Below are 70,173 nucleotides of genomic sequence, written 5' to 3'. Positions count from 1 at the left end.
GGGAAACTGGCAGTAAAATTTGTTTCCAATCTCTCTTCATGAGTATTAGAGATCACACGGGGTAACTGATCAAACCCAGAGAAGATGTGAGAACGGCTGGTATTGCCTCTGTTTCTTTTTAATATCATTTCCCAAGGAGCCGTGACGCCACTGTGAAACTTATATAGGAGCTTTTATAGTTATTTATAAGAACATTTCAGGCTCTGAAGTGTCAGTATGAAGCTGGGATAAATCATCCCTCCTTTGTGCAGGTCTGTGAGGCAGCGCTGATCTGCTTGAGCTTTGACAGCTCAGGATCACTAAAACACAGGGGCCTGCCAACAGCTTCGTAGCGGATGGCAGTGCTTTTCTAAGGGGTAACAAACAACTTAGCCTTTCCCTCTCGCATCCCTCTGCTTCTCCGTCCCTGATGTAGTCACCTTGCTCTCCTCTACCTGTGTCTCATCAGCGCAGTGCCCGCAGCAGTGGCAATTACTGCAATGTGAACATATAAGCAGCTACGGCGAGTGGAGCTCTGTCATTACTACTGCCTGCCTGTTAAAAGGGTGAGCAAGGCTGCCTCCTTCTCCCTTCCTGCCCCTCACCTGCCTTCCCATGCACAGCCTCCCCTTCCCATCACAACCCGCAGCGCTGATGCTGAAGGTGCTTCACCCTCCTCGCTGAGAACAGCCCCCTGTCAGAGCTCACCATGCAGTCCAACCTGCACGCGCTGAAGAAGATCCTGGCCTTCTGGACGGCATCGCGACGGTGCGTACCCCAGCTCCGCGACTTTTATGGCCTTGTGCCATTTTTAAAGTCCATTTGGCGTTTTACACCCCACTTGGGCCCACCAGATCTTTTGCGGAGCATCCCCTGGCAGACCTTTTGCTGCGGCTTCCTCTTCTGTCGTGAAAGCTTTTGCTCCCTTTGGTGATGGTTAAAAGCAATTCGCTGCTGTTTGTTTTGTCTTGTGTTGTGAGGGATTGGACACCCAGAGTCATGGTGAGCTGGGACACTGAATTTTGCTGGCACCTCTCATTCTGTGGCACTATTTTCGCCCAAGAGGAGTTAGGACCTACGATACCAGGTGTGGAGCAGCCTTGCTTTATAGCAACAAGTAGCTTATAATTTAATCTTGACCTTATAAAATGAGAAGAAACCCTCGTTTTCTGCCAGGGCACTCTGCCTGCCAGCATCACCATACGGAGTGCAAATCGCCCTGAGGTATTTTGTAGGGTGGACTCTCTTCTTGAGAGTGGGTTGAGGGCTCGTTTTCAGTGGCACTGATCAGCTGGTCACTCTCTCAGTGCTCCGTTGTCAGGTAGTCTTGAATTACTATGTGATTCCTAAAGACATCACTGTTCAAGTGATGTTTGGGAATTAAAATGTAACTGGCTTGGCTTTTCTGAAATACTTAATGTCAGTGCTCCTTACTTGCTCTTAAGTTACACACCTCTTAGTGAGTTTGATGGAGAGGGAGGAAGAGATGGCAGCAGCAAAAACGTGCTTATAAAGTAGAGCAACTCCTAGGCAGAGCAAACCAAGAGGGCATGTTACATGTGGAACATGACACGGTGTGTATAATAAATATGAAACTGAGCCCACAGAGGCTGTGATGCAGTTGAGGAGATGGCTGTATTAGGTTAAAGTTTCAGAAGTTTTCATGAGCAGGACACAGGCGGTGGACACACAGAGGGTTTAGAAGAGGCAGGTTTGCTGGTGGGCAGCTCGCTCTGTGCCCCAAACAAGCAGCTGTGACTTAAACCAGCTGGATGCCAGGTACCATGTTTGATAGGGCTGTTTGCAGACCGTATCTTTCCTCACCTGGAAGATGTTATACGGGCAAACGCATGAGGAGGGGACATATTTTCTGTGCTCTGGTGGCTCTGCCTTTCTCTACTGGTTTCCCTGAGCTTTGTCAGTAATTTGGTGTAAATTAAAGTAGAAGTGACCACTGACCTAGAAATAGGGCAGCTGCATCTCTGGCAATCACGAAAATAGCCTCTTGGTGACCTAGTTTCTCCTAGCAGTGAGCATCCTGCTGCACAATCCTTCCTGGTACACTAATCAACAAATGCTTCTTGCTGCTGAGGTTTTGGAGAGGTTGCAAATGACGTGGTAAAATGGGAGGAACCGTGAGGCTTGTAACTGCTTGGAAAAATCTGGCTTTAGATAAGCCTCAAAGGCAAGAATCATTCAGTCGTGAGTGAAATTTTTCGGTGCCTGAACAGCTGCTTCAGATTGGAATGACCAAGTCCCAGTTTTCAGATGCAGCCTAAATTACACAGGATCCATTTGAACACCCGAGTTGCTGGATGTTTTGGGAAACGTGACCTTGTATCTGTTGTTTAATCCCAGAGCTGCTGTGCGGGTTGCTCGTCCAACCACAGAAGTATTACAAGGGAGTGGGTACTGTAGGCTTTCAATATGCAAAATCCAAATAAAAACTGCCCTGCTTTTCAGCCTTTGGGGCAATTTCTCCGTGTTTCCTCCCACTTAGGCTGCAGTTTGCAGCAGTGAGGAGTGTGGAGTAGAGAAGCTGATAGCCTGCCTGCTTGCCTGTCTGTACATGGATGTCTGATTTCCATCCTGCATCTTTGCTAGCCTGGGTAATCGCCTTCCTTTTTTACCATAGCTATTAGCCTGGCCTTATCTCTGGAGTTAATATGATACGTTAGACATGCGCTTACAAAGTCCCTGAAGAAGCTGTCCAACCTAACCAGCACACACCAGGTTAGAGAGTATTAAATCTAAGTCCTTGAGAACTGTCTCCTATAAGTTTATTTTGTTTTCACAGAATCAATCAGGTTGGAAGAGCCCTCTGGGATCATCGAGTCCAACCATTGCCCTGACACCACCATGGCAACTAGACCATGGCACTAAGTGCCATATCCAGGCTTTTCTGGACTTTTTAAGTTTTAATTATCTTTTTTGTTTTCACATTTTGGTTTATGTAGAGCAACAGTGACATCCATTGGCCTGTTAAGCTAATCAAGAGTACTGTACACACAACGTGTATTTACTCAAGGTGGAGGGAGGCTTCCAGTGCTACAGTTTCTTATTTAAATAGCAGCTGCTTGCTCTCCAAAACAACAGCCTCTCCTCCTGTAGACAACAGCCTCTCCTCCTGTAGCAGCCTGTTTGCATCCTCGTTTCACACACTCACTCTTCATTCCTGCTAGGATGCTTAAAACATACTTCTTAAGATGTAGCTTAAAGCTAGGATTGTTTTCATGAGAAATACCAAGGCTAAGCTGCAGTTACCCTGGAAGCAGAGCTGTGGCAGCTCGGAGCTGGTGCCGTGACCTTTCTGTGTGTGCCATGTGTGTGAGAGATTATAAAATGCTGAGTTAATTGTCAGCACTGCAGAACCAGCCCAGGTAGGGGAAAGTTAAAGCAGTTTTCCTTCAGCTTATTCACTGGTGATAATATGTTAAATTTCAATTCCAAAATTGAAATTTAAATTTTAAAAGCTGCATCCTTTCTTGAAGACAAGAGGGTTTAGGAGGACCACAGGAGGGAGAACTGGGAGAGCCTGGGACATGGGGTGGAGAAACTGACAGCTGAGGGCTGTAAAAAAACACAGTGAATGAAAGACTCAAAGTCTGAAATAGAGGATTCAGTGACAAGAAACAAAACAAACCAAATTATTCGTCTGTTCAATTTATTTTTAACCGTGGAAGTAAATCAGTAGACGTTTCCTGCAGACATTTCATTGAACAGAACCGGTGTCTGTTGTAAATTTTTGACCAGCTATAGTTACAATCCCATTTCAAGGTCAAACAACCTGTGTCTGGAAGGGACTTTATTTGAGAAGTAGGTTGAACTCAGAAGCCCACGGGCCCGTTTTCGTTGCCCCATAGCACAGTGCAGCTATTGCAGTTTGTATCTGCAGTGAGGTGCAGCCTCTCCCTCGTGACTGGGACAACTGGAACTTTACCCAGCAAGGTCAGCACAGGGTTTTTCCCTTCCAGCATCACCAGAGATAGAGGGAAAAAGAAGTTTTGCTGATTCACGCTCTCTGATTTGGAGTCTAGTTCACAGCTCTTGATTAGAAAGCGCTGTGGATCCTTCTTTGGAGCAGTTGGAACTGCGGGGAGCTAGAGGTGCTCAGCGTAAGGTCTTCCATTCTGAGAAGAGGGATCTTCCCTTTATTTAGGTGATCGTTTCCAGCAGGAAATCGGAACGTTTCTGGGTGATGCGCAGTGTATTGGAGAATTTCAGGCTGCACTTTGTGGGTGCGAGCAGGAGGGAAGCTCATGAAGAAGCTTTGCCTCCTGTCCCTCCAAACTGCAGCTGGAAAAGCTTTCATCCAGCTTATGTGATTTTAGCCCTTCAAGTATCTTTCCTTCACCTGCATGTCTCTTGCATTGCTGCTTTGTGTGGTCTCACAGCTTGCAAATCTTTCTGCTGGGTATTTTAGATCTTGTACACCTCAGTCCAGTCTGTTCCCTTTTGGTACACTGTCTTCTCCCTGCCTGACTTTGGGGGCTTCTCTGCAGAGATCCTTGCTTCCCCACCTCCCTCTGAAGTGCTTTCATGCCTCTCCATGGATGCTAATGCCAGAGCGCTGCTGCTATGCTTCATGGACTGAAAGGAAAGCATGTAATTTATTTTTTCAGCTCTCTTACTCATTCTCTGGCTGATTTTTCTCTCTCGCACACACGGCTGCTTTGCAGGTCAGCTACATACAGCGTTTGGGTTTGCAGGGGCTGATCTGCCCGAGCCATTACCGAACGCGGGAATTTCCCTGGGTGTTGACTTTTTGCTGCCTGTTGAGTTCCTTCTCTCGTTCCTGCAGTGTGTGGTTTCACAGGGAGTGGCTGGCTGGCGGCTGGAGTTTCTCTGGCTATACTTTGTGTACATATATCAGGGACCAAGACTGAGCACCGGATAAAATCCTGCTGTTTGCAGGTAACAGCGGATAACATTGTGGTGCTAACAGACATTTGCATAAGAGGTATGAAAACATTCACAGAATCACAGAATCAACCAGGTTGGAAGAGCCCTCTGGGATCATCGAGTCCAACCGTTGCCCTGACACCACCATGGCAACTAGACCAGGGCACTAAGTGCCATGTCCAGGCTTTTCTTAAACCCCTCCAGAGATGGTGACTCCACCACCTCCCTGGGCAGCCCCTTCCAATGGCTAATGACCCTTGCTGAGAAGAAATGCTTCCTAATGTCCAACCTGACCCTCCCCTGGCGAAGCTTGAGGCTGTGTCCTCTTGTCCTATCGCTGGTTGCCTGGGAGAAGAGGCCAACTCCCACTCTGCTACAACCTCCCTTCAGGTAGTTGTAGACTGCACTAAGGTCACCTCTGAGCCTCCTCTTCTCCAGGCTAAACACCCCCAGTTCCCTCAGCCGTTCCTTGTAGGTCAGACCCTCCAGACCCTTCACCAGCTTGGTCGCCCTCCTCTGGACATTTATACCCTTCTGTGTTGGTGCTGGGTCTTACAACTGCTTAGCCCTGTTCTTACCCATAAAGTAGGGATGATTTAGCAAAATAAAAAATCCAAATGCCTTTTGGTAACAAATAAGCCAAAAGGTGGTCTTCTTTCCTGAGAAAGTATTGATGTTTCATTGAAAATCAGAACACCCCAAAAGTGCAGTTGCATATACGGCACCGTACGTGGCAAAGACCGCGCCAGCCAGTTGTTGTACCTGTGAGACCTGCGTTGTGCAGCCTTTCCAGTGAAGACAAACGGGGTTATCAGTCTGGAGTGTGCTTGTAGCCTGCAATGAAAGGAAGGCTTTCTTTCCCATCGCCACGAGGAATCAGGGCTGATGTTCTCCTATCACACAGGCACCTTGTTCTCCTGTTTACCCCTAATTAATAACATCCTGTGCTGATTACTGGTGTCACACAGCAGCTTCCAGTACTGCCCACTCAGGTACTTTATTTGGCACTTAGTGCCCTGGTCTAGTCGACAGGGTGGTGTCAGGGCAACGGTTGGACTCGATGATCCCAGAGGGCCCTTCCAACCTGATTGATTCTGTGATTCTGTGATTTTGCTTGTGGTTATGGTAGGGACAAGTCGCTGCCGTGGGCTTTCATGGCTCCACTGTAGCGAGGAGGAACTAGATGTTTTCTCTTTTGTTTCCGTGCTCTCACACACTGAAGCTGTTTGCATGTTTTCAGCAAATAATGCTTTGTTACTGTCTTGGTGAAAGGAGGAAGGCAAAATTTTTTAAAAAGAGAGAGACAGAACATCTTGTGAACCTGCTGTTCTCAGATCTCTCCGATAAGGACAGTTCCAAGCGCGTGAGAAGTTTCCTACTCTTGAGATTTATTTACTTCTGAAAGAAAAGCCACCTTCATCTCATTATTTTATTTTCAATACAGGTTTTAATTTGGTGAGAAAATATCTTCCCCATAAAGAACCTATTCTGCCTCATTAACTCCTACAAAAAGCACCCCCCCCAAGCTTGAAATGTTAAAAGAAGCATAAATTAAGGCTAAGTTTGTTGTTTGCCGCTCTGATCAACAAACAACCTTAAAAGGGACTCACAAAAGGTTCTGTAAACTAAATTTATTAGTGAGCAGGCAAACAGGCCTTCAGCTGCGGCTTCCTCCCCTTCCCAGCCCCCTGAATTTGGAGGGGGGTGGGTTTTGGGAGGGACTGGTTTTGTTTACAGTGTCTCGCTCTCCTAGGCAGGTTGCTGTGGTCCCATGGATCTCTGTCAGACTTTTGTGATGCAGCTGAACTGAAGTGACTTGGGATAGTCTGTTAATTAGGTCTTCAAAGCCTCCTCCTTTTTTCTTCGCTGTACAAATGTCCTTTTTTTCCTCTTCCCTAAATCTCCTTGTCAGTAGCTCAGAAGGAAGGAGGAGGTTTTTCACAGCGAGAGAAAACTGCCATTCTGCCTGCCTTCCTTTCACCTCTCCAGGATGCTAGAGGAGAAGTAGATGCACATCTGTTTTCTGCCCTTTTCCTCTCCTTGATATGTTTAAGAAGCCTTCCTCTATTTCCTCTTCATGCTATCATCATCTTCACTCACAGAGTGGTGCTCACAGTGACTGCGGTAAAGCTTAGGGACATAACTGAGAAACTCTCAGTGCAGAGGACAGGATAGTTGGATAAAAACATTAAGAATTAACTTTCCTGAGTTACATGTCAATATATAATTTCTTTCTGAATTCCCCTTGACATAACAGAGAACTTCCTTACAAACCTCTTGGATTTAATTTCATTTCAATCTTAGACTGATTTTTCACTGGTTTTATTTGGGAGAAGTCTCCATGAGAAAATTTAATAATGGGTTTTGTTCATTGCTGCAGGGTTTGGACTTCCTCGCTGCTTAATTTTTGTCACAGCTATCTTAAGTTCGGTCTGAGATACGCAGTGTAGGAGAGATCCAAGAAAAATCACTTCTGTTCGCTGGAAAAAATGGCCTTGACCCATTAGAGGGCAGTTTCTGATATTTATCTGAACACCTCCTCACCTTCCAGCAGTTAATTTGAATTGGAGATGAGCCAAAACGGGGAGTTTCTCTAAACCTCCCCCAGCTTTATGGGCTGGGATTCAAACGGTCCTGGCTCTGAGCAACTTGTGGTTCAGGTTTGCAGAATCGAAAGGCGACTGGGCACGTTTTGCAAAACCTGAACCTCCCCTGGAGCTTTGCTCTCCTCTGGTTGATGGCCCCGGCTCCAGCCCCTCCTCGCTCTTGCTCTTCATGGTCTGTGGGTAGGTCAGCGTTGCAAACAGCTCCTCAGAGGAAATCATCCTTCTTCAGTGCAGCCCATGTCTTATTTCAAAAACTAATTTCCTCTGTTCATCCCACGCCTTCCCTTCCTCCGCCAGCAAACGTGACACAGGTCTCGCGTTTCACACCAGCTGCCCAAGCAAATGCACAAACTGGTCCAAGTTGGCTGTAGCCTGGCATCTGCACTGGCCAGCAAGCCAGGGACATAAATCGCAGGCACAAGACAGTTTCCTTTCGGGGCGTTTGACGTTGTCCTTTCATCCTTCAAGTAAGATCTTTTTTCCATTTCTGTGAACCAGCTGTAGCCCAGCTCTGCGTCCAGCAGCTCGTGCTGTGAGAAACGAGAGGACAGGGAGGCAGGGGAGTGGGAGATGAGGGGGAGCGCAGGGATCTGGGGCTCTGTGCCATCCCAATGCCATGCCGCTCTGCCCATGCCATCACCGGGGCGTGTGGGTGTGTGGCACTCCCCCGCCTCACAGGAGACATCGCAGCTTTCTCATTCTGCCAGTGAGCCTATGTCTTTCTTTAACTTGCTGTTGCTCCTCTGGCAAGTGTCTTAACATTTATTTCCCTTGGAATTTTTTGCTGTTCATTTGGGGGTTTGGAGGGGTTTTTTTGTGGTGACTAGAAAAAAGCGAAAGAGAAAAAACTCCCAGATGAATGTCTGAGTCCTTTGTTTCTCCACAGCACAGTTATTTCTGTCATCTCTGGTGGAATGCTTGGGGAAGGGGAGATACGTGCAGTTAGTCATGAAATCAAAGCGAAAAACGTGCTTGAGTGCTTTGCAGGTCTAGGGCAGCTGTACCCACGTTCCACATTGATCCTGCTAACACGCAGTGGCCTCAGCTCGAGGAAACAGGCTGTGTTTATTCTTCCATCTCCATTACCAAGTCCACCAGTGACAGGAACTGAAGCAGGTAATAGCTTGAAAGTCTCCCTGACCCTCAGAAATGCCCCGTGTCTGCATTTGATGATGTGCCCCTCGCGCTGTATGCTCCGCTGACCAGAATGGTAGATTTTATTTCAAAGTGGTCACTGACAGTGAACAGATTTATGGCACACAAGTGGGCTGCTGTAACCTGACCCTCAAAACATCACGGCCATGGGTCTGCTCTGCCCTTACCATCCAGAGCTCTGGTTGTGGTGGCTCCTGCAACTGGGTTCCGACAATTATTTGCAAGAATGGTGCAAACGCAGCCCTAGGGCGTCTTCATCTGCTCCCAAAGGCAAACACACGCCAGGCTGGTGTGTACACAGGTTTTCCTTAGGCTCTCCCCCTGCTCCAGATGCAGCTGGCAGGCTCCAGGGCTGATGCTAGCTGTTCGCTGTGGCGTCAGGGCTAAAATGAAATTACCTTCCTGCTTTCGATCTGACTCCCACCAGTGCCAGGTGGGAAGGGGCAGGGAGATGGGCAAGGTCTTCACCACACCCCTTGAACACTTATTCATATCCATCTCTGCCCTATTTCACTCAGTTTCTCATGCAACTTGCATGAGAAATGCATCAGAAAGCCACCTGGGCACTGGAGGGTCCAGCTCTAGTTTCTTCAGTTTTTCTTTTCACAGAATCCCAGAATCAACCAGGTTGGAAGAGCCCTCTGGGATCATCGAGTCCAACCATTGCCCTGACACCACCATGGCAACTAGACCAGGGCACTAAGTGCCATGTCCAGTCTTTTAAGTCAAAGGACATTGTACGTTTTCAAAGGCAGTGAAAACCCCAGCAGAACTGAGGGAGTTTGTTGAGGGAGACTGTATGACCTCTGCTCTTGTGCTTAAATAGGATTAAACTCCCATCGGAAGCAAACACCAAGGAAGAAACCAAAATCCTGCAAAAAATGTTAAAAACAACCCTCTGAGACCTCCCCCTGGTTCTTACTCCTTGCAGGATATATCATTTGATACTGGTGTCACAAGAGTCACCTGGTAGAGAAATCGTGCTTTGTTATATCTATTCTTTCATGTGTTTGTATGGAAGGGCTTTTCTTTCCAGAAGAAGCAGAATAAGGGCTCAGCGTTTAGCCTGGTCCCTGCTGGAAGAAGTTATGGAGGTGGCTCAGTGGGAGTGGAGCTGTGCTGGAGAGGTGGCCCTGCCTAGGCACGTAGAGGACAGCACACCATCCAGGGCTGCTCCAACCCAACGGTGAAAAATCTCTTTTCTGTTGAAGCAGGATCAGGAGAGAATTGCACACAGGACAAATGTTCATGGGCTTTTATGATTACATCCCAAAAAGGACTTTGTTTCATTGCCTGGTAACTTCTGGGAAGCTGTTTACCACTCGGTATCTCTCAGAGTTGCTGGCCAAGATGCAAAGTACACTTAGAGTGTTTAAAATCTCAATAAAACCATCTGGAACCCTTTCACGAAGCAGATTATTGCGGGCCCATCTGGGGAATGATCCTGAACAGGTGACTGCGTACACTGGTGTGGGAAAATACAGCGTTCCACGTAGCTTCCCAGTCAGAGAGAGCTCACGCTCGGGAGAGGTGATAGCACAAGTCCTGCCTTTGGCTGAATGACGCTGGCGAGGAGGAGCTCTGCAGATAGTCGTGCCAGCTTGTAGATAAAGTGATCGGCTTTTCAGCTGGGCGATGGGTGTGTTTGGGTCAGATCAGAAAGGGACCCTTGCCCGGGAAGGGAACTGGAGGGCAGGCGTCACCCGAGTAATCTTCCCTCACTGTTATTACCAGGCTGTTTAATCCCGTTTCCAAAACCTGACCTTTCATGTCGCAAGATAGCGATTCAGAGCTCGTGAAATTATTAACCCGTTTTGATGTTAGGCACGTGCATGGGAGGGGTATGTTGTCCTGTGATGGAAACCTGACTGTGGTGGCCATGCTAACTGTGTAGCGTGCTCGAAGTCACCACAAACCGGGGCTGTACCCAGGTGTATTTCACAGAATCACAGAATCAACCAGGCTGGAAGAGCCCTCTGGGCTCATCGAGGCCAACCATTGCCCTTACACCACCATGGCAACTAGACCATGGCACTAAGTGCCATGTCCAGGCTTTTCTCAAACCCCTCCAGAGATGGTGACTCCACCACCTCCCTGGGCAGCCCCTTCCAATGGCTAATGACCCTTGCTGAGAAGAAATGCTTCCTAATGTCCAACCTGAACCTCCCCTGGCGAAGCTTGAGGCTGTGTCCTCTTGTCCTATCGCTGGTTGCCTGGGAGAAGAGGCCGACTCCCACTGCACTACAACCTCCCTTCAGGTAGTTGTAGACTGCACTAAGGTCACCTCGGAGCCTCTTCTTCTCCAGGCGTGTGTGTGACAGCACGCCAGAGTCCAGAGAGACGAGTATGTTTCAGTGGGAAGCAGGAGTGGAAAAAATATGGGAAATGGTCCTTACTCTGCTGGGAGAGGTGCTGCTTCGTGGTGGGTTTCATAATTCAGACTCACAGCTAACACTTACTGCCTTTAGAACGTCACCTCAAGTGTTTCTTCTGCATCTCTCGTTCTGGTTTGTCACAGGCTCTATGATTTGTGCATCTTGTTAAGCATTTTACACTTTAGGCTGGTGGTTGTGGGTTAGCAGACAGAGAAAGAGATGTCAGCATGAGAAGTAGCACTGGCTGAGCATGATTTAACCTCATATAGATGCACCCGTGCAAAAGGCCATTAAGGCACTTATATTATTTTGGGGAGTAGAAATTTTAGTTCAACTAAGACTGACAGGAACCGTTTTAAGCTAAGACAGAATAAGTTACTTATGAACTGAAATAAAACTATCCATGTCACCTTTTATGATAGCTTAACGGTGGCTGAACTAATGCCGTCGGGGAAGCCAGTGCCTCTGTCTTGTGACGAGCACGTTGGGGAGTGGGATCCTTTCCCACTCCAGTTAAGGGCACATCCCTTTTCCTCCCTCTAGAAAACAGGGATACTTTTGGATGGTCTTCAGACATTCCTGGATGAAAGATCCATTATGGGCCACATACTCCTGTTGTGAAGCAGCTTTTCCAGCATCTCCTTGGGGCCAAAAGGTATTTTCTTTCCTTCAGTGAATATGCATCACGTTCCCCCACGGTCTTGCCATCCTCCTGCACAGCTCTCTGGTGCTAAAGTAGTGTCAGGAGTAGGTGACGTATTCGCATCTGTGCAAATCCAAAGCACGAGGGTGAATGTGGAGCCACATCTCTAGAGGAAACAGCTACCGGGCAGAAAACCAAGAGTCCTAAAGGAGGATGCAGGGCAGAGAGGGAGAGGAAGGTGTTAGGCATCGAAAGGGCAAGTGGCAGGGAGGGAAAGCAGAAACCAATTTCATTCCACCTGCAAAACCTGTCATCACTGGGGACGGGCAAGTGAAATCCTTCAGTCTTCAGCCAGGAAGACTTCCGCGACACGCAGTCTGGCTGCTTAAATTCCCAGACATAACCCAGCTCGGCTCCGCCATGGCACTGTGCTTGTTTTGTACCAGCCAGGAACGGGGCATTACAAGTGCAAATTCCTGCTTTAAACGTTAACTCCTTCCGCTGTGGGGGACACGAATCCCCCCCGCCTGCAAGGCCGCTGCTCCCGGGGCCGGCGGGGCGGTGCTGGGGGCGGGCCGCCCGCCGCGGCACCTGCCGGGGGCGGCCGCAGGCTCCGCCGGGCTCCGGCGCCCTCGCCCGGGGCTCTGAGCGCGGCGCGGCCGCCGCCGGGAGCTGCCGGTGCTCCGGGGGACGGTGAGTGCGGGGAGCGGGGAGCGGGGGAGCAGGGGGCACCGGGATGGCGGCGGGGGTGTGCGGGGAGCGGGTACGGGGCGGTAACGGCGGCCGGGGAGCGGGGGGGGGTAACGGCGACCGGGGATGAGCGGGCTGCGGGGGGGGGGGGGTAACGGCGGCCGGGGTGTGCGGGGAGCGGCGCGGTGGCCGGAGACCACCTCCCGGAGACGGGGCTACCCGGCAGCCGGCGTACGGGGGTCCGGGGCGCAGGGCCGGCTAACAAAGGCTGGCGGCCCCGAGCCCGGCTGGCACCGGCGGAGCCTCCCGGGGGAGGGCGGTTGGGGGGCGGCCCCCCTGCCCCGTTCCAGGCGGTGAGTTCGTGGTTGGTGGTTTTGGAGCGTCTGGGTGCAGGGAGGGAAGGGGGGGAGGATCGGACCCCTCCGCGCTTCCCTCTGTCCACATGTGAGAGCTCACCTTGCTCGGAGGGATTCTCCAGGTGTGATTTAAACCCGTGTTTTTGCTCTGATTTGCACAGACCGCATCATTGGACTGTTGTGTCTGTCCGTGCTGCAGATGGCCGAGGGCTGCGGTGTTTTCAGAGCGCTTTCTCTAGGGGAAACTGCTGCACATGTGAACAGCAGGAGGGTTCTTTGCGTGCTCCGCGTGGCTGTTGCGTGGTTTAGTAAGTAGTGTTCTTGGAGGTGGTTCTGCTGGCAGGCACCTTGCAATGAGGTACTGGGGCAGAAGCTGAGAAATTCTATCACCTGCTTGGAATGACCCACAGACTCCTTAAAATGTCTAAGAACAGAATTATATCCAAACGTAACATTATCAGCCAGCATCTCTCTTTGTAAATCTGGGAGGAATGTGACCCACAGACCTCATTTGTCCATTTGCCTTCACTCCAATTTGGAGTGGGGTGAATCTCAGCAGCCCGGTGTCTTTTCTCAGCAGTGGAGGCCTGCCTCAGGTCCTGCTAGGTGCTTATCGAGATTTTCCTCGACTCTAGCAGCAAAAATGGTAGGGAAAAATCCATGCCCTACAACTCCTTTGACTAAGAGAGGTGAAGTCCAGGCCAGCCCACGCTGGTGAGAGAGAGGTGTGCTCCCAGAATACGAGGATTTAGAGGATTGAGAGCTTGTTGAATGCTGCTTGGCACCCGTGGTTCTTAAATCGAAGAGGGAAGTTCAGTTTGACTGAAATACGGATTACTGTAATTTTTGTGGGTAAGTTCAGGCTGTCATTTCATAATCACAGAGGCTTTTCTTCCAGAGGTCAGCAGGCCAGAAATTTAGGTATAAAACCTACCCACCAGAATTTCTAGCCTGGCTAACATTTGTTTAGACAAAGAGTTATCATGGCCAACACCGGGTGTTTGGTAACCATGGCTCAGTGTCTGGCCTTGGGACATCCAGGTGGAGGCTGAACCCCTGTTTTAAGGGCCCCGATTCAACACACACTCAGTTTTAAACCTGGGGTAGGCTGACTTGATTCTTAGCACGGGTTCAGCAGAACTAACGTGGTGAGTTCTTGGTGCTCGCAGTGGCAAGCTGGCTGACTTTAATGGATGTGGGCGTAGAGAATGGCTTACGGTGAGCAGGATCAGGCCCGCTGTAGCCACACTGTGTCATATCAGATGCTCAAGATGCTGGGAAGGAAAACCTGTTATCAACATAGACATGGAAAGAAGCTGGTTTTTGCTAGCTGCAGACCTAGCTGCAAATCTGTGACAGGTCAGACACTTGAAATTAAGTCCTAATTGCCCATTACAAATGCTTATTCATGAATGTCCCCGAGTGGAAGCTTATTTGTGCTCTGAATTCCTGTAAGAGTGTGGTTGGGAGCCTTGAGTCTCGCCACACAAAGGCTACCTTTATATCACCGGGCACACAAGCGAGTTGCACAGTGGGGATAAAGCGTATTGCCCTGAATGAACAATACCTAGAGCTCGGCTAAACTCCTGTAAACCAGGGGAGAGACAATGGCAGTGTTTTCCTAATTCTTGTACCAGTTTTAGACAAGCCCTGACTCCACTCCCACAGTAGGATTTCACAGCCATCCTGTCTGACAGCCTCGGGGATGGCACCGTCCCTCCTTTTGACAGTGGCAACCAAGCAGTACCAGTGCTTGAATTAGTGTCGCTGTCCTTCATGTTTAAAGAAACATGAAGAATTCAATCATCTTGATGGAAGAGGGTTGGGTGGTTTTTGATGTAGCTCTGACTGCTGTATCAGCTCAGTTCTAGTGGTAGGGAGAAGGATCAGAAGCGTAAATTCGTGCCTTCGAAAGAGGAATCTGACAAAAATGAAACCAGCCCACTCCACCCTCATTAGATTTCATCATGTTGTGAATTCAAAATGCCTTCAGCATCCTGGCAACAAGGGCAGAGATTTGAGAAATGTCCCACAGTTAAAAGGGGACAGTTCCTATGGATTATCAGTGTGTCTGTTTTTTAAAAAAATCTCGTCTTTACTATTCTTTCAGCAACTTAAAGCAGGTGTTGGAGAAAAGTATTTGGGCAGACAATAAAAATAGCCAGGCCAAGTGCTCTGCAGCAGTGACCTGATCCTGTCTCGTGCGTTACGGAGGGCGCAGATTCCTTTGCAGTTACAAACAGGCTCCAGGCTGGAGACAGACTCCATTTCAGACTAATTTAAGTAAAGTACGTGATGATAACTGGTGGCTCGTGCACGGTACAGTCGTAGTGGGGCCAGGCCCCCCCGTGCAAGGCGGCTGCATCCTGATCGTGCTGCGTCAGCTTGAGTTTCTCTGGAGAGATGGGAGCAAATCTGTGCTGTAAAGCAGAGCTCTAAAAACTAAGCTACAGGCCTGATGGAAGGACCAAGCCTGGAGTGTGTTTGTCTTAATATTGTGTTTTCCCACCTCGGCAGGGAGAAGGAAACCATATTGTATGCAGCACACAAGTTATTTTTAAGGGGATTTCTCAACAATTTGTCTCTTAAGGGTATGTATTGGTCCTGGCTGTTCCAGGCGGATTGTTAGATCCCAGGGGCAGAGGATGAGGAATAGGGTAGCAATTATTAAAGAGAAACAAGAAAACGCAGGGAATGATCCAGGGAAGAAGGAGAAGCTGCCATATTTAAAGTGGCTCTTGTGACCAAGGAGTTAGCCTTGTTAAATCATCATTTTATTTGTCTTCCTGTGCAGACATCTTTGGCCCGGGAGCTTCTTACTCTGTGCTAATTTGAGTCCTTAATGCATTGCAGTCCAGAGCTCAGGACGGTGCTGCTCTGCGTCGGGGGAGAGAGCAGTTAAGCCAGCCAATCCTCTCTGGACCAGAGGTGTGTGTTGAGAGGGAGATTGAAAGGAGAAGGTTTTATGGGGCCCTGTGGCTTTGTTGTGAAGGATGCCAAACCTTCAGGCTGGAAACCGTGAGCTATCACTGTGCAAAGCGAAAAAGGAGCTTAGTTTCTAAGTGGCTAATGAGTTTACTACCTTGTTTCTGTCAAGGGTTTTGCAGGGGTGATGCTGATTAATGTCATGTCCTTTCCCCAAGGCTATCCCCTTCCTCTTCTATCTCACCAGGCTCAGCCTGACACCATTTATTAGGCTACTTGTCCCTGATTTGTGAGGAATAAATATTGACACTGATGGCTGCTTAATAGGATTTGGGTTTGCTGTTTCCTCTGTGAAAGACTTTGGCACTTCTGACTCAAATGACAATTTGTGTTTGGGACTGGCTCCACCAAGACTTAATTTTGGAGGATTTTTTTTTTTAATGAGGATGGTCACAGCATGTCCTGCGTATGAGGAGAGGCTGAGAATGGGGTTATGTATTGCTCCCCTTTTTCCTATTGACACGCAGAGCAGAGATTTCAAGACTGTGGCTACAGATCATTGCATGTCCCTAGCAAAGATCTGTAGTGTAATTTCTCTTAACTGTTCCTGGAGGTGCTTTCCCTCAAGGGCAGCATCACTGGGAAAGACCCTGAGCTCATCCAGGTGAGTGTGTGAGCTTCCCCCAGCCTCCCTGGGTGCTAATCCAGCCCTGAAGCGCACGCAGTAGAGCATCCCAAGTCCCAGCTTCAGCTCTTGCTTTGAGCCCAAGGAGTGATTTGGGTCTGGACTCAGGATCGTTGGACCAAAACACAGTAGATGAGGTGTTGGGGAAGAGTTTTCCTGTCGGCAGGGCACGCAGAAGAGCTCCCACACATAGGGCTGTGTTCAGGAAAGGTGCTTGTAGTATCTTTTCAGCAGGAGGAAGGCAGGTCTATTTATGCTGCATATCAATAGAGCTTAGTCCTGAATGGCCTGAAATCTCTACATTCCCCAGTCCTGTGATTGAAAGAAATATGTCCATGACTTTTTTACTCTTAGCAGTTGTTCACGTATCAGTGATGATGTTACTAATCCTGTTTCTAATGTAGGCTGTATAAGCCTTCATCATGTAGAGAGCGAGCAGTTAACTCTTTACTTAGCTGTGCCATGCAAAGACAGGCAGCGTCCCACCAGGGGCTGAGACCTGGCTGCTGGCAAAAATAATTTGAGTGACAAATAGATATTTATTTACTCCTTAACTTAGCAGCCAGCATTTCTGTATCTCGCCTTGGGCACTCTCATCGAAAGTCAGTCACAAAATGTTCAGAGGGCAGAGCCGTGGCTTGGGAACACTGTTGTGACTCGAATGGCTTCACCTCCATGGGCTTTGCTGCCCACATCGATTTATAGCTGTGTTCATGGTCAAATCCTTAGGAAGTCAACTCCTGAGGAAGTAAATGGATGCTGTGTTGAATAAGGGATTCAGGAATTTGTCCAGGGAGAGGTGGGTGAGTGGGATAGAGAAGCAGCTCGTAGGAAGTAGCTCATATTCTGGGGATTAGGCCTTGCTACACCCACAAGGGTGATTTAGGCCTGTAAAATGCACTCCACCCCTCAAGTTACTGCAATTAAAATCTGGCATGCCAGGAAGCACTGCAAAATAATCAGGTTAGAGAGCGGAGACACGACTCAGCTGCAGAGTTGAGTCGATTCTTGGTGCTGAATGTTCACCATGGCTGTGACAAATGTGAATATGAGGCTTTTTTCTGCCCCCTCTGAGTAGATGCTCAGATTGTCACTCATTCAGTGCCACCCACTGAGACCAGTTTTTCAAAAAACAGCTGAGTTACTGTTCCAGCACCTCAGTAACAGCCGTATTTTCGAAGGTAAAATTTCAGGACATGTTCCTTAAAGTGCAATGCTGATGCAAGCCAGCAAGGGAGATCCAGCTGTGCTGGCGGAAGAGATTAATGCCCTCGCTTGCTCATCAGCGCCAGAGATCTCATCCATCTGCCACTGGAACAGCTCCTGTAAGCACTCCCTTAATCTTTAGCTTTAAACCCTTTAAATTGCTGGTCTGAACTGACCTAGTTTGGTTTGCCTTCAACATATTAGGAAGTGTTCACGCAAACCACTGCACCAGCAGATCCAGTCTGGCCCCAGCTCCTCCGTGCTGGTCCAAAAGGGCTAGTCTTGCCTGTTGGGTCTCAGGTCTGCACCCCGTGGCCAGGTCCCAGGTGGGACACATCTTGCCTGACGTTTGGAGCCCTCCTAGGACAGCCCTGTCGTGTCTGGAAAATATCACTGTTCTGAAGGGTGAGTGTGAACGAGTAATTCTGGGAAAATATGTCCTGCTGATTTCATCTCTCGCTGTGAACAGTAGTTTCTTTAGCATGGAGGGCTTGTAGTCTTTTCCCATGGAATCGTTTGAATTCTCTAAGAAGGAAACTAGCCCTTATTTTATGAGAGTGTGAGTTTTCCTTCCTTCTTGTGTCTGCCTTTCTTTGTAGGAGCTGCAGTTATTTTTTTTAATGTACACTTGTCCTTTACAGCCAGCTTGTGCTTTGTTTTGTATTGTGTAAGAGAAGTTAAATGTTGTAATTTATACAGAATGACTTTTGATCAGCATGGTTCAGCATTGAGGTACCCCAGAACCTATAAAGATAACAATTATTGATTTACCTGTGTGCAGTAGTCATGGTCCTTAACGGGACAGATGATTTAATGGTCCTTCTGCTTGCATGAGCTTTGTGGTACGTTGTCTTCATTTCAGGCACCTCTGACTAACAGATCTGAGCACTTCAGCACCTCAGAGAGAGTTAATCCCAGTCTTTTATGGCCAGGTCTGAAAGATTGTTCCCAATAGCCTCCTGGTCCTGAACAGCCCGTGAAGAGGGACGACACTCTGATTCCCCAAGCAGTGTCCCCAAAGGCTGGTGTGACTTAGTGTCCCTGAAAAACTCAAGAGTTTTTCAATAAGTCAATGGATAGTCCTGTTAGTCCTGGGGTAGAACAGAGTGAAAATGTCATTTCTCTGTGTTTTTACTTCTATTTTGACACAGCAAGTGGGTAGACCTGTTTTCTAAGGGGGTTAAAACTCTCTGAGTACAAGGTGCAGGAAAGCATTTCACCTACGAGTAGAGTCGGGGTGCAAGGCGGATTGCACTCCACTTTTTCATGGTGGTACCATTTGACAGACCAAGACAGTTGTAACCTCTCAATTCTCTCCTCCTGGGAAGGCGAGATCTCCCCTGAGCAGGCAGAGTGCTGCTTCAAGTGGTGAAGGTGAGAGTCCTTTACTTCTAGTGAACTACATCCTGAATTACAGTGTGTACAACCCAGGAATGGTGGGCTCCAGTGCCTGAACAGGCAGGCTCTCTGGGTGGTACTATAAAAAAGCTATAATTGAGTATAACTGTAAACTTCTCTTACAAAAAAGCCAGGAATTAACTAGAAATAAAAGCTAATTTCTCAGCCCTACGGGTTCCTCCTTCCAGCTGGGGTCCAGGTCTTTTTGGCAGGGCCACGCAGGGAACCGTGCACTCCAACCGCTGGCTGGGCAGCACAAGGAAAGACTTTGGGTGCCTTTAAAGGGTGGCAGGCTCTGGCGTGGGGATCTGGGTGCAGTGGAATGCGTATTGTCAAACCTAAAGACCAACGTGAACGCTACATATTGTGGACCCAAATGCAGCTGGCACGAACCAAAAATGTGCATGTGAGTGCCTTTCTAAGTACCCAGTAATCCTCCAGGGCAAACCGAGGATTAGGGCTCTCTCACAGACAAAGAGGGAGTTCATTTTCTCAAAGATCCCTTGGCCAAGACCAGATGAAGTGAGGAACCCAAACGAATGCGAATACTTTCAGAGCTCTGCTTGCAGACAGGTACAGCGCCGAAGCAGCTCCTTTGTGTGGGTCTGTGCAGACATAGCGCAGCCAGATTGTGGGGTTGAGGTCAGGCCAAATAAAACCCCTCCAATCTCAGAGATATCTCCAGAAAACCACTGGACAAGTGGGACTAGACGGTATTGCACAGGCAAAATGCAGTCTCCTTTCTCCAGACTTTTTCTCGGTGGACCTGAAGGTCAGTGCTCATTGAAGTTGTTTGAGTTGGAGTTGTGTAAGTGAAGAGCCCTCCTAGAAGGAAAGCTGTGAGTCTGAATTAATTCCAAATGTCTTCTTGGCCTCTGAAATACCGTGATTTCTTAGCCCTTTAATTTGCCTTCGAGCAATGGCCTGTGCCTTTCGAAAAGCCCAAGCCACCTCTGCACTGTTCCTGGAAAATTTCTTCTTTTCCTTTTTGGTGACTGGCTTAAGGCACGAAGATCAGCTCCAGTAATCCTGTCTTCACAGATATCAGCATGGATGTGCCTGTGGTGCACAGAAAAAAAATTGTATTAAATAGTCTTAGAAGCAGCAGCCAGCAGCGCTCTGAATGGTTTGGGGATGTGTGGTTTCTTTCCCTGAGCTTTACTGACTCATCTGAATCCAAGACGTGGATATTATTGTTTCTACTTGAGACTTGGATCTTGCTGCAGAGCGCTGGAAGGAATACCTGATTTGGTCCCAGGATTTGTGTGCTCAGTGAGCCCTAGTGAGACTTCAAACCTGTCTTGCTCTGCGTTAGGATGAAAAAGTCCTTCCAGGGGTTTGCACAGGGAGAACCTGTTGCGATTCGAGGTGTCTTCTCCCAGGCAACTAGTGATAGGACAAGAGGACACAGCCTCAAGCTTGGCCAGGGGAGGTTCAGGTTGGACATTAGGAAGCATTTCTTCTCAGCAAGGGTCATTAGCCATTGGAAGGGGCTGCCCAGGGAGGTGGTGGAGTCACCATCTCTGGAGGGGTTTAAGAAAAGCCTGGACATGGCACTTAGTGCCCTGGTCTAGTTGCCATGGTGGTGTCAGGGCAACGGTTGGACTCGATGATCCCAGAGGTCTCTTCCAACCTCATTGATTCTGTGATTCTGTGATTCTGTGTCCATGAAACAGCCTTGAATTCCTTGTCTGCCTCATTAGAGTGTGGACTTCACACTGGCTCTTCCCCATCTCAGGGCAGTGTCCTAAGGGGCAGGCTGGAGGTTTTGCCCAGGCACTGAGAGACTTTTCCCAGCAAAAGCTTTAGTCCAAACCGCGTGCTTTAGTCCAAACTCAGTCCAAGGAGAAGTTTCAGTTCAATTTACAAGAATTTTTCTGATGAAAAAATTGTTTTGTCCACATATTTCCATCTGGTCCTGGCTCTTTGTCTGGCCTGGGGGTCCTGTGAGCACAGACTGATAAACCTGTGCAGACGTTGGTGCCACCAGCTAAGACCCACGTGTGCTCTGCCCAGGAGAGGACCTGGGCCTTTGTGCTCTGACCCACAGGGCACTTCCACTTCAGCTAAAGGAGATTCTGTGAGCGTGGCAGACATGTGGATTACAGGCTATTTCTGGACCAGCCACGGGAGGCAGGAAAATAAGAAATACGTAAGCAATCTGGTGTGTTCACTTCAGGAGGATCTGCAAAGCAGCATGTCCTCTGGCGAGTGCGAGCTGGGTGCCTGGGCTGAGCGTGGGCTCTGTCCCCTTGTGCAGCCCTGCCCAGGGGAGCCCTCTCCTCAGCAGCGTGGAAGAGGCAGGGAGGGTTGCGGTCTGCCAAGAGATGGGGGACTCACAGAATCACAGAATCAACCAGGTTGGAAGAGACCTCAGGGATCATCGAGTCCAACCGTTGCCCTTACACCACCATGTCAACTAGACCAGGGCACTAAGACCATGACTGTCACTGAAGCGGCGTTTTCATTCACGAGGAGCCGTAATTCCAGCTCATCAGCTGCTGAGAGCTTGCCTGTAGCCTGCAGGATGAGGATGGGCAGAGGGGAAGCTGCCAAACTGTCCTTATGTCACTTGGCTGAGCTGGGGATCTCGGTGACATTGCGTAAGGCGGGCTGCTATAAGGAGAAAACCGCCTTAACTCCTTAACCGTCTTCCTCCTTGTGGGGTTGTTGAAGCTGAGTTCTGCTCTTATTATTATTATTTTTGTGGCTGTGCTGTGCTGTTGGCTGTTTCTGTAGTGGAGGAGGGTTGCCTCTTACCTTCTGACTTAAGACAAAGGGAAAAAACATCAGGAAATGCCTACAAATGGCTGTAGAACTTGGAAGTTCCTTGCTTTAATCTCAATTTGAGAAGCACCAGCGTGTGAGCAGTTATTTTTCTAGGAAAGCTTTTCATTCTGCTGGTGGTTATAAACGCTCCTGTCAATCCTGAATGATTTAAAAATCAGAATTTAAGCTCCATCCTCTCTTCTAGGAATAACACTGGGCTTAGAGTAATGAGACATTAAAAATTACTAAACCTGGTGGTGCAGACAGAAGGAGTGTAAGGCTGATGTGCTGGAAAACAAATGCTATGAGCAGATAAAACTGCAGAAGTTTGGTTTTTTATGACTTCCCTGTGTAAAATCTCCTCTTTGGGAACTGTAGCCTGGCAGCTGAGCCCACACCACAGTTTCCTCAATGAGAGGAATGATTTATGCTACTTCCATTACTCAGGGAACTATTTTTATGAAACATTGGGTTTAATTCATTGAGAATAATGTCTCTGCAGACCCTGGCTGAAATTGGTCAGCTGGTTCAGGCATAATTGTTGGGGGATCTGCTGGGCGGAGGCACGCACCCCCACTTACTGTCTAGGCTTGATTTAGGAAACCAGTCTGTACTGGAATGTGGAGATGATAAATCAGGATAAGGGAGACCGAAGAAAGTGAGAAAGAAGAGCCAAGAGCCCAAAAGGTTCAGATAAAGGGTATGAAACGTTCCAAGTATGCAGGTGATGGGAGGTCAGCGCAGGAGGCAGATAAGGTGGCCAGAGGAGGTCAGAGTCGTCTGTGGTCAGAAGCAAAGGATCTCCCTAAAACAGTGAGAGAGTTCTGGTGGCTTGGGAAGGACATGAGACATCGGATGGCAGCAACAGGCAAACCAGTCTTTAATATAAAATAAGGCCACCCAGGCTTTCTTGTAGAGCTCTGAAGAGAGTGGTGAAAAATAGGGGAACGTTTCGCAGGTGTCTGCTTCAGAGAAGGCAGAGGAGATGCTGCCACGTGGGTCAAGAGCTGCTGCCTCTTTCTGCTGGCTGCTGGTGCTCTCTGCACAAGGCAGAGGCAACTGTGGGGCGATGAAACTTCTGAGGAGCTGGCTTTTCTTTAAAAAAAAAAGGATTAAATCTGTAGTACTGTATTCCTTCACTATCTGTTGAGCAAGCATCAAGAAAAAAATCCTTACAGGCCGTATTTTTAGATGAGGGAAAAACCAAGCAGAGTGTCTTTGTACAGCTACCCATTAACGTGTGGTATTAAATAGCAAAGGCACCGTGGAAGCAGCAAGTATAAATAACAATTCATAATTAAACATGAACTTTGCAGAAAAGGAAAGATTTCAGAGGCAGCTGCCAGCCTCAGGTGGGAGGTAAAGGAGTTTTAAATAGAGCGTGCTGGCTTTCCTGTCTCCTGCTCCCAAGCTTTAGAAACAACGTGATAACAAAGAGAACAACTGCAGGCCGCTCCGTGCCAGGGATGCTTTTTAGCTGGGCAGTTGTGAGGAGGCACTTTGCAACAGCCCGAAATAAAACGCTGCCCCAACCTTGAAGAGCATCCCAGCGCGCTGGGGGCTGGTGCAGGGAGCCGGCCCGCCGGGGGCAGCTCGGGCTTTAGGAGGACGGTCACTCCGAGGAGAAGGCGTGAGTGGTGACAGTCAAGACACAAGGTAGGCCCTCGGCGTCTTTGCACTAGGGTGAAGAAGTGTCTTTATAGAGATTAGCACAATCCCCATCGTTAGACTGAGCTGCCTTCGAAAATGGTTTAGAAATGTTGTAGAAAGTCTTCTGGGGTGAGCAGTCAGGTCGCTTGGCTGCAAGGCAGAAAGCTGCAAGAGTGTCCCGTTCTGGGCCCCGCACTTCAAGAAAGATGTTGAGGTGTTGGAGCGAGTCCAGAGGAGGGCGACCAAGCTGGTGAAGGGTCTGGAGGGTCTGACCTACGAGGAACGGCTGAGGGAGCTGGGGGTGTTTAGCCTGGAGAAGAGGAGGCTCAGAGGTGACCTTAGTGCAGTCTACAACTACCTGAAGGGAGGTTGTAGCAGAGTGGGAGTCGGACTCTTCTCCCAGGCAACCAGCGCTAGGACAAGAGGACACAGCCTCAAGCTTCACCAGGGGAGGTTCAGGTTGGACATTAGGAAGCATTTCTTCTCAGCAAGGGTCATTAGCCATTGGAAGGGGCTGCCCAGGGAGGTGGTGGAGTCACCATCTCTGGAGGGGTTTAAGAAAAGCCTGGACATGGCACTTAGTGCCCTGGTCTAGTTGCCATGGTGGTGTCAGGGCAATGGTTGGACTCGATGATCCCAGAGGGCTCTTCCAACCTGGTTGATTCTGTGATTCTGTGAAGAGGAGGAAAGGTGCTGGGTTTGTGGGTCCTGTTTGGGCGAGGTCTCCACCTTGGCAGCTGCAGCCCCGCTGCTGGCATGAGGTGTTTCCCCGCTCAGCCAGCTGTGCTCTGGCTGGAGGCACCCCTGCATGGGCATCTCTGGCAACACACCCAGCGGCCGGCACTGCTGGAGGGCTGCTCTGCTCCATCCCTGACGTGTGTGTGCTCCACTGGTGGAAGGATCCTCATCTCTTTGTGTTCCCCGCTGGGCTTGATTAATGCTGTTATTTATAGACTGGCTGATTAGTTTTCAATGTCTTATTGAGCCCGCCGTGCCACACAGAGCTCAGTAATTACAGGTTTTTAAGAGGCTCAGGAAAAACTCCATTGCATTTCCTTCTTACCCCCCAACAGCAACCCCAGAGCCCATGCAGACACTAATTAACATTTCTTTGTCTCTGGGAGGTAAACCCCAAAGTTATGCATGCTGGCAAGCACGGGTTGCTCACTGTGTGAAGGAACACCCAAGCTGCTCACCCTCCCGCTGCTGGTGGCCACCGATTGTGAGGGTCTGAGCTGGGTGGATCCGTACAGGAACGCTTGGAAGTCACTTACTCAGAAAGCTCTGCTCACAGAGCAGCTTTACTCGCTGCAGGAGAACAGCTCTTGTATGGCCTGGGAGAGCCACAGGCTGCTCCTTAGGAAGCCACCAGGGAGGTGACGACTGAGCACTGCCGAGGTGTGGTAGGGAAGGTCATTGCTGAACAATGCAATTGTGGGGCCCCTTGTCACAGGAATCTCTCAGGGGCAGTGGTGTAGGGGCAGAAGTGAAGTTCTCTGTGGCTGGGACCATCTCTGCAGTGTTTCCATACAAAGCCTTAAACAGGGGACTTTGTTTTCTAAACACTGCAACTGTAAATATATTCTGCTTACAAAATTGTATACCTATTTGTATATGTAAATTGTTTATGTAAAATATTTTAAATCCTCATCCTTTCTTTATCTTGCAGTGAAATCTCCTCTAAAAATTAGTAATTTTTCATGGTAAACTTGGCAAGCAAAGAGATTTGGAGCAGTTAATTGGCATTTCACACGGAGGTCGTGCTCCTGGTATACACCACGGCTGGTACAAGAGCAGGGAGGGGGATCCTAGTTTGATGAGAGGCTTGACATCATCTCGGAGCAGAGAGGTGCCAGAGAGGAAGCAGAGCAGGATTTGGCACACGGAAAGAGGCAGCGAAGGCAGGATTTGGGGTAAAATTTGGATGAAGATAAACAGGGTGAGAAAAAAGGCCGTTCCGGCCCGGTGGCTTGCCCTAATCTGGGTGAAAGTGCTGCTGCGCTTCCCTGGTGTATCTCATCCACAGTGTGAGGCTTAACATTCCTGCGTGGCACGTGGGGCGCGGGGCGGGAGCCGGACACAAAGACGGCTGGCCTCTCAGCGCAATGGCATCCGAGCCATCCCAGCTATCCAAAGCCCCCGGTGCGGCGTGTGCGCTCAGCCTGCAGCGTGCTCAGCACAGAACAAGAGGCAATTCCAGCGCGCTTTGGGCTGAGGGAAGCGTGGAGGGGCTTTTATTCAACGTGGGGTTTCCTTGAGCAAGCAGAAATTTCAAATCTCTCCGGCGTTTCAGCACTAAAAACGAGAGCAAGTGGGAATACTGCATCGTTTCGGGCTCTGCTGTGCCTGGGGGAAGGAAGGAGCTGAAGTGATGGTTACACGGTGTTTGTGTGACTTCTGCACGCGTGTGATGAAGCGGGGTAAATATTTGTTTGCTAACTTTGTGGAAATATCATAGAGGGGGGCATAGGCTTCTCTTTCTTGCTCTCACTGTGTGGACCTTTCTCTTCGCTTTTCACTGCTATGTCCAGAGCATCCCCTGAGCTCTCATGAGGTGGTTACGTGTGGAAAGGGCACATCCCACAGCGGAACCCCTGAACTCCAGACGCAGGGGTTTGGAGTCCCAAAATGCAGATGTAGGATAATGAGGTTTGTGCCGTGGGTGCTGCAGCTGATCTCCCTCCTGTGTGCCGAGAAGCAGCGCTGCCGTGTTGTGCTGCTCCTCCAAAGCGGTTGTGAGAGGCACTCGCAGGGGCTGAGCACTGCCTAGGTATAAGGGAGGGCAAAATCTCACTTTTAAAACCTGCCTGGGCAAAGACATGTGGGGTACACGTGGCTTTCTGTGACATTTTCTTTGCACTTTTAAAAAGTAGTCTGAGGCCCCTGCCTTGCCCCCTGGGTCTGTGTTTTGCCTTCTTTCCTAAAATCCTTTTGAAATGTAGGTACAAGGGACGAGTTTTTTGTGTCGATGTTGACATGGCCTTGGTTTCTTTTGACAGGGACACACATGCAGCGAAGGGATGCACCGACCTGTCCCCCAAAGCCCTCAGTCCAGTCTGTGTGAGCACTGACTTTCAGCCCAGCAAAGCCGCCTGGTCGGGAGGAGTTAAGTTACGGCTGAAGAGCAGGTGAGCACGCGTGTGTCCGTGTCCCTGTCTGCTGTGTGTGTTTTGTGGCCGCTGTTCTCGGAGAGCAGCTGGCAAACTCCACTTCCCTCTCGTGGGAATTCACCTTTTGGGCCTTGAGTCAAGCATCAACGTTGCTGGATGTCAGTAACATCTACATAGGGCTGGGTGTAAAATAATTCCTGCTTTGGCTGCCAATGTGCCTGAGGGTGACTCACTGAGAAGGTGTCCTGGAAGGGGTGTCCTTTCTCCTCAGTAGTGGTAAAAGTCATCAGAGGTGCTGGACCAAAATATCTCCACAGGAGTGGGGTAAGCCTGCTGTGGCTCCCCAGCTTTAGGTGCCTGGCTTTCCAAAATCACCTGGCTTCTTCCGAGTCTGTGAGTTTCAGTGGGAGTCTGGCATTCATGACAACCTGCTGAGTGCCTGTCTGCGTTGTTAAATGATTAAATGTCTTCACAAGTCAGTTTTCTAAATTGCTCTGGATCGGCCAGTGTTGTGGCACAGCCTCATTTCCTTCCTTTGTCCATGCAGTTTAGGACCAAATCCTACAGCGTTTACTCAGGCAAAGCTTTTGCTGGCATCAGAAGAGGCTCTTACATCAGTCAGATGGTAATCTGGATGACCTCATAGTTTTTTGTGTCTCAGTCTCCCGAGATGTGCACCATGAAGTCAAAGCAGTGACTTTTATTGGCAACGTTGCATTCAGGCCAGACCTTGACTTAGCTGAAGTCAAGACTTCCTATAGCTGGAGGAAATGTGGCCCGGTGCCTGTTGGTGAGCAGCTGAGGCAGGAATGCGACATGTGAAGTCGTGTTCTGATCTTATCAGCAAGGATGCACTTCTGGAGCAAACCCACTGACCTCAGTGGAGTTGCTCCAGCTTTCAGCCACCACAAACAGCTACGGATGCTGACCCTGCACGGTCTGGGTGGCTGCCAAAGGAGGAGAAAGGGCTCAGCTCTTCCACCAGTGTTCACGTGTGTAACCTCACTAAATTTGTATTCCTTTCCTCCAGATGAAGATTTGAACCATAAATTATATCTCTCTCGGATGGAGCAGATTTTAGAGGCTGAAAACTCTCCTCAAGCTAGTTTTATTAGGGAGGGATTTATCTCTGGCTGGGGGGTGGGATCTGCAGTTCCTGAGCTATATGACCCACAGTGAATTTGTAAAGGAGCTCCCCTACATCCACCACCTTCCTATGGCAATGAGTTATTCAGCATATGCCCTCTGTAAATCCTGCTTGCCTGTTGCTCTAGTAGCAGATCTTCGCAGAAGCTCCAAAGTTGAGCATTTCACTGGGATTAATTTGCCTTTGGATGCAGAGCCAATGTTTTGCTTTACTTTTCCGGCACTGTCAGAGGCTGTGTCTGCATATCTCAGGGTAACTCAGGCTGAAGCTTTGGTTCCTAGCAGGAAGTTGCTTTAATGTATAAGAATTGGAGTGTGGGAGGGTATTTCAGACTCAGCAGCCTTCGCTTTGGCCGTAGCACCGGGTGCAACTCCCCTGCTTGTTTACTTTCCGCATACTCGAAGCGCTGTCAGCAGTCCCCATCGGTTTCTGAAATTTGGAGTGATGAATGAATGTCCTTAGTCAAAGGGGAAATCCAGAGCTCGGGACCGGTTTCTCAGGTGTTGCAGTTGAGCATCTCTGGGAAGGAGCAGCACGGCAGCAGTCTGGTGTCAGTCCCAGTGATATACTCAAGGACGGCCACCTATCCCACCCGCTCTCCACAGGAACAACAGGGAGGTGAATTCCCAGCTAGGAGTAAATCCCGAGTTCACCTGACTAGCTGAAAGTTTGAACTCCTCTGGGTACCCTTTGCTTTTTTTTTCCTTGCAGTTTGTGAACAGATCCCCCCCCCAGACACAAATGTATGTACATACACACAGACATTCAGCACACACCTAAAGGACCTTCTTCTTCTCTCCCATTTATCATCTCTGCATTAGCACTTTGGCGTTGGGTTTATTAGTGTCGCCTGTGATTTGTAGCCCTGTAACTCAGAGGAGAACCCAGCTACTGCCCTGCAAATCCCCTTGGTTACCTGCCGCGACTCATTGTCCACGTTACGTTTGGATAATCAGGCTCGCAGGGCAGCGTTGCTGCTGCCAGCCACCGAGTTCCTCCTAAGCACTGAACAAGGCAAGGAAAACACATTCCTTCCATTGTTTCTAAGTCTCTCCTGTTGCATGTTGCTGTGTGTTTGCTATCAGGGTGCGAAAGAATCTAAGCTATGCTTGGTTTTCTGTCTTTTTAACTAATTTACTGACTGGAGAAGAATGAGGAAAAATTATTTGAATTAAGCCTGTTGGGCCAAGTCATCAATATGGATAAATCAATGCAGCTCTGTGACTTCTGCACTGTAGGGTCTGGCTGCTGAGGTTTTCTGCCCGTGCTCTCAGAGATGATGTGAATGCCTGGAGTAGACAGGAAATAATAGGGTCCTTCTCAAAGACTGTAAGTTAGTCAGCTGTCTCTTCTCCATGTCTGTTCTTTCCTCCTCTTTTTCCAGTGAAGGAAACAGAGTAAAATAGTAGCAAGAAGAGGAAAGTTGCAGAAGGTCTTTAATCCAGCACTCACCAGCCCCTCATTCTAGCCTGCACATGCTCTTAAGTACAGGCAGGAGGCTGCCTGGCTTCCATGTGTAAGACACAGTCCTGTGTGAACGGCGCAGATGGGCTGTCCTGGTGGCAAGTACTTTCTCAAAGTAGAGATCTGAAATACTCTTTATTTTGCAATTTAAGTCATACTTACCATGTTGCTTGGCAACGCTTTCTTTAAAAAAGAAAGCTGTCAGAAGATCCCAGTAGGACAAAGTCCTCGAATCCAGTAATCAACAAGAATGAAGCTTGTGTACATCACCTCTCACACTAATAACCAAAGCCCTGCTGCTCCTATTCAAGCCTGTTGTCTGGTTAGTGTCAGGGAAAGTCAGGGGGACCCTTTCTGTGTGTAGGGCCAGGTCCTCAATCTAAATATTGCCTGTCAGATACACGCTGGGGTGAAGGGGAGATGGAGCAGCGGGCACAGCCCAGTTCCTAGCCCTGCCCTCTGCGGTGGGCCCACGGGATGGTTTCGTGTGAGTCACTTCTCAAGGCCTTGCATCCTTTTCTGGACAAGGGATAATGCCCTTTTCTTGGATAAGACAGCCTGGGGGTTACCAAAAAATGTGATAACACAGAGGTGTGACGTGCAAGACCGATAATCGTTCATTACAATGTTTGACTGTTGCCGAGTTCAACTACGGAGCGACTGTTGCTCACAGCTGCCATCACCTCTCGGCGATCCCAGCACTTCCTTCTGCAGCCTGGGGCAGAAAGCCTTTCTTTCAAGAGTAGCCACCTTGAGTCTCCTGCAAACTTGGGCACATTTTGCTGCAGCACTTGACACTTCCACGTATCCTCAGCCATCCACACCTTGTCCCTCACCAGAGGCAGCAGGATGAACATTGCTGTGCCCTTGGTCATTCCCATCCACAAAATAATCCTTCTGCACCATTTTGCTCTGCCTGCTTTTAGTGTCAGGGAGAGAAGAAGAGGAAGAGAGACAGGCTGTTTCCTGCATGTGGAGTTGAGAAGGATAGTAGAAAAAATCTATATGTACATCTACAAAGGGGCTGGAGGGAGAAATGAGGCTGGGCTGGGGTAGAGCCCTGAACTTGGGATCTTTTTCTCAAGTTTTTTTCTTTTTTTGTTTAAGATGGAGACTTTAAAAAAACTGTGAGATACTCTGAAAAGATACCCTGGGTGGAAAGTTGGCCTGTCAAAGTTGCAGAGATTAACATATTGTGGAAAAGAAGGTTGTGTCCTGGTGTGAGAATATTCACACGTGTCCCTGAAGTGTTCTGAAGTGAGGGGTTTTTCGGTGTGTTTTTTCCATAGGGGAAGTTTTAATCTGAGCATGAAGAAGGTGGGGGGGTGCGACTTTCCCTTTCCTTTATAGGTGAGGAGACACTTGCCCAAGATCCATGACAAGAGATATAATTTCATATACTTCAGGTCTTTCTAACGACTTCTTTTTAGGCAAAATTGTGAAGGGACAGAGCTCACTCCATATCTCTCCTGCCCCAGAATTTACCAGAAGGGCTCCGTGAGCCTAAAAAGACAGATTCAGTGAAAGACACATCAAGCTGATGCCATTATGGTCCGACTTCTTTCTAATTGGCCTCGTCTCTTATGCTTATTTTTAGAACCATGACTGAGCCTTAATTAAGAGCGACATTGCTTTGAGGAGATTGTGGCCTCGCTCCGTCGAAATCCTAATAGGCTTCTGAGTGCTTTAGTTTTTCCTTCATCTCCTGCTTAATAGCGAGGCACAGGGGCTGTGGCAACGCGTTGGGACGTCTGTAGAACGTCTCCTTGTTCTGCCACCGCTCCTGGGAGGGTTCACATGGATTGCTATGATCAGGATCTCTCCTTGCAGGCAGAGCCTACGGCACTGTGCAGCGGGGTACAGCTGCCTCTGCCACGTTTTCTTAGTTTAGAAATATCACTAGCTTGAAATCTTAGTGCTGCAAGGATGACGTGGTAAGGATGGGCAGCTGCTTTCGTGGCTTTCTCTCTTGTGTCTCAGCACCTGGGATCGGATCTGAGAGGCACAAGCTTTGCACTTGCATCCAAATCTTTCTTCTTTTCTACAGGAGGGGGGTCTCTGCTGCAGGGTCCCTGTCCCTTCCCACCTCCCCATCTGAATGGGCCATGTCTATCCCTTCCAGCTCCAGTGACCTCCCACACAACCACCTGGGCCACACGGCTGCTGCGAGGAAGCACATCCACAGGGACTGCGGTTGTGTGATGGCACAGAGTGACCCTCTGGGCCTTAGGTCTCTTCTCCATTTCTGCCCATCTTTCTTGGGCATGTTAACACCAGCAGCTGGTCAAAACTGTCCCTGCAGGTCATGGAGAATGTGTCCCAGTGACTGCTGCTCCAGCCTGGATCTGCAGGTGGATTCTGTTCCTTGGGGAGAGATGCTTTCCTTTTTTTTTTTTTCTTCCAAAACTGCTCTACTACCTCATCAAGCTTCGCCAGGGGAGGTTCAGGTTGGACATTAGGAAGAATTTCTTTTCAGAAAGGGTCATTAGACATTGGGATGGGCTGCCCAGGGAGGTGGTGGAGTCACCATCTCTGGAGGGGTTTAAGAAAAGCCTGGACATGGCACTTAGTGCCATGGTCCAGTTGCCATGGTGGTGTCAGGGCAATGGTTGGACTCGATGATCCCAGAGGGCTCTTCCAACCTGGTTGATCTTGTGATTCTGTGATTCTGTGATACTTGGAGGTTTAGGAAAAGGGAAACTTCTCTAGGCAAGCGTAGAAAAAATGAAAATGGCCATTTGAAGAAGTAAGGTTGTTTGCTTTGGTTGAAGATGGGCCTTTTTACACAGAAGTACCTGCGCTCTCGGAGGACACTGGGCTGGAGAACATTTGAATTGCAGAGCACTCAGGTTGTGCACGTGCTCTGGCATCGGTACGGAACAGGGTGTAAAGAAAGATTAGACTGAATGCATTGTTCTGTATGGTTTTAGTTTGTCACCTTGGGAAAAAGATAAATCAACCTCTCAGTTATACTGTGGAGAAAGCTTCAGGTGGCTGCTCTTCAGATGCTGAGTCATTTGTAGAGTTAGTGCCAAGGTATCTTTATAGTTCCGTTACTGTTCTGCATACAAAGCATAAAAATAATCTACAGAGATTACAGAGAGGAACACGCTCAGCTCTTCCTAATAAGAGAGAGCTACAGAGCTATTAACGGCCTCAGAAATGTCAGTGTGGTCCTTGCAGCCCACACTGCACCAAGCCCTTGCCAGGCTGCGTTAGAGGGGACTGCTAACGTGCCAGTCACGTTTCCGTCTGAAAATGCTGTGACTAGTAGAGCAACACAGAGCACCCAGATAACAGCAGCTGGACAAGATTAAAGACTGTGCTTTTCCCTCCGGTTTGCCAGCTTACGGAGTGGATTTGGCAGTATGTGGTGTGTAATCACCGGTACAGCTGCCGTGGAGTCTGGTTAGATGCCAGCGTTGCATCAAGGTCCGCTGCCTTCTCTGGATATCTTCGCTCCAAGGCATTCGTCATGACGCCAGCCTGCCCTGGATGTCCAAGTTATCTGATCACTGGAGGTGTCCACGAGGAACTGGGAGTCTCTTTTCCAGCCTTGGCATTTACAACAGAGGGGTCACTTTCTCCATTATCTGAAGTGAAGGATTTTTTAATAATAAGATTGTCCAGATGCTTTTGCAAGTATGGTACAGGTGGAGCCCTTGAGGAACCAGTATAAAGGATAAGGGGATGAGGTGGTTTTGTGATGATGATGATGATTATTATTATTATTATTACAGTTCTGCATTTTTAAATCCTACAACCTCCTGGAACAAAGTGTCTCCTGGTTTAGTTGCTCCTGGTTTAGTTGAAGCTACACCAAATTTATATGAGTTAAAGATCTAAGGATTTATTTGTCTTCACTCAAGCCAGGAATTAGCTGCTGCATTTGCAGGTTTTATCACTCAGCCAGTTTGTCTGGGATGAATGAGGATCTGACGTTGTGGGCTTTACTAAAACATTCTGCCCCACTTGCCAACAAGAGTTTAATCTTGCACTGTTTCTTATTGTTGTGCTCTTCAGTAAAGCAAACTGTAACAAAAGCTGTTGCAAAATGGGCAGATTAACCCTGTTCAGCTCCCCCTCCATCTCTGATAGCTTCTCCTGTAGACACTGTCATATTGCACTCCAGTTCCAGTCCTTTTCCCTAGTTAGGCAATAATAATTATAAATTAAGCTTAAGGAATTCGGGTGAAGCAAGGTGCTATTGTCAGGTGTTAGAAGGCTGAAGCTAGGAACTCCTTGGCGTTCCCTGAACGCCCACACAGGCACTGGCAGCATCGGCTGGGCCTTTCTTTTCCAACCTCAGAGCTCAAGAAAAGCCTTGGTTGACTCGGTGGGGACTGGGTCAGGCCCTCTGCTCTCTGCCTGTGCGCACAGACCTTCCGTGCTTCCCTCCAGCCGCCTCCTCGGAGATGACCTGCGTGAGTCTGCAACACGAGCTGGAGATCATGTGTGCTGCAGCGCTTCCTCTCTTGGCTTAAGCTCAGCTCAGATTTGGTTACCCTTAATCCACGGTTCCAGGATCAGGTAGGTGTGGAAACAATGCGAGGTGATCCCGCGCTGAGCTGGTACGGCATGTCTTCTGACTTCAGTTCACAGCTCCGCTCTCCACGTGTTGTATTATTACAAGGATATCGACCGAAGGGTTTAAAATACCTGTGGCTCAGAAGACTGGCTACACAGCTCCCGTGCAGGTTTTACTGATCAAATCAAGGGATAACGTGCTTTGCTTGTGCTTTGCCAAGCAAAAAAGTAACGCTGGGGGCTCGTGCTATGTGAAAGTACAAAGGGAGTCTTTAAATCCCTGCAACTGAAAAGGCAGGAATGTGGGTTATTCTTAATAAACAGTTCTGTCAGCTTCCCATCCGGCAGCGTTCAGCTTCCTTCTTTCTCTGGGCAAGGGGCTTAACAAAAGGGCTCTGTTGTAAACACACCTACACATGTAGTGGTGAAGCGGTGCTCGGTTCAGCTCGCCCGCTGCAAACCTCCAGCTCAGCTTTCCTTCACACAGTCCTGTCACAACAAATGGTAAAAGGAAAAGAATGTCCTTTTTTCTTTCTTCTTTTAGCTGATGGTGAGAGAATGACCTGTGCTTCTGCAATCTGGATGCAAAACCTACTGGTGAAATTGTTCTGCCTCTCGCTTTCTGCCAATGCTTTTCCGTGTCGTAGAACATCAGCCAGTGCCAATGTTCACTCGTACTAGTAAAGGATCTGACACTAACAATAATTTTTTACTTTGTACATTTTCCTGTGTCGTTTCTTTTCGCAGTCTTAGGCCATACTAGGAGAGTCCTCTTTCGGTGTCTGGTTTACATCTGCATAATCTATTTACTGACTTATTCAGGACACGCTGTGCTGTGAAATTTTCAGTGAGACAAAGACTTTAAAGATGCGTCGTATCCTCCTTTTGCATTTATGCTTTATAGGTAGTCGAGGTTGTCCTGCAGGCTGTCACATTGGGGACTTGAGCAGTACACAGGTCCAGTGCTGCTCCTCGTTCTCCCAGGGAGAGTTAGAAACTGTCGACATGAGTGGTAGAGCTGGGGGAGAGATCCCCCATGGAAAGCAGAGGGAGGATCACAGAATCACAGAATCCCAGAATCAATGAGGTTGGAAGAGCCCTCTGGGATCATCGAGTCCAACCATTGCCCTGACACCACCATGGCAACTAGACCAGGGCACTAAGTGCCATGTCCAGGCTTTTCTTAAACCCCTCCAGAGATGGTGTCTCCACCACCTCCCTGGGCAGCCCCTTCCAATGGCTAATGACCCCTGCTGAGAAGAAATGCTTCCTAATGTCCAACCTGAACCTCCCCTGGCGAAGCTTGAGGCTGTGTCCTCTTGTCCTATCGCTGGTTGCCTGGGAGAAGAGGCCGACTCCCACTTCACTACAACCTCCCTTCAGGTAGTTGTAGACTGCACTAAGGTCACCTCTGAGCCTCCTCTTCTCCAGGCTAAAATGAGGATGAAGGACAAGCCCAAAGGCTCGGATGAAGGAGAGTCTGTGTGGCCCGTTCAGGGCACTCGATTGCTAATCCCCTGCTTTGACTTTCCATTGCACCATTATGTGCTTTAAATAAGGTTGTTGCTGTTTTTTTCTCCTCTGAGCTGATGGAGGCCTTCCTTGGTGACTGAGGCAGCCGAAGGCCAGCCGTGCCGTGCCTGGGGACACACCCAGGCTCACGTGCTGCAGGAGACAGCTGGCTGGCTGCAAGGCCCTGGGGGATGCCAAGGACACACATTGCTGGCGCTTCTTGTCACGTCTCTTCCTGCATTTTTATCAGCACTGAGGAGAGATCAAAACAGCGTTGCGCGGGCTTCCACCCCCTCCTGGCATTTGGTTCTTTAGATGGCTTTGCCAGCCATCATGTTAAAATGAAATCCTTCTGCTTTTACCTAGGCGGAGCGAAACTCCGGGCCGACCTCACTCCTGGCATTCAACCAAACTCGCGGAGAACCAACCCAATCCCAGCATGATGCAAATATCTCAGGGTACGCTTGGCACCCCGTGGCATCAGTCCTACCACTCCAGGTAAGCACTGCACAGCCGTGGTCCTGTGCTGCGTAGGCAGAGATGTAAAGCAGTGTGTGGTTTTGATTTAGTATCGCTTGCCCCGTTTTGATATCTCCCAGGGGTGTAGAAACCTCTAAACTAGTCCCCCAGTCCTATGTCATTCCTTGTTTCCAGTGTCATGCTGCCTTCAGGGAGGCTCTGCCTCATGCCCAAGGATGTGCCTTGATGGTACTGACTACAAGATCAGGGCCTAAATCTAGAGCACAGGAGTGAAGGAAAGGGACAAAAGATGTGGTGGGAAAATGTTACCAGTCGCAGCGTGGTGAGTACTGGGGGGAGAGCTGCCTAGGGCTGACATACCCCTCAGCTACCCTGAGCAGCCCCAAAAGGTTCCTGGTGGTCAGCCCTGGGGCAGCTTGAGGGGATCCAAGTTTAAATTCTGCCCTGGAAAGGCAGAAGGGTTTCAGGAGCAGGAAACTCTCCTTATAGCCACTGGGATGTAAATATCATTTCTGAGTGAGACTGAGCCTTGGCAGGGGCCCGGGGGAGAAAACAGAGCACTAAAAAAAGTGAGGAGATGGTTGCAGAAAAAATATATGTTCGTCTGTGGCCTTCAGCAGAGATCATGCTGTAGCATATTCATCTCCCACTGAGGGGCTTTGCTTCCCAGCCCCAGCTCCTGGCAGAGCCTTTGGCAGCGGGCTCTGTCTCCTGAGTGCTTGAAGAGGAGCACGGGGAACATCTAGTGGCCAACTGGCCAGGGCTGCGCTGGGCATCGCCAGGGAGGTGCTTATTTCAAACTACAATAGATGGTGCATTTAAATGAGTAAACCAGCTACATGAGGAGGTGGCTGAGAAGACTTCTGGGGGCATCCTCGGACTGTTTCTGATGTTGCACCCCCACTTGCCTCCACACACAAACACATGCATCTCTTCTCTGTTTTGTCAGTTTAGTTTTCTTGCAGCAAACAAACTATCCTTGGGACAGCTGAATTTCCAGGAAGCCTGCCAGGGCATAGCCTTCATCTCCATAAAAAGAAAAGAAATGGGAAAAAAAGCAAGAGATTAGATTCCTCTCCTCCTCCTCGGTGGCGTCGGTGCTCATTCAGCTTTCCAAGTGCTTTGGATAGGTTTGATGGGTGGGGTTGATCCTCCCTGGCTCCAGAGATGTGCTGTCTTTCTGTCTGCGTTTCCCTCCCACCCTTCTGTGGTAAATAAGAGCCATGTGTTGCAATGTCAAGCAGTTCCTCTTTGTGAACTGGGATGACTGCAAACAGGGGATGGAGTAAGGCCCAAATATGGGTTTTCATCTGCACTTCTCAAAACTAAACATCTTGCTTCTGAGCTCACTTATAAGTTGTTGTGCCTCTCCTCTGCTCACAGTGGGTTTTTGCTCTTCTCTCTCTCCTCCCCAGCTCCTCAACCAGCGATCTCTCTGGCTATGAACATGGCTATCTGAGGAGAAGCCCTGACCAGTACAGTTCCCGGGGCAGCATGGAGAGCTTGGACCACTCCTCCCCTGGCTACCACCCTTGTCACCTGTCCCCAGCCAAATCCACCAACAGCATCGACCAGCTCTCCCACCTCCACAGCAAGAGAGACTCTGCCTACAGCTCCTTCTCCACCAACTCCAGCATCCCCGAGTACCCCGCTCCTGCGTTCATCAAGGAGCACTCCTGCTCCACGGACAGCGTGCTGTCCCGAGGCGGCCTGCAGGAGGGGATGAGGCAAGCTGACATCAGGTACGTCAAGACAGTCTACGACGCCCAGCGAGGGATCTCGGAGGAGTATGAGGTGAAGTCCTCTGCCTTGCTTCCGAGCTGCCAGGCCCAGGCCTCGCTGAACGGCCGCGGCCACGGGAGGCTCCACGGCTTCAGCCGGCACAACGCAGCTTCCTCCTGGGCGCAGCCGGGCCAGGGCTCGTCAGACAGCAAGAGCCAGCCCCCCAAGGGACCTCCCTTGCCTCCCACTCGCAGCGACAGCTACGCAGCCATCAGGCATCACGAGAGGCCCAGCTCTTGTGCTGGCCTTGATCTGAACAAGCCTGGTCGAACCCAGCCGAAAGGGACCTGGCCTCTGCTTGTCAGCACCCTGTCCCAGGGAGCGCTGCTGAAAACCCCCTTTGGAGAAGGGCATCTGCACACCGTGGTGGAGAAGAGCCCAGAGAGCAGCCCCACCATGAAGCCCAAGCAGAGCTATTCCCAGCCAGCCCAGCCGGGGCAGCCCCTGCTGCCTACTGGTGTCTACCCAGTGCCTTCCCCAGAGCCTCACTACGCCCAGGTGCCCCAGCCTTCTGCGAGCAGTAACGGGACGCTTTATCCAGCTCTGGCCAAAGAAAGTGGGTACTCTCCACCTCTTCCAGCCTCTTACGACAAGGCCGTAGCCAGCAGCACCCTGGACTTTGATGAGAATGGAAACCAAAGCACTACAAACAGATCAACCATCTTCTACCAGCCCCCAGCAGCTGAGAGAAAGCACGACGCTGCAGCAAAACTTCAGCAAAAGCCTCCTAGCACGGCAGGCCCAGAAGTCTGCCTGACCACGTCGAGAAAGGAGGAGTTGTTACCCCCTTACAAGGTAGCACACAGCAGCCGAGAGACCCCAAGTGCAGCACAGGCCCCCAAACACAGTTTTCAAGTCCCGCAGCCCCAGCAGAGGGACGCCAGTGAGAGAAAAATCCATCACCAGCCCAGAGAGGACCGGACAGCTGAATCCCAGGAGGACAAAAATGGCAACGCACAGATCACCGAGAGAAACGCTGCTGCTCAGCACCAGCGGGGTCACAGCAAGGCCAAGCAGTATGGCTTCTCCTCCTTGCAGAACATCCCAGAGAGCTCCAGGAGGCAAAGCAGCTCCGAGCTAAGAGAGGTGCAACCAGGCGAGGGTTATTCCAACATCAAACTCTTCTTCTTGAACAGCAGCAATAAAGAGGAGAAGGATCACAGGGGACAGGGGCATAAACAGTGGGGTGATGTGGACCCACAGGCCTTTGCGAGGCAGGAGGAGGAGAGCACGAGCGTGACTCCACTCCACGCTGCCGAGCCGAAGGGCGAGGAGCCCCCTTCTCCGCAGCACCCAAAGCCCTCTGATTTCTGCAGGAGCCGGCTCAGCTCCAGCAGCACCCAGAGCTTTCCCTACGGCAAACCAGACGCCGGCAAGCCCCGCTGCTCGGTGCTGGAGAAGGTCAGCAGGTTTGAGCAGCGCGAGCAAAGCGCTCACCGGCCCCAGAGCGCCGGGGTCCCCAGCTTCGGCCAGCACTACGGGCCGAGCAGGGCGAGCCAGCCCTCCAGCACGAGGTGCTCTCTGCCCGGTCTGGAGGACATGCGGAGCAGGCTCTGCGAGCCTGGCCAGCTGCCCGGGGAGCTGGGCAGGGTCTCCAGCCCCTCCGTCAGGAACGGGAAGCTGGAAGAGGCTGACTGGCGCCCCGTAGAGCTGCAGATGGCAGCTTCGGTGAAGCAGGTGAGCCCCGGCGAGTACTACAGCCTGTGTCCTGAAAATGAGGCGCAAATAAGGGCGGCTCAGCTACCACGGAGCAAAAGCACGTTCCAGCTGGGAGGTGAGCCTGAGAAGGACATCATCTGGAAGGATAACACCCAGGATGGCCACGGGTCGCAGCTGGACACACCCTTCAACAGGGCCTACAGGAACAGCATCAAAGACGCTCAGTCCAGGGTGCTGAGGGCCACTTCCTTCCGCCGCATCAGCCCCCCGTTTGGGAGCGCACCCAAGAGGACAACCCAGAGGCCTGCCTCGGCCCACGTGGGCATGAGGAGCGCGGCGGCGTCCCCCCACACCCCGAAGGAGAGGCACAGCGTCACGCCGACGGAGGGCAGCCTCTCCGCCCTGGATTACGTGAAGACACAGCACGTCTTGCGCGTCGGGGGCCGGAAGCGGCTGACGGCGGAGCAGAAGAAGCGGTCCTACTCGGAGCCGGAGAAGATGAACGAGGTGGGCATCTCTGATGGGGAGCCATCCCCTTTCTCCTCCCAGAAGAAAAACATCCATTTTGTCTTCCCAGAGAACACGGTGGCTGACCGGCGGAAGATCTTCGAAAGGGACGGCAAAGCCTCTTCCACAGCCAGCCTCTCCAAGCCGGAGCTCAAGCAGCTCCAACAGAACGCCCTCGCCGACTACATCCAGCGCAAGACAGGGAGACGGCCGTCCTCGCAGGATGTGGGGCTGCTGAGGGAGCGCTCCCACAGCTCCTACCTGCAGGCAGGTGGCCCAGACAGCCAGAGCCTTTCCTCCGCCTCCAGCATGAACTCCCTCCAGGACCAGAACCTTTACCGCCGGAGAGAGTCCGTAGAGTGGATATCCAGGACGGGGCGGATATCTTCGACCCTTCCTCCTGGGTTGATGGGCTGCTTCGATGTGAGTGGGGATGAGAAGAAAGGGCAGCAGGACAGCTTGGTCACGAGCCGACCGAAAACAGAGAGGTGCCGAGATTACAGAGCCAAAACGGAGCTGACCAAAGGCACGCAGACAGACCCTCTGGGCGTGCAGGGCCGCGGGAAGCAGGAGCAGGTCTTGGAAACACCCTCCTCTGCCAGGAAATCTGGGAAATCGGTGTCTGTGGAAGACTTGCTCGATAGGTACGACAATCAGAGAGTCCCTGTGCATGTACGTTCCAGATCGTCTCCCACGGCGGATAAGAAACACCAGGTACGTGGAAAGCGGATCGTGGGTGTAGGCAAGGAGGGCTCTGAACCAGGGAGAGAGGGGGTAAGGTGGAGGACAGGCTTATGTTCAGTCATGGCAGTTACTCCCTTGGTTAGAGAGAGCTTAAATGTTGAGCTAGAGACAGTTTATTGCATTTAAATTACCAGGGTGCTGGTTTAAGTGCTTGCTGGTGGGGTGCTGCTTCTGCTCAGCTTTCTCCCTGCTGGGGCTATTTCAGGGATTTCAGAGGTGCTGGGATTTCAGTGCCTGTGCTGGTAGCATACACGTGTTCTTGCTGCTCCTGACATCCCATCTGTGTCCTGTTCTTACCTGCCAGCATCACTAGAGAAGCACAGATCGCCTTTGTGGTGGAGTCTGCCGTTAGGGTGATGATACGCTGTTGGTGCTGTTCTGGTGCAAAGGAGAGAAGATTAAAAGCTGTTTGAAATTGTCCTGGCTCCCGCTGTGCCCAACACTGCTGGGAAATGCTCGGCGGAGGCACTGCCAAGTAACAGTCATGTTCTGCCTCCAGCCCTGGAGGGAAACATGGCAGAGAAAACTTAGCAGAGACCATGGCCACTCTTTCCATTGACAGCAGTGGTGGGGCTGCTGCCCCATCCCTGGTTCCACACCAGGCTCCGTTCATCATGGGGAGAGGGAGGAAACGACCAAACTGTGGACAGGCCCCTCACTCCACATACTTGGACAGCCTCGAATCTTGACGGGGAAGCTGAGATCCAGGACATCTCCTACTCTTGCACTTGCTGCTGGCCCAGAACACATTATCTAGCTGCAGGTGGGACTGAGTCAAGTCCTCCCAAACTCATTGTGTGCTTCATTCTGAATGTCCTCCCTCCACAGAGCTCGGATCCCACGCTGCATTTTTAAATAGAATTAAAGCAGCAGCTTGTGGATATCAAGTGACTGGAAAGCATTTCCATAACCACTGCTGGCTCATCCCATCATCCGTGGTTGTCCACACCAGCCGGGCATCAGGCTCATCGGTGCAGTTTTGTCACACTTGCTGCCACAAAAACAGGCATCCAGAAAGAGAAAAATCACTAAAATATACTTTTAAATGACAGCTTGGACAACGAGCAGCCCTAGTTCACTTTTACCCATCCCCTCCTTTGGGCAGGGTAGTTCTGAAGATCTTTATTTCCCCCTTGGTGGCTCATTTTTAATCTTACACCCATTCAGCAGCCAAAGCAGAGTTCCTACCTCGAGAAAGACGACGAACAGCAGTGCAGACCTGCTCACAGGGGCTTAGTTCAAGTGTAGAAGAGGGGAGAGCCCTCGCTGCTGTTTCCCAGGGTGATTTAGCTGTATCCACTTCGGGAATGAGGATTTAGTCACTTGTGAAAATCCTGTTCTTAAATCTAACTGAAGAAATCACCTTTGACTTAAGATTTATACACCAATCCATACGTGTCTGTTTGAAAGGGAAGTATATGCTTAAGTGCTCTCTTAATTAGCTTTGTTTCTGATCTGCCTCCAATACAAAACCAATACAAAAAAAGTGGGGGACAGAGCCAAATCAAGGGGTGAATTTTTTTATTTTTATTTTTTTGGCCTTTTCCAATTGTTTGTGGGAAATGTTTATTTATTTCCAGTTTAGCAGCAGACTTCCCTGCCTCGTTGTATGTTTTTCAGGGCCTTGTGTACAGTGTCTAACGTTCCTTTCAGGCTGCATATAAATCACATTGCGATGTCACCGCAGGAATTTGTTTAAAGATATCAGGAAATTGATAGCCATGGGGAATTATTGGCTCTCAGTCTTTAGAAAGCATTCTCAGCCTTCCTTCCTTTCGGCTTTTTTAGTCTGTCTCAGCTCACATATCTCCTAAATCAAGGTCTGCACTTACCCTCCCTCTGCAGCAACACTGACCAAAAAAGCAAATTACTCAGTGTGTGGGGAAGGAGGGCACTGAAATGCTCTCTGCTGGAGAAAATACTCACCTCTGCAGAAGCAGGCTTGGCATTTGCTTTCATGGCTCATAATAGCCTGATGGTGGGAGCTCTGGGGCAGAGACAGATTCACAAAGGTATTTCAGCTGCAAAATTTCTCTGGTTTTAGATGACATAAATACCTACAGAGGAGGTAGTTCCTGCGCCTTGGTTTCCAGAAGAACCAAGTGCCAGACTTTGGGATGTTTCTCAGCACCTCTGCGTGTGGCTGGAGTTTCCTTTGTGGCATTCAGCGTCTGTGCAGTGTTTCAGTCCTGTTTTGGCACTGGGCTGGGGCACAGGTTGTTCACTGTTTAGCTTCCCCAGTGATGTCTCAGCTTCTTGCTGGCGTATCAAACAGAGGTGAACACCCAGGTCCCACTGATACCATTCAGCATGTTTTTAGAAGAGGCAAGGACTTGCTGAGAGGTATTAAAACACATTTCTCTGACTAAGTCTGCCTGTTGGTCCACAATCCATCCTGAAAAAGGCAGACAGGTTCTCTGAGCAGGAGTAGGGTGCTGGAGGGTGGTACGCCACGCTGGAGTGTTCCTCCCATCTGTGTGTGGCACATGCTGTGCTCTCTTCTCACTAGGAAGCGTCAGTGTTTTGTTTTGTTTTGCTTTCTGCTCACTGCTCGTACTCTCTCTGCACTCCAGGACCTGCTGAGAAGGGGAAGCACTGAATTTGGCCCCATGGTGAGAGATCCTTTCTATGTGGTCAGCGCAGGAGCCAGGTGGGTTTGTGTTAATGTCCCCTTTGTCACTGCACCGTCAGCTCTTGCCAGCCTGCTGCCAGCAGCAGTTGTCATGCGTTGTCTGTGTAAACAGATGGATCATGAGTAAACATCTAGTAAACACCTGCATGGACACAGTTCTGGGTGAACTATGCCCAGCAGAGTTAGGAGGAGTAAGTTGCTGTGAGCTTTTTTTTTTCACTATAGACACTAATTCACTATCCAGTTCTCTTCATGTCATCTTGGAGCATGTTTCTGCAGCAGATTTCCAATTACATACCTTCCAAAACATGTTTGATCTGTTAGAATTCACATCCAGATGCTATCATAGCTGATTCTAAAGGAAAAAATACCTTGATGTCCCACTCTGTCTGGTTTTCTCCAGTCCAGGGTGCTGCCTCCTCAAAAGCAAGTGATTTGCATGGACTAAAACCAGAATATTCCATTTATCTTGCTGAATTGGGAGCTTGCATGTAGGCTGCTTTCCTTAGTGCGGGCAGGATATTTTGCTCAGCAACAGGGGAGAGAGAAATGGTTTTAAAAATAGAAAAATGTAATCATAAAACTCATAATATTAGGACTTGTGTAACTACCCACTTAGCAGTGGATTGTTTTGAAGTTAACTAGAACTGAAGTTGATCTTGCTGTGTTTACATTTCAATAATAAATAGATGCTTGCCCTAAGCTCCGAATGCCCAAACAGTTAACTCCTATTACAGTAAAAACCATCAAGAGGGACTAAAAGAATTATTCACAAAGGAGCTCTGTCTCTCACAAACTTGCAGTAAATGTCATCCCACCCTGCTGTCACGGTGGGAGTTAACACTGCTGTCCCCAAAGCTTTCACCATGCACCTCTGGGTCAGGGAGCGACAGCGAGGAGTAGAGGAAGGCTCCTAGTCTAGCTGGATCTTACTTCTAGCTGGCCATTTTTGCCCCTAAGAAGACATAAATGTTGTTTTAGAGGGACTCAATCTGCCTTTAGGCACGTCCTTTTATGATCATTAAAAACACACCCATTTACTTTGATTTGGAATAGCTTTTTCCATTTTTTTTCCAAGAGAACAACTGGTTTAGCTCACCCTGCCTCCCTGTTTCTTCTAGAGATGGCATTTCATCAGTCTTCTCAATAACTACTTGCTGCTTCCTTTTTTTTATCTCCCAACCTATTTTCCAAGTAACAGGATTGAACATCCAGACTGAGAACAAGTTTATTGGGGCACGAAATGTAGGTTTCTCATTTTCGTGCTTCACTGCACAGAGATTATTGGTATTAACTGTTTTATGATGTTTCTGCTGCGTAGGCATCCTGCATGCTCTGCAAGCACATTTCTGCTGGGAGATGTGAGGTTGCTTTCCCTTCTTGATCAGGATTGGATTTCCCAAAAGAGAGAACGAAAGGATCACAGAATCACAGAATCAATCAGGTTGGAAGAGCCCTCTGGGCTCATCGAGTCCAACCATTGCCCTGACACCACCATGGCAACTAGACCAGGGCACTAAGTGCCATGTCCAGGCTTTTCTTAAACCCCTCCAGAGATGGTGACTCCACCACCTCCCTGGGCAGCCCCTTCCAGTGTCTAATGACCCTTGCTGAGAAGAAATGCTTCCTAATGTCCAACCTGAACCTCCCCTGGCGAAGCTTGAGGCTGTGTCCTCTTGTCCTATCGCTGGTTGCCTGGGAGAAGAGGCCGGCTCCCACTTCTCTACAACCTTCTCCAGATGGGAGAAGACAGAAAAAAGCCCTTGGCTCTGAGGACAGAGGGTCCCACTGCACAGGCTGCAAATCACTGCTCACGAGCCTTAGCTGCTGAGTGATTTTCCTTGTGTTACTGCACCTGAAATGACCTGAAAGAGGATGGGCATGAGTTTTGGAAGGCAGAGGGCTCTGATCATGCACTGCTGAAGCCAGTAGGTTTACATTTAACTCTCAGTGAGAATGAGATCTGAATCCTCTGCAGACTGCAAGGGACAGGTAGACCAGGACCTCACCCACGTGCCAACGATTCACAGAAGGAGTTCCACTATTAGGATACTGTTGAATGTCCTGGTCGAGTCACATGTGCTCTGTGACTTAACACTCCGTGCTCTTATGCTGCTCCCCAGGTGTCACACAACAGCTCTCTCATAAACACTATTGGGAACGGTTGTTGCTCCACCAGTTTTAGAACCAGCAATTGCTTCCACAGTAGGAGAGATCTTTCAATTAGAGCATTACCATCTGGTTTCTGACAGACACGGAGCATCTGAAGAGAATACACATTGCTACTGTCCAGGAACCACAGACAATACCAAGAGCAGTCTGTCTGTGAAGTCTCCCCCCCTCAGGCAAAGGCTGCCAAATTCTATTCTCAGTTACACCACAATAAAGCTGGAATGACCCATGTCCTTGTCAGAGTTATTCTTAATTTGTATCCGTACATCTGAGAGCAAATTTGGGGCCCCAAGACTCAAATACCACAGATTGGCAGCACTGGATTATTTGAACAAAGCATCTCAAGAACAGAAAATATATTGGCAGTAGACCTTTATTGTATTTTATTGTTTTATGGTGTGGCCTCATGTTTTTGGGCCATCTGCTGTTGTATCTGCTAGTGCTGTTATTACTACTCATTTTGTTTTCCAGCTAAATAGCCATACGGGCAAGTAGGTTTAGAATCACATGAGAACATCTTGAAAGACCTGGAAGGAATAATTTAATCTGCTGGCTTTGCAGCCTGGTTTGCAGTTGGAGTGTGTTGGCTTTGGTGTGTGTAACACCTGCCTATCTTGGAGCTCTTTTTTCTAACAGGATTCCAAGGCTGTAAGAGCTTTTGTTTATTTTTCTCCACAGTCAAAATAGTGCATTTTTTGGCCTCACTTTCTTCTTGGAGACGGTTGAATCATTCCAATGGCACCTTTCCAAAAGGAGCAGATAATGTTATGGGAATTTTTGGCCCATAAAGCTGAAATTCTTAAAATTATCAGCAACTGAGAGTGGAGTTTGATGGTAGATAATGTTAAGCAGTTTTGTTACAGCAGTCACTATTAGCCCTATATGTAATAAACAAAATTCAAAGCAAAGCTGGAAAGAAAGCCAGGTTTTCCTAAAAGTTTTTGTGTTAAGCTATTGCCATGATGCTTGCTACATGTGTGCACATGTGTGTGATCTAGCACACACGGAAAATGATGGGTGGTGGTGAGTGGGAATGGATCTGGCTCTGTGTCCCTGGCATTAGCAGACTGGATTTTACTCCCAGTTTCAAAGCATAACTGCACCTCACCTAGATCAGCAGGCACTGACCCAGGCCTCTGACGTGGTTTCCTAATTTGCTCATTAAGGAGGTGCACAATAGCTTTTCTTGCTCATTGATTAATTATTAATCTTATCGTGGTCTGTCTCTTGGTTTTTAGGTCTTTCAGCAAGAAAGAAAGAAGCCACTCAGAAAAAATGGCATTCACAACTTACTATCCCCATCCTCAGCACAGCAGCGAGGTTGTCACCGGGTCCACCACGCTGGCTGAGAACCGCAAGCTCTCAGAACTTTCCCGGCCAGACAGTAGGACTTCTGCATTTGTCCCATCCCCAACAGAGGCAAGGAGTCTCTATCCTGAGCAAAAGCAAGGCTTTAAACCCTTGCTCCTTAACCTTACTCCTTCTAGATCTGGCCAGTCCTCCCCTAATACACCCACCCAGACTCCCTCAGACTTGCAGAGCGCAGGCGATGGCCAGGCTCTGAGACAGCACCATGCCAAACGAGATGCTGCTCCCCCTGAGGGCAATGGTAATATTCAGGCACAGTCTTTGGATGCTGTCCAGGATAGATCCCCCGAGACTCCCACAGAAGAAGTGATGTGGAGAAGGAAAGCTGGGCTGCTTCACACATCCTTCCCACCCAGAGTGATGTGGGCTCACTCGGTCAAAGACAACAGCTACCCAAGGGCTGTGGTGTCTCCTCCAGTGGCTGGGCCAAAGTTCTCCCAGAGGTGGCAGTCCCTGCCGACACAGAGCAGCACTTCTTCTGACCCAGAGACTCCTTCTCCCCAGGGGACAACCCATCTCCGGATCTCAGAGTCAGGCCTGCAGCTCACCCCCCCATCGCTGCAGGACGATGAGGACGACGAGGTGTTCGTCATGCCTTCCCAGCCCAGTGTTGTTGCTCCACCCTTCTCACCCCCACTGCCATCCCGTCCTCTTCCTGAGCTGAGCTCCTGCACTTCTGCAAACGGCACGGAGGAATTCCTACCTCCTCCCCCACCGACGGTGCTGGAGGGGAACGGGGCAGCTGGAGACAAATCCACCAGGCTCTCAGAGGAGGCCAGAGCGAGGTAAGGGAGGGCTGTAGCGCGGCGTCTCGGGTGTTCCAGGGCCATATACAGTAAGATATGCGGGGCTGCAGACAAATGTGGCTGACCTCCGCAGCTCTGCGTGCCACCACGACCCACCCACAGCTGCTGGCTGAGCGGGAGGCTTGCAGAGTGCACATGTTATAAGGGGAGAGGGACAGACAGACAGACTCGCTGCCACTAGGCTTTGCAGGCTGCCAAGAGCGCTGTCAAGTGATGTGGCCAGGGCAGGGCACGAAGCAAGAAGGCCAAAGGCTTTGCAGCCCATCAGCAGATGCCCTGACAGGTGCTTAGTAAGCAAGGCAAAGGGGGTTGTGGGTGAGAAACTATCCTTGTCTCGTTCTCCTGCAGTTAACGGATGGATTTTAGTGGAGTTGCTTCTTAGAAGAGTTAAAGTGGCTGCTGACTCCTTCCCATTACTGGGTTTTGAGAGAGGACTATGAAAATCCATGACAGTTTTTCCAAACAGAGTTTCCCAGAATACATGTTAGACCTGGCACAAAATAAAGCTGTTATGAAACAGTGACCATCTGCCAAGAAGGGACAACAAATATGTCACAGTAACACTGTCTAGTGAATTTTTCCTCAAGGATAGGACTTTGGGCTAGGTGTCTGACTGGTTTAACTGGGCACAGCTTCCCTTGCTCCCAAGGAGCTGCTCTGATTTCCATCCAGAAAGAATCTGGCCAGGGCTGTGGTGGTGATTGGCTTTTCCAACATGAAAAGAACTCATGAGTGTAGACTGCTCAGGATGGTACTCCCAGGTGGTGAGATTCAACGTCCCCAGCCTGTGAGCACAAAATAGACGTGTTGCTCACTAGTTCCTTCTGTGTTGGAATGTCAAAACAGCAGTGTCCAGGCTGAGGGGACGATATGCTTCTGGTGCCAGCAGCTTCATCCTGTGGGTCTTTCTGTGTTGGAAGTGATAAGTAAGAGAAAAAATAAGTGAGAGAGAAGGAAAACTTCCTTGTCTTAGGCCTTCACCATGTGTTCACAATGATCCTGTGTGGTGTTTGTCTTCATCTCACAGAATTTTTCTGTCCATAGCAGCTTCAAAAGCTTTCCCAAAGCCCTGGCCGAGAGGGAGATACCAGGGTTGGGCACCAGTATCAGTGAAAACAATTGGCACCTCTCGCCACCTGCATCAAAGAGGACTAGCTCTCCATCTGCTGTGGGTAAGCAGCACCAGTCACCTGCTTCTTCTGAAGGGTCTCAAAGCACTGATAGACAGCCTGTAACCCAACCTGAAGGCAACCACAGAGAGCCAGCAGTCATCACCAGAGAGTCAGAAAACGGCAGCCTGGACCCCAGGACACTCAATACAGCTCCTCCAGCAAAGACAAAGACCCCAGAGGATATTAAGTCAGAGGCTCTAGCAAAAGAAATTGTCCATAAAGACAAGTCTCTGGCTGATATCTTGGATCCAGATTCCAAAATGAAGACAACCATGGACTTAATGGAAGGGCTTTTCCCCAGTGGAACCAGCTTGCTGAAAGAGAACAACATGAAAAGGAAGATGACCCAGAAGAAAGCGAGCAGGACAGTAGTCGAAGATGACACGTAAGCACTTCTTGTTTGGGTTGTGGGTTCATGTCACAGCAGAACTCGCTGCTTGCTTGCTTTTCAGGGCAAGCCTGTGCTGAATTTTTCTGCATCTGTAGAGATGGATGCTGGCAGAGTGAGTTTCTCTGTCCCTGGGCGTGAGGACTGGCAGGGCATTTCTGAATGCCCTTTCTCCTGAGCTCGGCTGGATGTGAGGCCTTTGAGCTCACCTCTCTGGGCTGTGTAGAAAACGATGCTGAGCTTGGGCAGGGAATGAACCATCTCTGGAGATGGTACTTGATTTTGCTGTCTTAACCTTTGTAATCTGAAGTAATTCAGTCCAAAGCACAGTAACAGAGATATGAGAGTAAAATCAGGGCCAAAACAGGGATGGGCAGAGGGGTAATGAGAGGCCAAATTTTGGAAGGAGGGATGTGGGTGCCTACTTATTACAGGGGGATGCAAAGATCAGCCCAAGTCCTGCAGTGTTTTCCTTTGTGATTAATAACAGTGGGAAGGTACCAGAGAGGGAGTGCTGGAAAACCATGGATCTAGGCATGGGCAAAAGGCAGGCTCAGATTGAACTCCTCCTTTCTCTTCACTGTGGTGTAGGAGAGAAGAAAAGGAAGCTCCTGTAGCTGTGGTCACCTGTCCTGCTTACTACAATGTTTCAGCACCCAAAGCAGAACTGCTGAATAAAATCAAGGACTTGCCAAAAGAAGTAGGTGAGGAAGAGGAGCTGCTGGACATCAATGAGAAGAAGGTAAATTCAGCACACGCCACCATTTGCTGGTCACATTTCTGAAATAATAATAAGCCCTAAAGTAAAGTTCATGTCCATTTGATGTCAGCTTTTGGCATTCCCAGCTTGCATGGGCGCTGGGTGCATTTAGGCCACCTGTGGAGCTTAGTGAGGGTGACCCAGATTGAACCAAGAGAGCTAATCTGAGTACTCACTGCAAATTAGAGTGCAAATCTTGGACAGCCCTGAGGCGGGCCTGTGTTAGGCCAAATGCTGAGTGTACAGGTTGTAAGAGGCAGTCCCTGTCCCATAGCAAGGAAGGAAAAGGGAGAGGTGAAGAGACTTGAGCAAGGACAGCTCAGATAGAAACAGGAACAGAGTCCAGCTGGTGACTGCACTGAGTGAATGAGGGTTTGCTGTAGGATTTTCCTCTTCAGTGAAGCCAATTTACCCGTTTTACCTGCTGCCTGCACTCACTTCCTCCAAAGAAACATTGGTTACTCTTTTCCCCCCACCCTTTCTTATTTCACTGACCTGCTGAAAGCCAGGATCAGGAAGAGGAGGAGGCAGGAGAGGAGGAACTGTTTTCCTCTCTTATTGTGGCTACATGTCACTGAGGAATGGCCCCTGCAGTTCTTGCTGGAGGCTTGGGTGCTCTGTCTCCCAGGGCTTTTGCAGGGCCTTCTAATTCGGCCCTGTGGATGTCTCACATTGGTTACCTGGTAATTAAGACATGTTGCAAAGCTCACAAATCCCAAGGAGCCACGGGAAGGTACTTGTCTGTGCCTCCCTTCACACAACTACTATCTTTGTGTCAAAAGCAGCTCTGCCTGCCTGTAAATGTAAAACATCCTACATTGCACTGGCCAGAGCAGCACAGTCCATATTTTGTGCTGTTTGTAAAACAGCAGAGTTCAAACATACTGAAGGATACAAATTTTTGTGCAAGTCACATATGCTTAAATATAGTATTTAATTCTTCCTGCACTGAACTCAGGCATGAATTTAAAGACAGGCTCCCAAACTCAGCCTCTCTGTCAAAGTGCAGAGAGTTCACGTGTCTCTAGCACAACTCCACGTTTTCTCTCTGGGTCCTCATCCCCACGCCAAGTGTAGAAAAGCAGAGAGAAGATGTGAGGCTGAGTGATGTTTGTGAGTGACCTGGAGAGCTCACCTCGCTTTTTCTCTTTTTCATATTGCCTCACTCTTTCTGTTCTCAACTTTCATCTGCTAAGCGAAATCTGCACGCTACCAGGCTTTACTACAATGACAGCTCGAATGGGACCCCCATCAAAGTGCTCTCTAACACAAATTATGAGTACTAAGTGAGCAGATTAGCCCTATTTTGTGGAGCATCTGAGGTGCGGGTAGGACCCTGTGTGACCCTCCTTTGGGAGCTGTCACACCATGCCACTGGAATGGGTTAGAGACACTCGCCGTGCCTGCCATCTCCTGTTTCTGTGGTCCTACACAGATTCTGGGTAGCAAGTCTACACAGACAGGTCATGCATGTGTTGCTAATCAAAAGCATTTGCCTAAGGCCTTTGTCTGCTGCTTTAATTATCTGGGCCAAGCCGTTGGTTGCAGAGCACCCAGCTTCAAAGGGAATCGCAGCCCCTGCCACGTCCGTCGCATTCGATCGGTTCTTGGGCTGCTGCTCACTTCAAAACCTGCCTGCCTGTACCACCGTGAGAGGCAGGGAGTGATTAAACAAGACGAGGGTGCTGCTCCAAGGAGTCAGGGGACATGCTGCAAACATCTAACAGGCTTGCAAGTAGATGTGAGCCTGCCGTGGAGGACAAGTCCCGGGCCTCAAAGGTTACATTTGCATGGAAAAACAGAAATAGATGGGAGTGATTAGGCCCAGACAGCAAGATCTGCCTGGCATGTTTGCTCATGGTCTGTGTGAAAGAACATTTGCATAGGTATTATCTGAGAAGGCAGCTACTCGGAGAGGTCATTTGGATAAACTAAGCTCATCTCCATTGTAAGTATGCAGAGGAGCTATATTGGTTGGCATTTGGGATCGAAGGAGGGTCACTGATTAATGAACACAAAGCAAATATTTCGCAGTCCCCATCCAGCTCCCATGCCTTTAGAGCAGCACTCCCAGCAGTCCTGTAGCCTCCTGCCACGGCTGGAGGTAGCATTAGCATCACAGGCACAGGGAGGGGCAAGTGTTCTTGTCTCTGGGTGCTACCTGTCCTACTGAGGGGAGAATCCAAGGAAAGGAGTTTTGGTTGTCCCTCATCCTAGCAGGAGGGATTTAGTACCACCTTTGGTCTCCTTTCCCCCAGAACTGTGCTGCTAACAAACAGCGTGACCTAGCAGTCACCCCAGCATAAGCCTGGTAGCTGACGTTTGGTTTAAGATACTACTACTCACATTTTACTCAGCCTTTGCCTGTATGTGGAAGGGCAGCCACAAACCCCTGCGCTGCGGAGGATGCACGCCCAGTGTACCATCTAGTGGTGTCTGCCTGAATGGGTTTGGAGATCCTTTCTCTTTTGAAGCAGACCGCCTTCCTACTTGACATTACTCTCACCTGTGATGGAAAGAAGACCGTGTTAGTAAACTTTGAGACAATATTTTCAGGCAACCTTGTGGTTTACTTTTATTTTATTCTGCAGTGTTTTGTGTGCAGAGTAGATTAATATACGTGTAGTGATGCCTCAGCAGCACGTAAACCAAAGAGACTGGAAACACCCACCCCTTGTATGAAGAGCTTTTCCTGCTCTCTGTGCTCTCAGTTCTGAGTTAATGGAAGCACGAATTGCAAGCCCCAGGCCACAGACTTCTGCTTTTGCATATGTCTTTCCCCTAAATCCTCACAGAAATGAGGATCCCCAGCACATGTGCAGCACTGCTGTTTCTGGAGTCACTGAACCCTGGGGGCCTCCTTTTCTTTAGCAGTGAAACACCTGCCTGAATTTTCACAAAATGGGTGTGTGCTCTCCATGTCTTTGCTCAGTCAGTGAGTAAATTTAGAGCATCTTTGGTGTAAATGCTTGCTTGATGCCTCTCTGTGTGAGGCAGTGCCTGCACAGGCAAGGAGCTTTGGTCACGGTTGAATTTGAGGCTTGCACCTCAACACTGAGGTGGCCAAATAAGGAACAGTCAGCAGTTTCAGGGTACTATAGGAGGGGAAAAGATCTAGCAATTCCTTCTTTCTTGCTAAGCTGTATGTTACTAGTGTCAGCTCAGCCTCCTGCCGTGCCGTTAATACTGCTTAAACTAATTTTTCTGCCAGTTGTTTTGTACAGTTCTGGGTCGAAAAAAATATAACATCCAAACAAGACGTTTCAGGCTGGGGCAGGGAGTGGGGAATATGCAGGAGATGTGGCTGTAGCTCTTTGCACTCGGAGGCTCTAAAGAACCTACATCTGAAAGAGCTGGGTATGAGAATATGGTGCATCAAATCAGATGTCTCTTCTATAAATCACAGAATCACAGAATCAACCAGGTTGGAAGAGCCCTCTGGGATCATCGAGTCCAACCGTTGCCCTGACACCACCCTGTCAACTAGACCATGGCACTAAGTGCCAAAATGTTCATTGATGGTAGAGCAAATCTATCTTCATGCAATCTGATCGGGTATTCAGATTATCACCTAGATGTGGAATTTCAGAGTTTTCTCTGTTTCCTCCTTAATGTCACCATTGTCAGCTGTTGCTGACTTGACCCTGCGCCTCAGGAACTGTAGCCATATCCTCTTGTTGTCGTCATCCATGTGACCGGGGTGATGGTGGTAATGACCGATGTGGCAATGTGTTTCCCTTCTGACAGGCTGAGCTCATCGGGAGCTTGACCCACAAACTGGAAATCCTGAAGGAAGCCAAGGAGGGCCTGCTCGCAGACATTAAGATGAATAACGCTCTTGGAGAGGAGGTGGAGCTGTTGATTGGCAAGCTATGCAAACCTAATGAGTTTGACAAGTACAAGATGTTCATTGGCGATTTGGATAAGGTGGTGAACCTCTTGCTCTCCCTCTCGGGACGCCTGGCCCGTGTAGAGAACGTTCTGAGCAGTCTAGGGGAAAATGCCAACAGTGAAGAGCGGGTACGTATCTGCACAACCACAGCAGCTTGGCCTTTTTCGGGATGAGGGACAGCAGCAGTCACAAGAACGTGCTTGTGTAAGCCAGGACCTCCAAAGGCTCACAGGAAGGCAGGTGTCTTAGTGGTTGTGTAAAAGCACTAGCAAACATGGTTCTGTCCCTGGGAATCTTGGTCCCAGTTTGTAAAAATGTCTCAGATCCTGCGGCTTTTGTCTCCAAACAGAATGGCTGTGGTCGAGACAGCATGTCTGTGACCTGCAGCTGGGGGAAAGGCTGTGTGGTGGTGTGCATCATGGAACAACCCACCCCCTTTTGTCTCAGTTAGAGCCGCGTTTTAACGTTCTTTGGGTGGTTGTGAGAGGCAAAGCCAGATTTTCCTGGTAGTTGTTGCTTTCAAGCAAGTTTTACTGACTTTCCTGGATCACTTTCTGCCCCCCCTTGACTAGAACGTTCCGAGTCTGATTCAGTGGGATTCACATTCAATCCGTAATGAGGAATTCATCCTCCTCCCCCAGGCTTTTGCGTGTGTGTCTGGGAGCTTAGCAGCCATCCCGCCTCCCCCAGAGGTGGCAAACATGGTATCAGAGGGAAGGAGAGGGGGGATCGGTGAGTTAGGTGCTGCTGATACTGAAGTGCTCTCTCTGGTGTGTGCAGAGTTCGCTGAATGAGAAGAGGAAACTGCTGGCTGGCCAGCACGAAGATGCCCGGGAACTGAAGGAAAACCTTGACCGTCGAGAACGGGTGGTCTTGGAGATCCTGGGCAACTACCTCTCCGAGGAACAGCTTCAGGATTACCAGCACTTTGTAAAGATGAAGTCCGCGCTCCTCATCGAGCAGCGAGAACTAGATGATAAAATCAAACTGGGTCAGGAGCAGCTCAAGTGCCTGATGGAAAGCCTCCCCACAGACTTCACACCCAGGGATGCGACAGCAGCAGCTGCCCTCGCTGCAGCACTTGCTACCTCCACCGGGGTCGGTGGTAAAACACCTCCAGCGGTCTCTTCCTCACTCTAACCTTTCCCAGGTGGACCTGGGATACAGTCCTCCTGCTCGAGTCTCTTTAATCCAAGTTCTTGGCAGATGGTTCTCTACAAAGACAATGAATGGAGGAGACAGGTTTAAAACAAGATTTTAATGAAGGAAAAAAATCGCAATAATAAAGGTTTTATTTTCCCTTCCTTCCATCTCTGCTTCCTGGAAACTTAAATCAAGGTGGAGGGAAATCTCATCCTGCCAGAGGTGAGGAAGAGTCTCACGAGAATTAAACACATTACCTTTAATAAAAAACATGACTTCCTCTCATCCCTCCCTTTCCTGCCTACCTGGCACCTCATTAAATAATGAAGGACCTAAAAGAATGAAGCCTTAAAAATAAAACCAACCCGTTCTACTGAACATTATTGATATTTATATTTTTTAAAGAACAAGACAGAACGTGTAAGTTTTTGTACATACTCTAATCAGTTAATTGATTCTACTTTGTTCTGTACGTAGAAAAGACATTTAATTTTGTATTTTGTGAAAACCTTAACAAAAAGAGGGAACCCAAAAGATAGTCGTGCATTAGCTTGGAACATCTCTTCGTGGTTTTGTTGCTGTTGTTGTTGTTGTTTTTTAATATAATAAAGGGCTACCAGAAGAAGCTTCAACCTGTTTCAACACATGCTAAATATGCCATTCAGTGGCCTTGTGAAGGAGATTTTGACCAGGAAACTACAATCTTTCCTCCTCTTCTGGGTCTTGTGATCCTCTGATTCTGGAGTTTAAACATGCTTTTATGAGAATCTGCATCTCAGGAGTCCCAAGTCAGCATGGAGTAAGGAACTCAGGTCTGGACTCACCGCGGGAGCGTGGGGGGAGTCTGTTTTGAATAATCTCACTCGTGATCTGTGTTAGCGTTGCAGCCTGAATGCTTTTCTGTGAGATGAGAGAGGGATCTCTAATGACATTATTCACAGGCCTGTTTTTGCAAAGGGATGATGTACACGAAGACTTTTTCATACAGCAATACCTCATTTGTCTGAACCCACTTCATCAGAAATTATTTTGCAAGCTAGAAGAGGCATTAGCTGGAAATCTGATATTTTCTTCCTACCCTCACAGATCATGCACATGTAATCATAACGTCGTGCATCCTGGTTAGATAGACAAGAGCCTAATAACTCACATCATAGCTCTTCCACGGGCAGCTTGGCAGACTAAAGAAAATGCTAATGCCCTTCTGTTGTACCAAGCATCAATTCCCCTATACCCAACAGCAAATCTACCTGCTTTTGTAATGCTTCTAGAAGCAGCAAACCAATTACTTGTGATGACAGCAAACATACCCTTTTCGTTACTTCTGAGCTTGAACACTGTTCAGGCTCAGACAGCATCTCATGAGAACCCTAAGCAGGGGAACTGATATTTATGGCTTAATAGCTGAATCAAAAACAAAAGTGGAGGGAAAAGTATTTTGGGGGTCACTCAAGAATAATTGTTTGAGTGGAGTTTCAGGAACAATGGAGGGAGCTGTTTCAAGTCAATCAAAACATTTAATTTGTCCTAAAAAAAAAATCTGACACAGTACTTCAGTTTAGTTTTATTTAAAAGCTGTTTTCTTTTAGATTTTTTTTACAGCCACCCTTCCATCCTACGCTTACCAAAACAAATCAAGGACACTTGGCAAATCTGGCAGGCTTTTGTGAACAGCTTGAAAGTCCTCCGTGTGCTCCCGCTGCACACACAAGCATCAGCTAATGAGGCAAGTGATGGTTACTTACATTTTTATAACACCTTAGAACTTCAGGTGAAAAATGAGTTAAAGCCTGTATTTCTGTTGTAAGCATTGATAAGTTTATAATTAGGGAAAGAGTCTTTGCACAACAATTGCTCCCCTAACTGCAAGTTTTGCTAAGTTCGGTAGAAGCACATCTTGACATGTATTTAAAGGTAATTAAGCATCAGCCAAGCCAGCAGATTTACTTCTCAGTGCCTTTGCTGAAAAGGGGAACGTATTCATTGCTCCTTATCCCACCTTGCTTTTCTCCTGTGTTTTTAATACTAGAGTATAATGGAAACTCATTTCCCAGAGTGATGATGTGGTTTCATGGGATGGGAATACCATGGACAGAATTTTACACTTACTGTCTGGTCCTTGTAAACTTACTGAAACAAATGTGAATTTTGGGTCTGGCTACATGAGGTTTTTAGATGTGAACCTGTAGTTATGTGGCTGCAGTGGAGAAAGCCAGTAAGCTAGATACAGACAGCAGGATTTGCATTGCTACCCCTTCCCCAAAAGGCAGTGTCTGGTGCATCCCAGAGCTGGGGCATTTCCCCTTGCAACTGCAGCAGAGGCTAAACATTACAGCATGTTAAAAACAAATGATTCAAAACACATCTTGCAACAAGTAGTGCTTCTCAACTGGTGAGCATTTTTCCTAAAAATGAGCATTATTTTTATAACTGAATCATCTGTTTGGGATATTGGAATGGAATACCCTACCTCTCACCCTGCACAGTGGCACCGGCTGAGTTCGCCAGGTGACGGGGGATGAGACTCCTCCCTGAGTAGTCTCAGAGTACCTGGGTCACGCGCCTTCTCCAAAGCGGTCTCCGGAGAAGTCCGTTGGCTGTCGAAGGATCCTGTCATAGCTGTCATAGCACCCAGGCCCTGCACAGGGGAACACAAAATGATGGAGGCATGCACTTGCACCATGATGCTGTCTATTGCGCAGGATATCGAAGCAGGGCTTTTAAACCTAGCTCTCAGTAAGTCCTCACATGCTTTTAGCAACATGCTGTGCCTACAGTCTGCTCTGCCATGCCGTGCCACGTCACATAAGCACCGTGAAAATCTAGTCATCCGACTTACAGTTTGTTTTTTTTTATCGGAGCCCTTGGGCAATTGATGGTCACAAGGAATTCATGTCAGATGCTTTCCTCAAGACTAAATCTAGTAACGAGTGTTTACATGCTAGGGTCTGTTGGTTGTAAGTTTATACACAAGATCTTTTGTGAAGGTTACCTATAAAATCGGTCAAACACGGAGCACGAAAACACTTCATGCATCAGGCCTCATCTCTCATCTCTACAACTCGGCTGCTGTCATGATCGTTTAGACTGGTGATTAGGAGAAGCAAGCAAATTAAACTGGATAGCTTTTCATACTCACTCCACACAAATCCTGAACATTAACATGAGCAGTGACTTGTCATTTGCAAAATGGGAAACAGAGGAAGCTTTTCACAGGGAAGCCCATGCTTTAAACTGTTATGAGCAAACTCGGGGCATATCTAGAGACCTGATCCCCAGGTTTCTCTGTGCCTTATTCAACCATACACCATGCCATTGTTTACATCGGGGCTTGATTCATGTTAAGAGCTGTTTCTTCCTTTATATCCCTTCCAGAGGGGATGTGTGCTGACCATGGCACACAGTTATGCTTTGGCTGTGTGCCTACAGGACTGTTGCTCGTGCCTCTGCACATAAACTCAGTGTCATACACCTCTCATGTATTACAGGGCTTTTCTAGCAATGCGTTACTGAACAAACATGGTTTGTATTGTGCAACTGAATGTATTTATGTAGCCAGAGTGGTCTCAGTCTAGGAGACGGTCCTTTCCTGCCTGGTTTGGCCAGACTCTGCTGTCTCTCTTCAATACAAACTGCAGAAATAGGCCGAATTCAGGGTGTCAAGTAGCCTGGGGGGGTCTTGCCTGGCACTTATATGCATACAGCTTATGCTGTTGCTTATGTGCATACAATAACACAACCTCTCCAGCTGTAGCTCTGGCTTTGTGCAGCTTGCTGCACATTAGTGCTAAAAAACCTTGCAAAAATCTGCTTTCTCGTGGCCCATTGCAAGATGGTGGGGAGCTGGAGCCCGCCAGGCTCAGCACCTCAGCTGGGCTTGTGGGGATGTCAGCGCAGCTCTGCCTGGACTGGGATTGGGGGTTAGGAAAAAGGGCTCGTTTTCCTCTACGCCGTAAAGAAAACATGGCGAGCCGGACAGCTTTTTCCTCTGTGATTTGCAGCTTGAGACCATGTCTTTCTGCTAGGGTTGCTCTGTGAGCAGATAGCCTTCAAATGAAACAAGAAAAGCCAGCAGTACTTCTTTTGTTCATGTTCATTTTAGGAGTAGATGAATTTTTGGGCTGAAATAAAAAAAAAAACAACCACAAAACACATAATTCAGCTGGGGAGAATAAGAGCTGGTGAAAGCCTGATTGAATACTGAGGAAAAGGCTTAGGAGGGACCTGCTTTTGCACAGCTTGTTTTGCCACAGGTGTTTTGCTGAGCTAAAATAAGATTGTGATTAAAAAAAGGATCGGGGCAAGCTTAGAAAGGATGGCATTTGAAAATCAGAAGCTACTGTGGGAGGTTTTAGAGGAGAAAGTGGCTTTCTGCAGAAGTCCCTCTTGGCTCCCCAGGGCAGCTCTGCGGCGGGCGCCATTTTAGCTCATGAGGGGACCAGGGGGGGCCACCCCGCCATGTCGCTGCTGAAGGGAGCACTGCGCAGCGGGGGCCACCAGGACACCCCCCAGCAGCCATCCTTCACCAAAATCTCCAAAAATGAGAGCAAGGCTTGTGTTCTTGACAGTTAGCGCCTGTGAGGTACTCAGGGCTAACAAGGCACAGCGGGGCTCTCGGCTTTCCACGCCGGCTCTACGGCGGGCGCCATTTTGCCTCACGAGGGGCCGGGCAGGGACGCCCCAGCCACGCCGCCATGTTGCTGCTGAAGGGAGCACTGCGCAGCGGGGGCCACCAGGACACCCCCCAGCAGCCATCCTTCACCAAAATCTCCAAAAATGAGAGCAAGGCTTGTGTTCTTGACAGTTAGCGCCTGTGAGGTACTCAGGGCTAACAAGGCACAGCGGGGCTCTCGGCTTTCCATGCCGGCTCTACGGCGGGCACCATTTTGCCTCATGAGGGGCCGGGCAGGGACGCCCCAGCCACGCCGCCATGTTGCTGCTGAAGGGAGCACTGCACAGCGGGGGGCCGCTGGGACACCTCCTAGCAGCCATCCCTCACCAAAATCTCCAAAAATGAGAGCAGGGCTTGTGTTCTTGACAGTTAGCGCCTGTGAGGTAATCAGGGCTAACAAGGGACAGTGGGGCTCTCGGCTTTCCATGCCGGATCTGCGGCGGGCGCCATTTTAGCTCATGAGGGGACCAGGCGGGGCCGCCCCGCCATGTCGCTGCTGAAGGGAGCACCGTGCAGCGGGGGACTGCCAGGACACCCCCCAGCACCCATCCTTCACCAAAATCTCCAAAAATGAGAGCAGGACTTGTGTTCTTACAGTTAGCACCTGTGGGGTAATCGGGGTACAGCGGGGCTCTTGGCTTTCCACGCCAGCTCTGCGGCGGGCGCCATTTTACCTCATGAGGGGGCCGGGCGGGGCCGCGCCGCCATGTCGCTGCTGAAGGGAGCACTGCGCAGTGGGGGGCCGCCGGGACACCCCCCAGCACCCATCCTTCACCAAAATCTCCAAAAATGAGAGCAGGGCTTGCTGCCCACCCCTCCAGGTGTGTCCTTACAGTTAGCACCTGTGGGGTAATCAGGGGCACAGCAGGGCTCTCGGCTTTCCAAGCCAGCTCTGTGGCGGGCGCCATTTTAGCTCATGAGGGGGCCGGGGGGGGCCACCCCGCCATGTTGCTGCTGAAGGGAGCACTGCGCAGCGGGGGGCCGCCGGGACACCCTCCAGCACCCATCCTTCACCAAAATCTCCAAAAATGAGAGCAGGGCTTGTGTTCTTGACAATTAGCACCTGTCAGGTAACTAGGGCTAACAAGGGACAGTGGGGCTCTTGGCTTTCCATGCCGGATCTGCGGCGGGCGCCATTTTAGCTCATGAGGGGCCGGGTAGGGCTGCCCCAGCCGCGCCGCCATGTTGCTGCTGAAGGGAGCACTGCGCAGCGGGGGGCCACCGGGACACCACCGAGCACTCGTCCTTCACCAAAATCTCCAAAAATGAGAGCAGGACTTGCTGCCCACCCCTCCAGGTGTGTGCTTACAGTTAGCACCTGTGGGGTAATCAGGGGCACAGCGGGGCTCTCGGCTTTCTACGCCGGCTCTGTGGCGGGCGCCATTTTACCTCGTGAGGGGGCGGGGGGTGGCCGCCCCACCATGATGCTGCTGAAGGGAGCACTGCGCAGCGGGGGGCCACCGGGACACCACCGAGCACTCGTCCTTCACCAAAATCTCCAAAAATAAGAGCAGGACTTGCTGCCCACCCCTCCAGGTGTGTGCTTACAGTTAGCACCTGTGGGGTAATCAGGGGCACAGCGGGGCTCTCGGCTTTCTACGCCGGCTCTGCCGCGGGCGCCATTTTACCTCGTGAGGGGGCTGGGGGGGGCCGCCCCACCATGATGCTGCTGAAGGGAGCACTGCGCAGCAGGGGGCTGCCAGGACACCCTCCAGCACCCATCCTTCACCAAAATCTCCAAAAATGAGAGCAGGGCTTGTGTTCTTACAGTTAGCACCTGTGGGGTAATCGGGGTACAGCGGGGCTCTTGGCTTTCCACGCCAGTTCTGCGGCGGGCGCCATTTTACCTCATGAGGGGGCCCCGCGAGGCTGCTCCAACTGCCCCGCCATGTCACTGCTGAAGGGAGCGCTGTGCAGCGGGGGGCCGCTGGGACACCCCCCCCGCACCCATCCTTCACCAAAATCTCCAAAAATGAGAGCAGGGCTTGTGTTCTTAACAGTTAGCACCTGTGGGGTAATCAGGGCTAACAAGGAACAGCGGGGCTCAGGAGCAGCCAGCCAGGAGCCCACACGCAAGGCGCTGCAGGAGGATGCACACCTCAGCCTGAAGGCTGCTGAGAAAAGGTAAGTACATATATATTTTTATACATTTTTTCTGTCGTGGGAAGGCTTTGCACCCACTGTGGGGCAGCTGGGTTGGGGTTCAGGGAAAAAAATGTCCCAGTTTGTTGGAAAGCAGGTGTGTTGGGGGTTTGGTTTCCACAGGGGTGTCCTTAGAGGGAGGGCCCCGGGGACATAATGGTGCACGTATCCAGGGGGTCTCAGCATGGCCCAGTGATGTCCCCCAGTCGCATGGCAGGACTTGCCCTCACCCCTTGGCTCCTGTCCACAGACAGCTCACTGTGGTCTGTGCCTCTCTGACCCCAAGGGCCCGGTATCCCATGCCAGCAGCACCCAGCCTTGTGCTCACCCCTCCATCATGCTACCGGGAAGGGGAATTGTGTGGTTAAAGTTTCATATGCTCTGCACCAGAATGGGGGCCAGTTATCAGGTCATGCAGCTTGTAGTTTGAGGCTGACTTTCTACAAGCGGCAGAAGTTGCCTTTGGTCTGTAAATGTTGAAATTGGAGCCAAGTGAGTAGGAGGTGAGGAGACAAAGGAAGAACCTGAGTGTCAGCATATTGAGTGCTCTTGCAAAGCTGCCTGGTGGTCACCTTTTCATGTTGTGCAACAGAAATGAGTTAATTTCTTGAGTCTTTTGTTTGGAAGAAATTGTCTTGCACTATTTTGCTTGTAAATTTCAGTGGGAAGTGGCTAAGCTGGCTTCCCATGCCCCAACACAACCTGGATTGCCCCTCAGCTTCCCCAGCACTCTCCTTCTACACACTGCACATACTTACACTATGCACAGTTTTCTGGGTGCACAGTGTCCTGCAACTGTCTTTTGAGGCTGTGCTGAACCGTGTCTCATGCTTGTGTGGCTGCAGAGTCACTTGGATGGCCTATTTCTGTCAAGTGAAGTTCAGGTGAACTGCTCAGGGAGAAGTTATTTTTTGGGAAGACAAAGCTGCTGGTCTGTCTTAGCCATCACTACTCTTTAGATTCTACATGAGATTTTAATTCCTGTCACATCTGCAGTTTCCAGACTAATCTCTTCTGCAAGTGGGTATTTGTTCTTCTCTTCCTAGACATGAGGTGATAACATACATAACTTATTTTGTGTTCATAGAATCAGTTACATTGCAAAAGACCCTTAAGATCATAGAGTCCAACCAGTAATCTAACACTACTAAGTCCACCATTAAACCATGTCCCTAAGTGACATGTCTACATGTCTTTGAAATACCTCCAGGGATGGTGACTCAACCACTTCCCTGGGCAGCCTGTGCCAATGCTTGACAACCCTGGGGAAATTTTTCCTCATATCCAATCTAAATCTCCCTGTTATAACACAAAGCCTCACAGCTGTTTTGCAGGGTTTTAAGGTCTGATTTTCCCTCACCGTGATGCTGTAAGGAAATAAAGTGGTGCAGCTTTGATTCCTGGTGTGGAGGCAGGGATGGAGGCTGAGTACAGATTGACAAGCTTGCAGGATTCAGCAAATGCATCCCTCTCAAGAGGGATCAGTGTTGTTTCCCCCCACCCCAGTCTCAGTGTTCAGGTGACTGAGGGGCAGATTCTTTCTGTAGGGTTTTGGCTTCTGTCAGGATGTGTTGCTGGACTGCAAGTCTGACTAAACACTATGCAGGATTTAAATAAAAAATAAAATAAACAATAAACCCCTCACCCTTAGGCCACGCTGTGGTGCTTTCTGCTCCTCCCCACAGCAAGCAGGGCTCGGGGTCCTCCCAGAGATCCTGACAAGCTGAGGTCACCGTGCACTTCAGGACAGCATACTTGGCAGGGACAAACCCTGCTTTTACATGCACTGTGACCCTCTGCCTGCAGCAGGGCGTCATGTTCTTGCTTTCCTGATTGCTGTAGCAGAAGAGAAATCTTGTCATCGCTCTAGAAGCCAGCCAGGGCACTCTGCATTTACTCTGCCTGTTTACCAGTGTCCCTTATAGGAGCAGGATTATTTATAGCTCTGGGACATGGGAGAACAAAACTCAAGGGGCAGGAAGTGCTGGCAAAGGCATGCTTCCTTCCTACCCTTTCTCCTGTTCTGTGCTCTCCTTAGTGGTAGCTGCCAGTGGTAGAAAGCAGGATAAGCCTAATTAGCTGTTGTGGAAAGTACAATAGGGGGGTAGCCCTCATGAAGGCACTGTTTGTACCCTGAGCACAGCCATCAGGAACACTTGTGGCTAACCTACCTAGAAATCAGGCCTGCCAGCTTAACAGGCAAAAAGGAGATCAGCTTTCCTCTTGGCAGTGCCCAGAGACATAAACCTCAGCTAATCAGGGCAGCCAGGAACAGAGACAGCAGAGGGACCAGCTGTGAGCTCCCCTGTGCCTCTGCAGCATAAGGGCCTTGTGCTTTTTAAGTGCTCCTACACTTCATTTAGGTTACCTTCAGTCAGATAATGTAACAGAGGGATAGGGGGGGAACCAAGACAAAAGCCATCCTCTTTTCCCCAACCCGGAGTACAAATAGCCTTCAAAAAAGCCTCAAGACTTATTTGACCACGCAAAGCATCAGCAAGACTTGTCTCATCCTTAGCCTAGTAAACACACCCTATCCTCTGAAACTAACATCCTGTCCTGCAAATAACACAATATATGCAGGACAGGAATTAGAAGCACCAATACCTGTGCCCCTGTCAGCATCAAATGAGAGCCCTGCAGCACAGCCAGGCTCCTGCCATGCAGGGTGCAAGCTATCCCTGTCCTACTCCCACACAGATGTATACCCACACCCTCCCAGCAGCTTCATAGTGGAAACTTCTGCTGAACTTTGACACTGTAGCATCCCCAGACACACACACCTCCCCAGAGGGAGAGGTGCCCAGAAAACCTGCTGCTTTATTTGCACACCAAGTCCCTTGCTATAGAATCATTTTGGTTGGAAAAGATATGAGGAAGAGCCCTGTCTACCCACAGTCTGTGCCCACAGGGTGACTGGCAAGACACAACTACAACTCACCCCCTTCTGGCAGAGCTGCAAGGCAGCCTCCATAACAAGGGTTATCAGCAGAGATAAAAGGGCATCAGTAAAGCACAAGGGTCCACCCTCCAAAGCAAATGCCCCCATCACTCCTGGGGATGCCCAGCCCTGGGGCAGCTGCTGCAGTACAGATCTGGACTGTGTCTCTGCCATGCAGCTGACAAGAAGGGAAGAGGCTTGCAGCCTGTCAGCCTCTCCATAAAAAGCCTTCAGATGGCTGAAATGCTCTGCAGAGTGGTATTGCCCCTACCCAAGCAGCTGGCCCCACTGCTCAGCTGTTCAGAGGAGCAGCAAATGCAGCCCTAGTCTAGAGCAGCTGCTGAGAGAGGTGAGCCAACAGCAGTCAAATCCCACCCCTTCAGCAGCACTTGGCTAAGACAGACCTCACCAGCACAGTTCCCAGCTGAGCTGCACTGGGGCAGCTTCAGCAGTCACAGAGCCAGCCCCCAAACCTGGGCAGCCTGTCCAGGCTCCCAGCTCTCCACAGCAGGCAGGACTTCTTTACCTTTCATCAGGTCCTCAAATGCTGCAGCAGTCCCAAAGCCCTGTCTTGGGTAGGCACAGCTAGCAGGCAGCTGGGGAGTAGCACTAGCAGACATACTCCAAGGCATTGCACAAGCAGAGCAAAGAGGTTGTGAACAGGAGAGACTCCACTAAGCTTTTTCTTTTCAGTCTGCCTAACTCAGCTAGTTGTGCTTTGTGCACTCAGGGTTTAATACCTCTAGTAACCCTGTTTGATACAGCCCTCAGGATGCATCTGGAGCTTAGCAGCCAAGCGTTACAGACACTGACCCACAGGGTGCTACATGGCCTGTCACCCATGCCTGCCATGCTGCTAAGCCACTGACCTCATGGTACAGCATGATGCTGGGTCTCTGACAGTGTCATGAAGCAGCACAGACAGCCAGGCTCCTCTCAAGACCTCACACCTAAGCTTTCTGCTAGGCTTCTCCTTACACTCCACATCTTTTCCCCTGGCAAGTGAAGTTAGCTTGCCTTGCCTGCTCTTCTCTACTCCTTAAGTCCACTAGTGCCAGCCTGCAATGCACCCAGCTGCTGAGCATGTTCTTGGAAAGCAGAGCTATTTGCAAGAGCACAAGCCATGCCCTGTTCCCTGTCAGTCCCCCATCCCCAGCAAGGAGATGGGAGCAGCACTTCTTGGGCAGCGGTGGCACAATGTATGCCCAGCATGCACTTGTTTGGGCTTCCCTGGCTGGGAATAGTCCCAGAGTTTAGAAACCAAACAGCCAGGGACCACTCACTGCAGCAAACAGGGACAAAGGAGCAACTACTGCTAAGGGAGCTTTATTCACAGTAAATCATGCTTTACCTGGCGTGTAGCCTAACTCAGTACCAGCTACAAGGCTGCAGTGTAAGTAGGCACGTGGATGAATACATACCCCTTCCCACCGCCCATCCCTGTAGCACACAAGAGCAAGCAGATTAGAGCAGAAAACAGCAGAGGAAGCAGCCATTGCAAGTCTGGGTTTATTTCACTATGCAGGGGGTAGAAAACAAACCAAACCAAGCTATAGCTGTTCGCTGAACTTGATGGCTTTGACTTTAAAGTCACCCTCCACAGCCAGGTATTCAATTTTCTCCATGCCCAGCCGATTAGGGAACTGGAACTCCACCTCGGGCAGCTTCACCGTTGCCTCCATTTCATTGAAGGAGATGCAAATCTGTAGAGACACACAAGAAGGAAGGCTAACACATCCCAGCTCACAAGCCTCGCTCCCCACCTCCAGTCTGGGGGTGGGACAGATGAGGTGGCTGCTGGTGTCAAGGCCATGCTCCCTAGCTCAGCCTCCTCCCTGCCCAGCAGAGGCATGGAGGGGAGGAAGCTTGTTTGCTCTGCCCCAAGGTCAGCTCCAAGCTCCTGCAACAAAGGGATGAAACAGACCCAGTCTGAATCTCAGGTCCCTGTTTCAACTGCTCTTACTGGTGTGGCTTGCAAAGGAAGGCCAGAGTGGAGCACTTAACACATCTGAGCTGTTGGGCATCGACTTGATCAGAGCAGATCTAGACAGTGGGTTGCCTTTAGCTGTGACTCTTCCCTGTTGCTTAGTCCCCTTTCCATGCCTGCTCCTTCTCCACCACAGGTACAAGGCAGCATTAAAAAGCTGTGCCCTTGGCCCATTAGTGGTCTGTGCCAGGGCCTTGCCAACACCCCTGGGGCCTCACCTCGATCTTGTCACCTTGCTGGAAGGGAAAGTCAGCCTTCCTGTCCTCCTCACCCCACACGCCATCCTCCTTCGAATTGCACACAACAGTGTTGACATCCCCGTGGCAGTTGAAGCGAGGGTTGAAGTGCAGCAGGAGGGTGCTGCTGTCCTTCCCTACGTTCACAGCAAACCTGGGGAAACAGAGAGGCAGTGCCAAGGAGGTGCCTAGGCAGCAGCTCCAGCTACCCAGCGCTGACAAGCCGAACACAGCAGGAGCTCAGGCTTCCCCCAGTGCCACATCAATCCAGGCGCCATCTCCTCACTCACCCTTTGGCATCAGACGGGATCTTCCCTTTGACTTTGATGCACTCACCAGGCTGGATGTCCAGCTGAGTAACAACCAGTCCCTGCAGGGCCAAACCACAGGAGTTAGTCTGTCCCAGGGCAAGCCCACCAGCAGTGCTGGGGCCAAGGCACAAACCTACTCTGGCAGACCCAAACACATTCCCAGTTCTGTGCTGTTCCCTGCCTGTCTCAGCCCTCTGCCAGGGAATCCTCATTCACAGCTGTCCCCCCATTGGAGTCTCCCACCCTACTAAGCAACATCAGCTGACAAGGAGGTGATTCAAGCCAGTGCAACAAGAGTAGGGTACCAGCACTGATTTACCAGCTGCTACAGAAGACAGCAGTGGCCAGAGCCATTAGCAGAGGATTAACATTAGTTACAAAGCTTTTCTAACACTAGGTCTGTCTCATTTCCTTAGGTGGGTCTCTAAGCAACAGGAGCCACCGAAAAAAAGTTTCTTGTCTTGATTTAAATAAGCAGCCTACACACAGAGAGAGGGGTCAGTGGAGCCCACTTCTGGCTGCAGCCCAGTAAAGCAGAACAAACACCCCCCCCCGGGAAGCTCCTGCTGCAAAGGAGAGGGCTTGATCCTTTCCTCAGAGCCAGATTATTCACTCCCACAGCCGCATACCCCCAAAATAGCACTTAACATCACCAGCCTCCCTCAGCTAAGAGGAAGATGCTGTCTGGTGAGATCAGGCATAACTCAAATGATGTTTTGCTGCCTGTGCTCCAGGCCCTGGGGCAACAATGCTGAGCTCCACTTACCCACATGCCAGATAAGCCAGGCAGACTACTTTCAGATGAGGTATATTGTTTACTTGGGGTAGTTCTCCTTGCCTGGCTTGTGCAGGCCCGTGCCCAGCAGCTCTGGAGCCTGGTACTCCTCTGGGACTGCCACCCAGCCCCGGCGGTGCTTGTCCTCCTGCCTACTGCCAGCTCTGCTCATGGCACAGACTGCTAAGGTCAGGTTTCCCCCAGTCACTGAACTGCTTATCATCACAGCAGCAACGCTGCTTTCTGGCTCTGTTTCTCGTACAGTGCTGGAGCACAGCCTGAAGCAGCCTCGGTGCCCAGGGGGTCTTTCAAAGAAAGGGAATTTAGGGGGGCAAATCAGAATACACTGCAGTCCTGCTTTCCTCTGCTGTTGCATTGAGTTAGCCCTATCCTGTACCCAAAAGGCATTTTTCCAGATGGAAAATATAAAGTTTAAGGGAAAAAAAAGGTATAAAGGGTATTCAAACTGTAGAGTTGCAAATGATCCCAGACCTTTAGAGTACTCAAAGATATAAACATGCATAAAGATATAAACAGCTTCCCCACTTAGACAACATGCTAGAGAAGAGGAGTAGAAAAATGGCTGGTCAGCCCTCACTATTCCTCCCCCAGCATTTCCTCTCAGCTAATCCTTTTCTCCTCCTACCTCTGGCACCGAGCCCAAAACCCACACACACCCAAACCCGAGTCCTGCTTGGCACACCAGTCCAGCTTGAAGAAGGCACTCACTTGCTCCATGCTGCAGCCACCAGCCCGGGCACCCCCAAGCCCCTGCTCCACAGCCCAGCGTGACTCGGCACTGAGCTCCCGCAGCTTAAATCACTTGGGCAGGACCATCACATGATGGAGGGGGGTGAAGAAGGGGATCAGTTGCAGCTGTTTGGGGCTGGAGCTTTGCCAGCCATTTAAAGTGGGCAGCGGGAGGTCTCTATTGATACTGTTCTCTGCAGGCAGAACGTGTATGATTTTAAAAGCTAGTGATTGTTTGCTTCTGCGTGATCCTGGAAATCCTTACTGTAAGCTCTTCTAGCTGCTATGCAGTGTATGTTGGCTCTTAGCCCGGCGGCCCGAGCGTGGCTCCGTGCCTGCAGCGAGGTGGCTGCTTTTTGTTAAGTGATCCCTGTCTAAAATCAGGCTTGGAGTCCTCATGTTACTGCTGCAGAATATATGTGTACACATCCTCCCAGCCTCATGCCTCCAAGGAGCCTGGACTGACGGGAGCCCCTGGGTACAAATCACCTCTACTTGCAGTTAAACGAATCCCAAGGGTTTGTTATATTCCATTTTAAAAGTGCCTGAAAGTTAGGGCTGGTTGTGTGGGGCACTACTAGATGTGAGAATTCAGGCTGCAGCTTTTGAAAAGTGGTGTGATCTCGCTGGTTGCATTCCAGTTGCAAAAGGCTCCAGAGGGAAAAGAGAAATGCTTTGTTAGCGGAGGAAGAGGCCGGGCTGAGGGCAGCGGGCAAGGAAGGAGGCTGCTTTCCCAGCTAGTCCCTAACGCCTGCTTTTCCCCTTTGCTATGTCCCTTAAGAGCACTCAGCATCGCAGTGCCGAGGGTCTTGGCAGGGAGGTGGAGGTGGGAGCAACTGGGGTGTTTGTGGGTCTCTGTGACTGGATCAGCTGGGTGCTGCTTGTAGCTTTGGACTGGCTTTAGCAGGGTCCTCAGGCCTCCACGCCTCAGTTTCCCTCATACGTGAAGTGACATTAATGACATGCAGCTTCAGAATCCCACTTGAAAACTTCAGTCAGAGCTGCTGTACAAATGCAGCGTGCTCCTTGTTGGTTAGGCCATGACTAGCCCATATCTGCAGGTAACTTCAGGAAGGGCTGCACAGGGCGGCTTAGGAAACAGCGCAGGAATGGATGGCGAGGTAGCAGGACTGCTGCTACCCGAGGTAACATGCTACCCTGCAGGAGGCTGCTGGAACCTCCTCAGAGCGTGCTCGCTGTTACACAAACAGCGACTCCTGACACCGTCCTTTCCCCAGATATCCCCCACACCCAATTCTGAACATGCACGTGGCATTTCAGCATCCCGTATGACTCCGGGTGAATCAAAGCCAAGCTGCGTTTGAACTAGAAAGTCACAAGCCTGAACTGGAGCCCTGTGACTGGCGTGTATAAAAGAGGGCAAAATGCTGACTTGGAAGTACTACAGGGAAAATCCTGCACATGCTCTGGCCACCAGCTCGCTCCCTGGCCATGCTACGCATACACCAGGGCCACGCTGAAGTCGGGAGTTGACTGCAGGAGCAGAGCCGGTGCAGGCAGTGAACGCCACCAAGAGCAGGTCCCTCCACGGGCAGTTGGGAGAAAGCCCGAGTAATTCCACCTTAAGTTTGCTCTGGTCTCCAGCGTGATGTTAGCTGGGATCACGTGTTACAGGCAGGGTTTAGGCGCCTGCTTGCTGCGCGCCCGAGTTACCGTGCAGTCGTTGCCCCGTTCGCTGCCACGTGTGAGAGTTGAGCAAATTCTGTTTGGTCGGGTGGGTTTTTGTGTTTGTTT

The 70,173-nt window shown here is 49.8% G+C and overlaps 2 protein-coding genes across 3 annotated transcripts; one reads left to right on the top strand and one right to left on the bottom strand.

The window, feature by feature from the left end:
• Window positions 1-12,278: 12,278 nt before the first annotated feature.
• SHROOM3 (shroom family member 3) lies at window positions 12,279-55,209 on the top strand. Of its 2 annotated transcripts, XM_068402827.1 has the most exons (10): window positions 12,279-12,353; window positions 26,339-26,467; window positions 35,466-35,597; window positions 36,995-40,241; window positions 42,845-42,921; window positions 46,314-47,228; window positions 48,294-48,806; window positions 49,401-49,551; window positions 53,317-53,589; window positions 54,242-55,209. In XM_068402827.1, exons 3-10 carry the CDS (start codon window positions 35,539-35,541, stop codon window positions 54,599-54,601), a joined length of 5,595 nt encoding a protein of 1,864 aa, XP_068258928.1. In that variant the 5' UTR covers window positions 12,279-12,353; window positions 26,339-26,467; window positions 35,466-35,538; the 3' UTR covers window positions 54,602-55,209. The 2 variants fall into 2 exon arrangements, with proteins under 2 accessions (XP_068258928.1, XP_068258927.1); XM_068402826.1 differs by lacking the exon at window positions 12,279-12,353 and having other exon boundaries at window positions 48,297-48,806.
• A 10,663-nt stretch (window positions 55,210-65,872) lies between these two features.
• LOC137665196 (16 kDa beta-galactoside-binding lectin-like) lies at window positions 65,873-68,505 on the bottom strand. Its single transcript, XM_068404042.1, is given in 4 exon segments — window positions 65,873-66,062; window positions 66,565-66,736; window positions 66,873-66,952; window positions 68,398-68,505. Coding segments are annotated over 4 exon segments (513 nt in total). The 3' UTR covers window positions 65,873-65,909.
• Between the last annotated feature and the right edge of the window lie 1,668 nt (window positions 68,506-70,173).

The sequence above is a fragment of the Nyctibius grandis genome, chromosome 6 (genome assembly GCF_013368605.1).
Source record: "Nyctibius grandis isolate bNycGra1 chromosome 6, bNycGra1.pri, whole genome shotgun sequence".
Classification (NCBI taxonomy): domain Eukaryota; kingdom Metazoa; phylum Chordata; class Aves; order Nyctibiiformes; family Nyctibiidae; genus Nyctibius; species Nyctibius grandis.
This window is presented reverse-complemented; position numbering and strand designations above follow the sequence as displayed.

Coding starts and splice junctions, on each gene's coding strand:
- SHROOM3 (XM_068402827.1), top strand. CDS start 35,539: ATGATGCAAATATCTCAGGGTACGCTTGGCACCCCGTGGCATCAGTCC. Junction 40,242..42,844: donor CGGCGGATAAGAAACACCAG/GTACGTGGAAAG, acceptor TCTGCACTCCAG/GACCTGCTGAGAAGGGGAAG. Junction 53,590..54,241: donor ATGCCAACAGTGAAGAGCGG/GTACGTATCTGC, acceptor TGGTGTGTGCAG/AGTTCGCTGAATGAGAAGAG.